This window comes from Echeneis naucrates, chromosome 5 (assembly GCF_900963305.1).
Source record: "Echeneis naucrates chromosome 5, fEcheNa1.1, whole genome shotgun sequence".
Lineage (NCBI taxonomy): Eukaryota > Metazoa > Chordata > Actinopteri > Carangiformes > Echeneidae > Echeneis > Echeneis naucrates.
This window is the reverse complement of record NC_042515.1, coordinates 18082038-18140696: the sequence shown is the minus strand read 5'-3', so window position 1 is coordinate 18140696 and position 58659 is coordinate 18082038. Positions and strand designations below refer to the sequence as shown.

At 40.3% G+C, this 58659-nt stretch overlaps 5 protein-coding genes across 34 annotated transcripts; 4 read left to right on the top strand and 1 right to left on the bottom strand.

Annotated features, from left to right (window-relative positions):
* The first annotated feature begins 5262 nt into the window (after nt 1–5262).
* Nucleotides 5263–6064, top strand: gnrh2 (gonadotropin-releasing hormone 2). The gene is made up of 3 exons (XM_029501714.1): nt 5263–5397; nt 5515–5598; nt 6026–6064. The coding sequence occupies exons 1-3, from the start codon at nt 5263–5265 to the stop codon at nt 6062–6064; spliced, it is 258 nt and encodes an 85-aa protein (XP_029357574.1).
* Nucleotides 6065–6731: 667 nt separating this feature from the next.
* On the top strand, nt 6732–15449 carry zmat1 (zinc finger matrin-type 1). The gene is made up of 7 exons (XM_029502107.1): nt 6732–6871; nt 8940–9046; nt 9152–9235; nt 9573–9708; nt 9862–10155; nt 10750–10840; nt 11686–15449. Exons 1-7 carry the CDS (start codon nt 6733–6735, stop codon nt 12680–12682), a joined length of 1848 nt encoding a protein of 615 aa, XP_029357967.1. The 5' UTR covers nt 6732; the 3' UTR covers nt 12683–15449.
* Nucleotides 15450–16217: 768 nt separating this feature from the next.
* Nucleotides 16218–21986, top strand: cd8b (cd8 beta). Of its 2 annotated transcripts, none has more exons than XM_029503091.1 (7): nt 16218–16347; nt 17428–17775; nt 18279–18386; nt 18495–18590; nt 18770–18803; nt 18912–18972; nt 21947–21986. In XM_029503091.1, exons 1-6 carry the CDS (start codon nt 16278–16280, stop codon nt 18931–18933), a joined length of 678 nt encoding a protein of 225 aa, XP_029358951.1. In that variant the 5' UTR covers nt 16218–16277; the 3' UTR covers nt 18934–18972; nt 21947–21986. The 2 variants fall into 2 exon arrangements, with proteins under 2 accessions (XP_029358951.1, XP_029358950.1); XM_029503090.1 differs by lacking the exon at nt 21947–21986 and adding an exon at nt 19319–19855.
* A 2523-nt stretch (nt 21987–24509) lies between these two features.
* Nucleotides 24510–27069, top strand: cd8a (CD8a molecule). The gene is made up of 6 exons (XM_029503092.1): nt 24510–24839; nt 24960–25280; nt 25367–25456; nt 25568–25672; nt 25831–25870; nt 26202–27069. Exons 1-6 carry the CDS (start codon nt 24791–24793, stop codon nt 26251–26253), a joined length of 657 nt encoding a protein of 218 aa, XP_029358952.1. The 5' UTR covers nt 24510–24790; the 3' UTR covers nt 26254–27069.
* Nucleotides 27070–27568: 499 nt separating this feature from the next.
* Nucleotides 27569–58352, bottom strand: cast (calpastatin). 29 transcript variants are annotated; one of them, XM_029503061.1, is made up of 34 exons: nt 58229–58352; nt 41575–41643; nt 39815–39958; nt 39374–39478; nt 38618–38749; nt 37910–38038; nt 37401–37439; nt 37225–37317; nt 37018–37098; nt 36371–36409; nt 35414–35500; nt 35010–35180; nt 34655–34783; nt 34450–34554; nt 34229–34345; nt 33958–34134; nt 33455–33541; nt 33262–33366; nt 33039–33155; nt 32828–32944; nt 32249–32362; nt 31965–32048; nt 31578–31682; nt 31355–31471; nt 31144–31260; nt 30938–31057; nt 30743–30850; nt 30561–30653; nt 30248–30292; nt 30021–30158; nt 29573–29659; nt 28981–29010; nt 28570–28676; nt 27569–28488 (listed from the first exon to the last, which is right to left on the bottom strand). In XM_029503061.1, the coding sequence occupies exons 1-33, from the start codon at nt 58283–58285 to the stop codon at nt 28578–28580; spliced, it is 3357 nt and encodes a 1118-aa protein (XP_029358921.1). In that variant the 5' UTR covers nt 58286–58352; the 3' UTR covers nt 27569–28488; nt 28570–28577. The 29 variants fall into 29 exon arrangements, with proteins under 29 accessions (XP_029358921.1, XP_029358923.1, XP_029358918.1 ...); XM_029503063.1 differs by lacking the exon at nt 58229–58352 and adding an exon at nt 57652–57804; XM_029503058.1 differs by lacking the exon at nt 58229–58352 and adding an exon at nt 53694–53848.
* Nucleotides 58353–58659: the final 307 nt, after the last annotated feature.

The window sequence follows — 58659 nt, the reverse complement described above, 5'->3', positions numbered from 1 at the left end:
GTGTGTGGTAGCAGAATCCAGGAGTCTCCACATATACAGACAAAGCCTGGATTTATTCACTCCCAGAAAGTCAGAGGCCTGCACACGTCAGAGCCATTTTCTTCAAACTGAATTGGGTACATATACCTGGCAAAAATAATTTGCTGTTTACTTGCAGGTGACAACTATTGGAGATCAGACTCTGTGCGTAGCTCAAAGTCTCAGGTTGACACATAGACATGCACACTTAATTATCAGGAGCATTTGTTGTTTTTGTGCGTCTGTATGTGTGCGCATTTGTTTGACTGGAGAATAAGCTGTCAGAGAAGAACCAGTGTTTTTAAATCACTGTCTTCTGTCTGCTGAGTGCCAAAGTCCTTCACTCATTTGGTTGCGCAGCTCTGGGTCTGAGAGATTTTACCAACTACTTTAAGGTATCCACCACAAGAAAGCAATTTTACTGTGCAATTATCAGCTACCAACACTAAAACAGGAATTTTAAAAATATAACACAATTTTTAACACCATTTTTTGCCCCATACAATAAAGAAATATAAGGGTAAGAAAATTGGTCAAGCTTTTAAATAATGTAGATTTTATCTTAAGGTCTGTAACAGTATCAGCGCAATGTTGATGATACACGAAAAGCCAAATCTCAAAACAACACAATCACATGTAACACCATTATTATTATTTTAATTTTTTTCATGTTTACAGACACACATCAGTATTTCTTGTAGACTGTTTTGATATATTTCTGTCTAGGCTTCTTTTGGCTCTGTCTGGGTTAACTGTCATTTCATATTTAGAGTGAGCCTCACATCGCGACGCTGGACTGTCACTGTTTTTAAAAGAATGATTTGCGTCTGTTTGCCATCTTGAACACTGATGCTGAAGAATGTTTTCTTTTATTCAAATGCTGTTGCTAACATATTTCCTAAGGATGGATGATTTGTTACTTTTAATAGTGGAGGTTGTGCCATGTAATGTTTGTGATCATTTCTTTTCCTTTTGCTCTTTTTATCTTTTTTTTAGACAGCTGGAGGACACTTATGCTTGAACCACAGTGCGTGTCTTTGGGGTTTGTTTGTTTTGGGGGTTGTTTTTTTGTTTTTTTTTTTTTTGGTGAGGTCAAAATTGAGGCCATGCCCTTCATGATTGTAATGACTGATGAATGATGTCAGATAAACATGGGGATTCAGGTCAGTCCTAATTTCAAATCAGTCATCCCAGGAAATGACTAGCCCCAGGATTGTTTAAATTTAGAAATTAAGCTTAAGTTTACCTCAAAATTTTAACCTGGATCAAGCAGTTTTAACTCACATCTGAGGAGTGCTTGGATATCATTGGCTCACCCACCCATTAAATGCCATAATAACAGAAATTACATTCCTTTTAGGAGTTTTAAAGTTTGAGATTCATATATATATGTTTATACACACACATACACACACTTTCTTGTGTAATGTGGCTTTACCTCTATGCTTAGTAAATTATTTGCATCACACTCAAAGCAAACAGACATAAATAGATCAACGATCTCATTTCTTTTAGTAAAGGAAGGAGCACAATCAAGTTTAATTTATTGATAATGAACAGATTTAAAAGTACACTGAATTTTTAGGAAAGGTGGTTGTGTCAATGTGGATTGTTTAAACATTCATGCATGCCCTTAAATGTAGAGAACCAAATGATAGATGAGGTGAGAGAGAAGATTTGGCCTTGGTGGAATATGGGAACTATATTTGAACTCTGGAAGCTCTTCAGTTCTCAAATTCCCTGGACAACCCCCCTCCCCCCTCTTACACTCCACAGGGTCTTTCAGTAGCAGATATAATTTCCCAGATGCTGAAATTCTTCATCATCATTTCAGGTCTTGTTTCATTCCAGAGCATCACAAGTGCCCGCGTTATTAGTTGCCATTTGTCACTTCCTGGATCTTTAACTAGTGGAAGAGGAGCTTCTGTTTTGTGTGCTGAGTTACATGGAGTTACATGGGTTTATTACGTGTGTTTGGATCACAACATCACTGTCTTGACTCAATTTGACATGAAAACATGACACTGTGCCAACCACCGAGACCTGCTATTGTCTGATTGCAATGAACTAAAAAGTGCCTGACTAATGGTTTTCAAAAGAGATTACATTTCTCAACTGTACCTACAGTATATGGTGGAGACATCAACGTCCTTAAGGCTGTGTTTTCGACTTTTCCAACTTGGATGTATTTTGCAATATTGCCCTGACCAACCTTTTATTTTGAATCAATAGGGCCAAAACCAAGACTTCCTTTCCTTCCTTTCACATTCCCTTAAGTCATATATACCTAGATAATTCAAACTGTGATTGAGGTCACTTTCTATTTATATCCTTCTTGATTTAATGGCTTAATCTCATTCCATATCAATTTAATGTGGGATCCATGACAAGTAATCAGTTGTGGATACCTAACCGTTAAGCCGAAGTTCCTAATGTTTTTTTCCCAGAAAAAGTACAAATGCGTTGTTAATGCATAATCGAGAGATGCCAGTGCTCCCTGCTTCACTTTGCTTTATTCTTGCAGCTTTGCCTCAGTGGAGCTTTTTGAATGCCCTGGAGAATCAGTGTCTTCATTTGTAGAGAGGGAGGCCAGAGGAAAATTCAACGCCAACTTCCTCCACCCTTAAATGTCCTCTATGTATTCTATCCAGCTCCACACACTGCTGTTCTTGTAATGCTTCCTTCTATGTCATGTTGTCCTTGAACCATTCTTTCCCAGTGGTCACTGCCCACTCCCTTTTGTACATAATGTAAGGTTATTTATATTTCATTCCTGTCTGCTGCCTTGCTAATTTTATTTGACCCCCCCCCCCCCCCCCCCCAAACACACACACACGCACCCCACACCCCACACCCCATCCCCTTTTTTAAGGTGTATTGAACTGTATTGGGACCATTTTAAAATATTTTGTTTTGGCCATTTTTAATTTGGTATAATTGTCTTAAACAAACCTATGTTTTATGCCCATGTTTGTTATTAGTGTTTTGTTATTCAATTTGAATATATGTATATATAATTATATATATGATAAAAAATTATATATAATTATATAAAGCCAAAAGGCCTTTCTAAGCAAGATACTGTTCAAACCTAATAAAGTGCTTGAGATTTTAATGTTTGTTTGTATTTACTGTCTTGATATAATGCAAAAGATTGAAGGGCAGCTATGGAATGGGTCACACCATACACGGTTTGTTTAAATCCACCACAACCTGATGCTCATTACAGCTCCCTCCTCAATTAGGACTAATAGTACAATGGTAATGGTGCTGCAAAGTAACTGCCAATCATCTATGTTCCTTATTGATCAGGCAGTCCTCTGGAGTGCTGCTCATGAAAGGTCTTCAGTCCTTGTGTGAACCTCCACCCCCAATCAAATAATACTGTGCTTTTTGCACCAGTCAGTTAGTGTTTGTGTTAGTGTGAGAAGACATAGAAATCTGTCTCATAATAAATTGATGCTGCCAGGAGTCCGAACTTTAAACACCCTCCCGAACCAAAATTTATGTATCCAAATAATATTTTATATATTTTGAAAGAACAGTGGGTGTCTTAAAATATAACATGACTTACACTTAACCAGAGTTTTTCATGCTGCGTTATTTTAAAAAAGTATTCAACATTTTACTGCTTTACATTGAAAATATGACTTAAACGAGGTGGTAAACTACAGTTATGAGCTCCAGCTTGTAAAACTGCATAATGAAATGTCACACATCCATAAGACGGTTATAACAAAGCACACTTACTCAGAAATATTTTAGTGAAGTAAATTATATAAATGCATCTTTCACCTCTGCCTGCTGACAGCTAAAACAGTGATGTAGCCATAATACATTTTACAAGCAAGCTAACATAGCCAATACTCACAACAAGTAAACATATTCAAGGCAGCCTAATCATTGTGTTACTACCACTTGCAGTTTAGATATTTAACTAAAATGTTTATTGTGCTTTTTTCAGCATTTCCTTTGTAAATAATTTATATATCATAATTTCATAGTCTCACACTCAAAAATAACTAAATAATAGAAATCTAGTGCACTGGCTACATAAGCTACGCAATTTAACCTGGTTTGCTGAAACAAACTGGATAGCAGTTTGCTTCGAGGAAATGGCAATTTAACCAGCTGCCTGACATTGACAGATGTAGGTGTGGGAGTATTGTGTGTCATTGGTGAGTCACCTTGCTTCAAACAATCCCAGGTCAACCTAGTCAATAGCATCCAGTCACACTGCCAGTCATTTCCTGAGTAAGAGGAAGCTCTGCATCTCTAGTTGAGAGAGTTGAGAGAGTCATCTATGCCCTGGTCGCAAATCCACAGCGTTTCTACCTCTTATCATAAGTCGTCTTTTGGGGTGTGAACTGTGTTCAAAACAGATGCAAATGAGAGGAAGTTATGTATATGTATGAGTTATGTATAACTCAATTATCGTGTGCAGAGCATCTTCCATATACATTAAACTGTTATCTAGTCAGAGCGCCAGAATTTGAAAGTAGTTTCAGATGATGCTTTAGTGCAGATGAGCATCCCAAAGGGGGTCTGGGTGCTGTTTGCAGATGGTAATTGGAATTTGCCAGTTCATCTGCACCTCTTGCCCTGAGGGATCATTCATTACACCACTGGGAAGTGAGGTGCAAAGAGGTCTCATGGAGGAGGTGCTTTTTGACCATTAGACTATTATCTAGACCGGTACATATATTGAAGAGTAGGAGGAGCGCAAAGAGAAGCTTTACAGTAACATCTCACACCTGTTAAACTGCGAGACACCTTTGGCAGCGGACCAACTGCAGGATAAGCAGAGTGAGCTTCTGGAGAGACGTTAGTGGAACGCTGTGGTAATAACATTGTGAGAGTTGACATCAAGGTAAGATCTACACGTCCCTGTAACTTTACTATATTGTTTTTGCAACAAGAACAAGAAGTCTCTCTCTGAAAGTATATAGTTGATGAAAAATGTTCGCTTTGTTTGAAAAACCATTTGAAAAGCTAACATGTTGTAATATGTTTAAACAGCATAATTTTAACTCAGCTTGTGTATCTTAATGTAACATAACAGTGCACTGTAATCCAACTGCAGTCTGATGAGTTTTTATGCAGGATACTAAGTATGTATATGCCTTTTCAACATTTTTGGGAAATTTTAAATTTGTTTCTAAACCAGATACTAAAAGATTAGAGACAATAGCTCCACACAGCTGGTCCTCTGAACGTCTGTCTTTGCTCATAGGTAGAAATATCATGTGTGTATATCGGCTGGTTTTGCTTCTGGGGCTGCTTCTATGTGTTGGGGCTCAGCTGTCCAACGCTCAGCACTGGTCCCATGGCTGGTACCCCGGAGGAAAGAGGGAGGTGGACTCTTTCAGCGCATCAGAGGTCAGGACCAGCAGTAATGTGTGTTTGTGTGTCCTTGAGCTTTCTCAAATACTAAAATCGTCTTTACCTGTTCATTCTTTTTCTAATATCCCCCTTCCCTCACTCTTTTTCACTCAGATTTCAGAGGAGATAAAGCTATGTGAGGCGGGGGAATGCAGCTATTTGAGACCGCAGAGAAGGAGCATTCTCAGAAACGTTCTTGTAAGAAAAAATTCCTAAAAACTGAGTCCAACAGCATTGTGCCTAGTGCTGTTAAAACCTTAATGTCCCACTCACATCACAAAGCCTTATAACCTGAATAAGATCACTAATTGCTCAAATGTTAACGTCTCATCCAGCAAGTAGAATTCCTTGCATCATTTCTTCTATTAGCATGACTGCTGTTAATTACAATGATAATTCTTATAACGTTCATATTGATGTATAAAGTTATAATGTGGAACTCTAAACGTCTGCTCAATATGGAGTCTCTGGTGAAAGCACTGCTCCTTTTGAGTTGTGTTTACAAGAATTAGTCTGCACTCTACACAGAAACCACCCTGATGAGACAATGCCCTCTCTACTGGTCACAACACAAAGCTGCATCTATCAATCTGTTGTTTCTTAACCCAAATGACTCTCTCCACAGCTTGATGTCTTAGCCAGAGAACTGCAGAAGAGAAAGTGACAGCGTTCCAGCGCTCACTGCATTTCTACATGTTGTGACCGTCTTCATCAGTGCCCTCATCTTTAAGCAAAGCAACTTGATGTTTATCCTCTGATCTTGCCTGTTTGTTATATTTATTAATAATTTGTTTTCCATTTTACCTCTTCCACACAAGTGCTGAAATTGTAACGCCCCATAATAAAATACCTATTTTTTACCTATTTTTTACCTCATGCTTTCTTTTTTTTTTTTTGGCGCCAAAAATTGTCAATGGCCCATGGTGTATGGGTAGAGCAAACAAACAAACAAACAAAAAAAGAACACTTTTTCACAAGATTCTAATCAAAACCAGTTAACCACATGTCTAAATGGTGCACGCAGATATTTTGTCTAATGAATTCACACATATATTTTATACTCATACATAACTGAAGCACTAATGATGACTTGTCATATCATGAGCAATTAAATAAAATTCCTTAGGCATGAATGTCATTTGTATTATTTTATCAAGTTTTCTTGATACAGAGTGGAAAGGGTGTTTTTTAATCCATACTGAAATAAAAAAAAAATGATTTGAGGCATTGTGAAAAGACGGATCCAGTCCAGAGAAGTTGGTCCAGCTGACAGGACAACGCCTTCAGCGTCCGCGGCGTCACTGCGCATGCTCCAAACAGCCAGAGAAAAAGATGGACGACATAAGTGTCTGTTCTCCGCTGCTTGCGGAGTCAGACGCCCAAAATAACATGACTAGTTCCCCTAACGCGGCTTCTCTCACAGATGCTGACAAAGTAATAAACACTAACATAGATAGTGCCCAGGGTGAAGGTGAGTTTTGACTAGAATGTGAAAATCGAGCCGTATGGCGTCCTGCCTGCCGAGCCATTGTTAGCGCTTTCGCTAGCTGGCTAGCCAGCTAAGGGTGCTAGCCGCTCGGCTAAGTACGCTAACGTGAGCTATCTAAGGTTAGCTCAGACTTTTGGGGTTGCTCATTGTGTTTGGACGGGCCCTTTGAAATCCTTAAACCAGCCTGACAATGAAACCACTCAGAGTTAGTGAGCTGTTTGCTGTCACAGATCTGTGCGTGGTTGGTCAGTAGCTAATTGTAACCAACGCAACCCACACGGCCTTTTCCGGGCCCTTTAAACGAGCCACATAGCGGAGGTGCAGGTTAGCTGGTTGGGCAGCTAGCGACTCCTGCTACCACATAACTTAAATCTTTTAATAGAGGACATCGACTTCATATTTTCTTCGGCACATGATATCTTAATCCTTAACTGAGGCAGCCAAAAGCGCTGAACAGCAAGGCAATGACGCTACTGGCAAAATAGCCTGTTTAAATGTGGGTGTGTTAATGATACTGAATTATAAAGTTGGCTGTTTTAAGGCTCTCAGTCTCCAGCAGCTGAATTACCAAACATCAAAAACGTCCATAATTACCTCACTTGCTTGTCTTGTTCAGCTTTTAAATAATAATAATAAAAAAACTCTTCCTAGATCAGGGTGTGAATGGGAGATGTTTTCTCCCATTCAGACATTGCACATATGTTATGAGATACAGTACCTCCAGGCTCTGATCTCTTGTAAACTTCTACTGTGATTATCATTTGGTAAGTATAACATTTGAAACGTATCAGCAGACAGAAATATTTTTTTTTTTATTGCTGTTTTACTTTGGCAATCCCAAGAATATTGGACCTTTGGATGTTATTTCACAGATAATCTTGTAATTTAGTTTATGCTTATTTTATTGCATTACATTGAAGAATTTAATTAACATTAAATTAAAAGTCTGAACATGCAGGTGGTCAAAAGTAGGTTTCAAGATATCTGAAAGTATGCCAATACTTTCAGATATCTTCCCTACTTCACTTTCATCATTTAATTGTATTTACTGATATATGTGACAGTTTGGTCAATTGCTTATTTAGTGATCATGCGATTAAATATATTGAATTTACATTAATAGTATGCAAAGAAGAAAAATGTAGTTAAAAACAACTAAAATAATCACAGTGATAGTATTTCTCAGTCATGTCAAATGAGTCTTGTAACACCACTACAGTTCCCCCGTGTCAAACCATGGCGTTGTGAAAATGTGTAGACGTATCGATTCTTGTCAGCAAGATTTAAAAGTTGGAACCGTAATACATCAGTTCCTGTTCATTGTTTGAAGCCCAAAGTGAAAGTCACATTTCACAGGCAGGTTCTCCACAGATGTCTTAACAGTCATAACCAAATCTTCTTTGGTTTTATTGAATTGTATTCATGCAGTTTTGTTACATTTAACTCTGAGTAACTGTATTTCAAGTAAAAATGAGTGATGTGCTTTATGCCATCAAGGCAAACCTAAAGGTTATATGAATTTAGAAGTTCAGTGAACAATGAAGGTTCATCAGGCATTTAACAAGCAGAATGACTGCAGTTGAGCATGAAACCCTGACTTTCTCACATGGTCGTTACATATCCTATAAATCTTGAGGGGGTAGGTGCTGAACAAAAGTAATTTAGGTATTAATGGCAATTTGGTGCAATTTCTGTAATTATAGACATTACATTCTAGTTTCATTATTTCAGTAAATAATGCATTTAATATCACACAATGGTTGGAGAATGTCCTGCTTTCAAGGTGTTATCAGGATGTGTGTGCACATCTTAGCTTGTAATTAAGTAAACTTTACGCCACTGCCTTTTCCGGTATACAGTAAGTTGTTAAAACATACACAAAGTTGTTTGTTTTTTCGTTTAGACTTTTTTCCCCTTAAAGACAAAAATAAGTCACATTCAAGTTAATGTGATGAAATTATTCAATAGCTCTTTATATCTTGCTGAAAGAAACTGCCACTTTGTTCACTGAAGGATAATTCTAACAGTGATTGTGTACTCTGCCACACAGGAGACAACAATGAAGCGGAGCTACTGAAGGGTCTCATCACGGACAGCTACTGCCATGTGTGTGAAGCTGTGCTCCTGTTTGAGTCTCAGAGGCTGTCCCACTACGAGGTGTGTGCAGCTTCCCAAACACACCTAACTTTGGTACAGTTTCATTATCCTTAGCACGTCTTACCTTGCAATTACAATTATCTCTTTAATATCCCCTAACTGCAGGGGAAGAAACACGCTCAGAAAGTCAAGGTGTACCTACAGTCCAGGAAAGCAGAGAAGATGAACAGAGAGTCCACAGCTCCTCAGGTTAGCACTCATTCTCAGTTTCTACTTCTATTTTATGTTGAACACCAAATAGTGAATGTAAAAGTGAACTGCACCCTATGGGTCGTAATGTTAGTGCCCTGATGATATTCTTCTTAATAGAGCATGAATTTGTAAAAGGGAAAATCACAGAATTTGAATCTAGCATCTAGCAAGAGATAGCAGATGCCAGACCAATTTCTAACCATATAAGAGCAGACATGTGTAACAGTTTTAAGTGGTAGCACTGCAGATATATTTCTGGTTTAATATGTTAATATTTTTGCATAGGATCATTTATCTTTCTCCTGACTTGCCAGTGCTGTCCTGTGTTTTGCAGCAGACCATGACCACTGATAAAGACCGGTTCTGTGACCTGTGCAATATGGTGTTTAGTTCCCACTTAGTGGCAAAATCACACTATGAAGGCAAAGTCCATGCAAAAAATCTTCGTAGACAAGCTCTTCAGCCCACAGGCAAGTGCTGGTTGTGCGATGGAGATGTGTTGCAGGAATTTCAGCATTTTCAGATTAACAGTACATTATGTCGATGGTCTACTTCAAGTATTAATTTAAGTTTTACAACAGGTCAAACAGAAATGAACTTACATCAATAATTTTTCTTTATAGACGTCAACAGGTACACAGAGGTGTGTACGCTACAGAGGCTGACTAAGGATCCTTATAGTGTAGAACCTAAATTAGTATCAGAGGGTTGTAGGGAGCATCTTTTGGACAAAGAATCCACCACAACTGCCCCAAGCACAGAGGTGGATCTGAAAGACCCCAACAAGTGCTGTGTTCTGTGTGCTGCTTCCTTCAACAATCCCCAAATGGCTTTGCAGCACTACAATGGACGCAAACACCAGAGGAATCAGGCCAGACAGGAGCTGATGAAAGAGCTAGGAGACAATGTCCCAGAAGGTAACACAGTCCTGCCCCTCAGCAAAGTTGGTAAATTCAAAGGGCACTAAACATAAGAGAGATTGCATTTGTGTTTCCCTGTAATTATCCCTGTCTTTAAAAGGCAGCATTGACATTGATCAGCACTGTAAATGTTGTCTAGCTCTGGCCTAAGGAGGCAGATGATATAAGAAGCTGGGAACAATACAACAGCATGAAACCAGCTCGTAAGATCAAACAAAATGACAGAAGGGTGAAGCAAAAAACCAAGAAGCCTTTTGTGCCAAGCTTCCTAAAATAACACTGATATTTGAAAAGACAGTTCTCTCAGCCATGAAGATTTAATTCTGTCAGAGATAGCAGGGCAACAATGGATTCATGACTTTAAAAAAAGCATTGACAAAAGAAAGTCTGTATCATTTTTTTTTTAAACATCAATTGTGTAATGAAGGGAAGAGTTTGAGACCCACAAATGCCAAAGTGATCTTAAGTGGATATAAATATGATGTGATTTGCAAAGTGAAGAAAGAAAAGGACATAGAGTCGAAGTCACTGTTTGATAATTTCTGCCTTGTTTCCCTCCTTTCCCAACTTCACACACTCTATTTCCCACAGCCAACTCCCTGATGTGTCAGATGTGCAAGGTGCAATTTAGCTCTGTGGAGATGTACCAGGCACACGTTCAGGGAAACAAGCACCAGATCAGGTAAAATCAACAGTTGTGTGTCAGGATGTTTTACTTCTACTACACTGTCCTCAAACATTGCTCTCTAGACCCCTGAAAACATTAAAGGTCCATGGAATGGCTGTTTGATAATAAGACTGAATTAGTGGGTCATTGTCTGTTAACATCTGCAGCTCCATGTAGCTTTGTGCTGCTTTTAGTTTATGCTCTGGTTTGAAGCCAGGTTTGTGGTTTTTGGGTCCCAACACTATTTTATAAACACAGCTGGGGTGAGAAGTGTGTACAACCCACTCAAGTTGGTTACATGGGCACAGCAACAGCAGCATGAGAGCAAGTTTTTCTGTTCATTGAATGTTACATGCATCCTTTTCCTGGTGAAGACCTTAAAGAAATGTATTGTTTTCACCTTCATCGTGTGCCCGTGTGTTACAAAATGTGGTCCTGCAGAAACAGACTGTAGTGGGAACCCCTACAGTGGTAGTTTAGTTAATACTGCAGGTGTTTTTTGGGTTTGGAGTTAAATTCACAATAAAGACCAAGTTGAAAAATGGAACGGCTACGCTCTGACCACTTGAGTAATAATGTTGTGACACTTTAAAGTCATTGGTCGATTAGTTAACGTATTGATATTTGCAGCTGTTGGTATGACACCATAGCAAGATGTTCTCTACTTTTTCTTCAGCATGCACATGGCAAACTACTTCTGCTTTTATCATACATATATCTTCAGTGGAGGGTCAAACTGCTCTTTGTGTGGCATGTTAACTCAACTTTAGGCTGTTCATAATCTGATCACGTCATGATCAAGTTTTTCTGCTTTTTTGTCAAAAAGACACTTAATGGTGCTCTCACATTCTCTCGCCCAGGGAGAAGAAGGTCAAGAATCTCTCTAAATCTCAACAAAAAGTCTACAGCACATTTGCAGATGAGCTGGCAGATTACATTCAGGTTCAGAAAGCTCGCGGGATTACCCCCAAAACCAGCCAAGTCCACCTTCAGGGTGACCTACAAAATGAGGAGGAGGAAGATGAAGAGGAAGAACATGAAGTATTAAACAAGGAGCATGCCATAGAGCTGAACAAACCTATGCCAATTCTTACTCCCTCCTCTGACCATCATCATCAGTTCTACCCTGGTTTTTATTACCCAGCTGAAGGATGGCGTCCTCCTTATCGAGGTCCTCCCTGGCTTCCCCATGGCTGGGACTACAACTGTCCTCCGCCGATCCTCCCAGCATCAGGCCCGCCAAGGTTTGCCGGTCTGCCCATAAAGAGAAAGAAGTGTCGAACACAGTCAAGCTCCTCCTCCTATACTACCTCATCGTCTTATTCCTCCTCATATTCCTCTTCTTATAGCAGTAGTCCGAGTGACAGTGATGACAGTAAATACAATCGAAGAGAAAGGAGTAGGATTAGAAAATCCAGGAAGGAGCGAGGCAGGAAGGCAAGAGATGAGGACTCATACAAGGAGGAGAGGCGGAGAAAACGGCAAAGGAAAGAACGAGACTTTGACTCAGAGGAGAGGAAAAGGGAAGAATTTGGAGAGTCAGAGCAAGAGAGGAGGAGTAGAAGAAAGCAAAGGAAACATGGCAAGCAGAGACACAAAGAAAAAAAATCAAGGGAAGAGGAGGAAGGAAGAGATAGGACGATGGACAATTCAAAACCAGATGAAATGCTAGACAATAGAAAATACACTGAAACTGAAGTACATATACAGGCTGAAATAAATGTTGAGCAGGAGGAGGGTGGGCAGGATGAACATGCCAAATCCAAATTCAGAAAAGACAAGAAGAAAATGAAAGAGAAAGTGGACACTAGGACAGAAGAGGAGAAGCTGTGGGATGACTCGATTCTGGGCTGTTAGGGTCAACTGGACCAGCTGAACTCTGTCCTCTGAACTGATGACTTTTAAACAAAACGTGAGGTTATCATAGCATAAATTACAGAACTGTCCAATGAAATCTCTTGAATTTTTGATAGCAGGTAACAAACAGTTTTCGCGACCTGCCCTGATGGCCCACAGTGTTCTTTCCTCATGGTGTGCTAGCTGGCTAGCCATGCTTAGTCAATTTTTGTTTGCAAGGGATGAATGTTATTCTTATTTCATCATGTTTTGAGGAGGTTCTCACTCACCCACAGTTTCATAATGGCTTTATTTTTCACTACGACGCTAAAAAAAAAAATTGAATTTATTTAGACAGCCAGTCTCGGTAATTGGCTGTCATATTTAAAGTTTCATTTTCTTGCCTATCATTTACAATCATCAAGGAGTCTTTTTGACCTCTTAGCTTAACTAACTTAAATTATATTGGCTTGTGTCAATCTGTCCGTCTGCCAACGATGTATTAGATTGTGATCTCTTCAGCAGCCTGTGGTTGGTGCTGTTGAGCTTCATTCAGTGCATCAGTAAAGAAAATAAAAGGCCACAGGTGTTGGAAGCTCAGTCATTTCATTTCCTTTGAAGCTGTTGCCTGCTTTCGCTCAGCAGTGTGCAGGCTGACAGAAGGCTGTTACAGCTGGCTCAGTGCATGTTCAAGACAACTAATTGAGTGCCCTTCATGATATCGCCTCAACGACTCAGGACAACAGAGTGTTGACATTGCCCCAGTCTCCAGTGACACACCGTCTGCGTGTGCATATGTTATAGATATGTTTGCACAGCCGAACAGCACATCGTGGAAGTGTTTCAGGTCAGACAGGTGCAAAAGTTCAAACAGGGGCACTTCATTACAAAATTATGTTCAGCTGTAGTCTCTGATGTAGAAAGGCAGTTTGCAAAATTTAAAGTGAAATGCATGAAATACATTTATTGTCTTCCAGATAAGTCACCATGAGCATGAAGCATCGGCAAACAGAAAGTGCAACACATTTCTAGCTCATTCAGCATTATGGGTTAATGTCGTTTGCCTTTGTTGTGTTTCTTTTTGCTGAGACAAGCAAACTCCAAAAAAAGATTCTAGGCCTTTTGGGAGAAGATGAGACTGAAGTGACTGTCTGATATGTACCCCTGATGCAAACAAGAGACTGAAGAGCCTTAAAGTCAAGTCTTTTTTTATTGTCATATCGGTAAAGAAGTTTTTACAGTACAGTAGAGGAGTTTGTTCGTTTCTGTAAATCAGTTTTTGAACAATGTTAGGATGGAGCAGAGTGCTATACAGTATGTCCCTGACAAGATCACCAATCTCTAAGATGGCAGTGGATTAGCAAATAAGAAATGAACACGACAATGATAGCAGGAGATGTGAAATGAAGAGTTGCTGATATAAGGAATTGACTTGAAGCCGTATTTGTTTCAGTCCCTGTTGATGAGGAGGAGACTCCCAAATATGTTACACATAAAATTACATCGATGTGAAGTGAATTTAAAACAAAAATTGGGTGACGACAGGAGAACAGACGGCAACTCAGCATGGCTTTGTTTGAATTAAAGCGTTGGAGCAGACAGACCAACAAAGGCTTTTGAGCTCGGCAGTGTGTACAGAGAAGCTCTGAAGCCCCCTGAGATCTCCTGTTTTCAAAGAATCCTGTGGTGTCGTTCCTCGTCGCGCTCGAATCCTCGACCCCCGTAGAGCTATAGTGTACCCACATCCTCTTGTTTTGAGACCCCCGCCAGACCGACTACACCCTAACCTTTCACACAGGCAAAGCGATCCACAGGCGCCACTTAGACAAGTTCAGCTGTCCTCAGTTTTATCAAGGAGATGTGACTTCTGTAGTTAGTAAGACATTTGAACAGTCAGCCTTCACTCTTTAGTGTGGCCGCCTCAAAGTGACCAGTCAATACCAATCAATGAAGCATATCACCTTCAATATGCCGTTAATAACACTTAAGATGGGCATTTTGATCAAGACATGAACTAAACTTATTTGATACTTAATGAAGGGAACCTGTGTTCTTCATGTCATGACTGCCGTTTCAGGGTTGATAAATGGAAAGAAGCAGAAACCTCTGGTCATCTGTCGATTCGAGCTTTTTCAGATTTAGAGATTTGCTGTTTCTCTCTTTTATATCATTATGTCCTTCATGACCTTGTATGTTTAACTGTCAGAATGGCGCTTGGCAAAATAACCAGCTTGAATCGGATGCAAACAGCTAGTTAAAGGAAGAAAGCTTTAACTTTATATTTATTTTTCTTTTGCATTTTAAAGACCAAGCCGTTCATTGATCAAGATTCAGCAATCAATATTGAAAATAATTGTTATTTTCAGCCACAACTGGCACATTCAAGAGTACACTACAAGCTGAATTTTCTCTGTTGTTTTTTCCATTCAACATCTGTGGTATCTGGTTTCATACTTGGATTTTCAGTTTTTTCAAAAAGCATATTCATCATTTGTGAATTTACAATGTAAATATCTTCATTTTGTTTTTGTTCTTTTTTTATGATTACTTTGGTTCCATTTAAACAGCTGATGAATTATATTCATATGACAAGAAAAAAATTGTTGAAAATATCAGAGTAATGAAGGGGGTAGTTAAATATCAATTGAAGTTTAAATTTCTTGCTCCATATTCAAACATATTGAGTTTTTGAGAAGAACTGAGAAATGCTGCATATTCAGTCTCTTGAAATGGCAGAGAATTGGCTATTTCACTGATCCAGTAGTTTTTTCTGGTTTTATTTGAAACAAAGGTACCTTGTCATGGTTGAATATATTAAAAGAAATCATTGCATCATTTGTTTTGTAAGGTTCTTACTGAACATTACATGTTTTTTTTTTTTTTTTTGGTTTTTTTTATTCCTGCTTTACTGGCATGCCCTTCCCCCAATTAAAGGAGTAAAGAGACTTTAAGTCATTGCATATGTGCACCAGAGAATATTTAACAATAATATCAGTTTTTATCCAGTTTTCTGGGTTTTATTTCCACATAACGCCTGAAGTTTAGGCTCGTACGCTGGTGTTCCTTCGTCGTGCCGTGCAGGGAGGTATGAGGCTGCGTATGTAGGACTCTGCTGAGCTCTAGGTCATGCACCTGGGGAGAGACCACAGCATTGCAAACTGCTGCTCTGGGAATATACAGCTTTTTTTTTATTGCTTGATATGTGCTATCATATCAGCTCTGATCAAACATCACCACGTTTGGGGTGGGTTTGGCATCATCCATGTGATGTGTGACACTTGGTGGTTTTTATATAGAACCTCTCAGGTAAAAACAAGGACTGATTGTGTTTTAATGTCTGCAGCCTTTTTTTTTTTTTTTTTGCTAAATGTGTAAAATGTTTCACATTCATTTTAGAGTAAGTGTGTGTTTGTGTATGTTCTGTATCTAAATCCTTGGCAGGCCCACTCAGATAGGCCCTGTGTGTGTCACTTTGGGGTGTTACCTTGACAACTCAGGCCCTTACTACCTCAGATCCTCCCATCTTCTCTGACAGATAGATACCAGGAACAGAAAGTATCAGCAACTTCCCTCAGCTACCACTCCAGACACACACGCACACTGGCGACCTGAGAAAATGATCCCACTGCCCTTGGCATGGACACTGACACAGGCACTGGCACTGACCGCATCACTGTGGACATCAGGTAAGACCATTACATACCTCTGATGGATGTTTCTAAGCCTCGGGCGTCGTCAACATCATAGATCTGTCAGCGGCCCGCAGCGCGAGACGTGGAGCTGTCTGCTCGGACTGAAACGTATCTGATGTGTAAATTTTAGTATATCTGAGACGTACCTCAAAGGTGAAATACATTTTTACTGGTTCAGAAGATCTGGCCAGTTTAAACAGTCCAGTATGGTATTACCTTCCATTCATTTGTTGAAACTCTTAATAATCAAAGTGCAGCTCAGGTTACTTAATTTTGTTCTCGTTGAATTGTACAATAATACTGCCGCTCATGACTGACAGAGTTGTATGTTGTAGTTGATTTAATCATATTAATATTATAACTCTATTATGGCATTGTACCGTAGTTAACACACCAGAATAAAACAGTATCCGTTTAGTCCAGCATTGAACGTCGCACAATTTTTGTGTGTGTTGGCAAGCAAACAATGTAATGAGCCCTAACCTTTAATCAGAAGCAGCCTTGAACTGCCGCTCACCTTCAGATATGTCATAAGACTGGAGATTGCAACAGGTACTTGACTACATATCTGACTTGGAAACACACACACTAGGCATTGAAAGTGATTCTAAGAATAGTTCAGTCAAAGACAATGTTCCTTAAATGTTGCATCAGCACTTTGTTTCCCATATAACAATTGCAAAATGTCATCTTCACAAGTTTACAAAGGTTGACTTTATTTCCGATCTTGTGATCCTGGTCATAGTTGTTGGGTTATTATTTGTTGTGTTTATGTGCTTCTGTCTCGCTCGGCCACTTGCTTTTGCATTTACTTTAAAATATGTCGTAATTTTTTGAGCTATAGCACATGCACCGCCGCTAACGGCTTTTCCTCAAACTTTACCAGACCCCAAATAATGGCCAAGTCGGCCTCAGGCAACAACACAAGACTGAGTAACCGCTTTTAGAGAACCAAGGTTTTTCCCAGTTTTTGGGGTTTGGCCTTGGCTTTATTGTAGTGTTTTAGGCCCTGAACCATTTTGGACTGTACGACTTCATGCCAGTTGAAATCTCTTTGTTTCTTTCTACCTCCAGGTTCAAGTCAGATCATCCTACAACAGCCCCTCAAAGATGTTTATCCTGCGCTCAACAGTCCGGAGTCTATTGAGTGCGACTGCAGTGGCATCTCCTGTAGTGCTGTCTTCTGGATCCGCAGCATTGTAAACCAGAGTCAGATACAGTTCATAGGATTCTGCAACAACGCTGAGCGCGTTATCCACGGAGCAGGCATAGAAAAGTCACGGTTTAGATTGAGCAAGACGGGTAACGCATTTGTGTTACGCATTGTGGCTGTGAAAATAGAGGACGCTGGGATTTATTCCTGTATCGTAAAAGAAAGTAACAAAGAGACATGGAGGTCTGGGATTCGTCTCCGGCCTGGAGGTTTGTATGTTCAACTCTCAAGTGCTTCATCTAATCTAATGAAACATCAAGTGGCTGCGCAGTTATCCAAATACTGCCAATCGATTTAAATGCAAACGTGACAAACTTGAACCTTCTTGTATTTAACTTACCTACCTGGGTGTGGCTGTCTGGTAATTTAAGAGCATTTTGGGTGACCGGTGCTGGTGCTGCTGGTCCACATGGACAAAAGAACAATCCAGAATAAAATCAAGAATAAAAAGTTTCCAGGAAAGGGGCTCAAATATAAAATTAACTAAAAATACATATATTTTTTACTATATGAAAAGGAAATGTATCAACTTCATTTATCCATACGTAAACATATTTAATTTGCATTGTGGATGAGAAAATGGTCAAAAAAGCTTTGTTTTATGTAAAGGGCCTCGATGATATTGACCAGTTGAACATTGTTGGTTCTCCATTAATTCCTCCTCAAAAAGATTCTGTGCTGTGTTTCTTGTTTTACTGTCGTTATCTGACAGAGACCCCTCCAAGGCCACCTGGTGACACAACAAAAGAAAACGACAAAAAGAAACCACCAGTCAAGTCAAACTGTCCCTGCAACAACAAGAATCTAATCAACGTAAAGGGTAAGTCACATTGAAGTAACCAAACGAGTAACGATCAAAAGTTTGAATGTGTCCAGTGTCTTCAATGCAATAAGCAATAATACATTTGCTGTATATGTTGTCTGTCAGCCGTCACTTGGTGCATCTCATGGATTCTGTGGCCGCTGGTTGGACTCGCTGCAGGCCTGGCTCTAGCTCTCTTCTGCACTCTGTACTACTTCAGCCGTGAGTCGTCACCTAGTTTAATCCACTAAATAATGAGAGGGCTGGTGGGGAAAGGTGCGCTGTTATGAAGGAAATTGTGCTCACAAAAGGTTGGTTACTTTAACAGTGCTGACCTGTATGTGCTTCAGTTAAAAACATGTAACCCTTTTTCTTTCGTTTGGATGCATTCTCTCTCACAGAGCTACCCAAAAAATGTCGCCACAAATTTCAAAAGTAAGTCGTTTTCCAGGAACACTATTTTTCCTGTGCAATAATAATATTTCCCGGGTTATATGATCTTTGATCTAATCGTACCTCTTTGTGTTATTTTCCTCCTCATAGGAAGAGGCCGTTCCCAAGATAGAGCTAAAGCACAGCGTCTACTGCTTATACATGACCTTCAGTATGTACAGCACAATCTGATATATCTAGAAATAAGACATTTACTGTGTGCAATGTTTGTTGCCATGCCAACATGTTTCTTTGGTCTATATAACCTGAAAGTTATTTGTATTTGCTATTTGTAATTAGGAACAACTTAATAAAAATTTGTAAAAACTTAGTAAAAATTGAAAAATGTAAGTAAACCCAGCCAACAGAATTCCAGGTAAACTTTAGGTTTTTATCAGGGGGATTGGTTTAGTAGATTTTTTTGAAGTTAGATCATCTCATCCCATTTTACTTTTTGCGATAAAATCACATTGATTACTGGAGATCTTTCACTGACACTTGCGTACTTGTGATTGCAGTGGCTGAAGCGCTTCACTTGAGCTGATGTCCGAACGAGCATGAATGGCATGACTGACTCCGCAAACAATATGTGTTGCGTAGTTCCAGTTAAATGTTTTCTCGGCCTGACAAAAGAAACCATGTACAAAATTGTGATATATTGATCAGTTTTCGCTCCGTCGTTTACAAAGCAGAGTTCCACCAAGCTTTAAATGTCCCCTGCGCTGTAATTTTTCAGCCGTAATATCAATATGTGGATTATTTTCATCCCGGTGTGTTTCTGTGTTTCCAATTCAGCAGGTTTCTGACCATTTTGTGATACAAATGTAATGCAGACCTTGACACAGAAACTCAGTCTGTTTTTTTTACTGACAATAACCAGGTAGACCACAAGACAACTTTTCTTTTTTTTCTTTTGTTTTTATGTTTGGTATTTATTGATGGGTTTGTTATTTCTAAATGTTAATGTTCACACCTTCACATTGGGGAGAAAAAAAAGGCACTCTCAAGTTGCTTTTTTGATGAACATTAATCTAATAAGTCAATAAAGCTGTACACTTTCAATTATCTAGAAAGTTGGATCTTATTTTTTATGGGAGAGAAAGGACAAAGTCTGATTTGTTATGCATGATGAAACCAATTTTTCGCTTTTGCAATGCTTCACTGCCACTTATCCATATAGACAAAAGCCTAAAGACAGTCAACTCCACGCAGATGAACGACATTTTAGGAAACATTTGCAGCAGCAGAAATAACCTGAAATAACTGAGCCTTGAGGCCAAATGCTGTGTCTTCCTCCTATGACATTTACGACTTAGATAACAGACTGAAAAAAGATGTCCTATGTTTCAAAGTATTCGTGGTGTTGTGTCGTACATCTGAAAGGGTTGCGTGTGTATGGAAGAGAAGAGAAAGAAAGGTCTGGAAGTGGGTGGTGTACATCCATTGTCAATATTGTGTTTGGCGGAAGTTGAGTAGGTGAGTGACAGGGTTTTGTTTCTTCCTTTACGTTTGAAGTGTAAACTTGCATCATATTCAGTTTCTGTAGAACTATCTCCAAGATGTAGCAACAGGCTGAACTCTTACAGCCTCATATTCCAATGCCATTTTATGGCGGCTCTTTCCATCTCACACATACATACACACAAGTAACCCCCGCACACACTCGTGCGATTGGCAAGTGTAAAAGAAAAGACTGAGCTTATTGTTTTGTCAGGTAGTGTGTGCGACCCTTTCCTGTGTGCTGGAGAAGCCAGAGAGAGAACTGCCTTGACTGAGATGCTATCGCTTCACTCAACTTTGAGCTCTTCATGTAGTATGTAACAAAAAGACCGCAAAAAATACCACAGACTGAACCGCAAGCACTGAGACAGAAAAAAGAGGTGTTGCAGCTCAAAGTCAAGAATACTCAAAAAAAAAAAAAAAAAAAAACTTTTATGAACACTCGAAGACAACTTGTTGCAGTTTGCTTTATTGAATGTAATGAAACATGATGCAATATTATTGGAAAATGGAGTATAAATCTTTATTAACAATGCATATTTCTTTGTATATTTGAAGCAGGAGGGCTTCATTCATTCATTAACATATTTGATATAATAGAAATAATTATAAAAACAGTCAGAACATGCTTCCTGGAAATACTCTTGCCATGCTAAAATGATAGAGCAACAGCTGTCAGCATTTCATCTCTTCTGTACCACAATCAAAGCAAAATAGACCCAGGTTACTTTCAGCTACACACAATATGTGGTCACAATCATTCAAATACCTTAATGTAACGTCAGGCTTTTGTAATGTAACAACGCCAACGCAAAAGAGATTAAAATTAAATCAGCACCTTCTAAAACAGCAAAGTTTCCAAAATGTAGAAATTGTTAAAACCTAACTTTTTTTCCGCCATAATAAATTGCTATTTACATGTTTAGTATATTACTGTGATTTATTTTTTTGAGTGGACATTTCAGGGAATAATGCGTTCACAATCATCATTTCCAGGAAATATGAATGATGGCAGTTTGTCGGCCAGAATTTATTTCAGGCAGAGGTCTTTCTATTTAAAGCAGGAAATCCTAAAAATTAAATGCACACATAGATTATCAACTACACTGAATATACTGTGTAGCCCATTTGTGTGCACTGCTTTTTGGTAATTACACACAACAAACTGCTGTGTGCGATTTGTATTTACACTATATCTTCAATAGAAGTAGTCCTATTATACAAATGTTAAAGCTTCAGATGGTAGTGTCGAAAAATGTAATCAAAATCAAATTTTTAGAATTTAACTTTAACTTCCATTTCAATTTCAACTGAAAGAGTCAAACTGAGTGTGCTGACATTAACCTGAAGCTGTAACCACAAAGAAACCACTTGTTTGTCGAGGCACTGGCCTTCACATTAATATTTTTTTACAGCACCAAATGGTCTTTAGAGTGACTAAAACACATTAAAGACAGAATGTGCCAAATGTAGCTGATGGCTGATGCAGTGTTAGTTCACATGTAAAGCCATTTTGTTAAAATATGCATCAAGAAAACACACCACCTTAATATCAAGACAGTCATCAAGTGTGCAAATGCAAAGTGCTGAGAAACAAACACAATGCGGAAAACATAATGTGTAACATGTCGACTCTCGCTTTACAGAATCAAACATCTGGATTCAACATTCACTTCTGAACATTTCTTCTGGTTCAGCCGTCACAGACCAAACAAAGAGCTGAAGTAGCTAATGCATCGACTGAGCTGGTGTGAATGTAGTCGCTTTGTCTCCTTTCCCTCTCACATCTTTGAATGTTATATAAAAATAATATTACATTAATATTACGTTCATATTATAATATTAATATAAATATAAATTTACAATTTGATTGAAATCATTTCTACTTTCTTAGCGTAGCGTGCAAACATAAGAATCTATAAACACATAATCTACATGCTGACAGCTCTTTCTATTTCTGCTTACTTCTTTTGTCGGTGTTGGTTTCATTTTCATAGCATCACACCTGCAACGCCTGAAATGTCCAGTAAAAGACCAGAGCCGTGACAAGTGACAGGAGAAGAAGCAGTGCTGCTCACCTGGGACTGAAGGTAAGAGCCAACACATCTTTGCTGCTGTTCGGGGTAATTCTCTCACTGGTCGCCCACTACTTGCACACACACACACACACATTGAAGTTTCAGGTTGGATACCCCCTGTGTGACTAAGACAGGGAAGCCCATGCAGGTGCATATGTGAGTGACTAACCCTGAAACAGAAGAATGGAAGGATGAAGTGGGCTCACTGAGAACATTTTGACTGGGTCTCCCCTCGATAACATCGACAAGCATCAACAGAGTCCCCTGCTTACTGAAAATGACACACAACTTGAAAGCAACCTGGTTTCCACCAAGGTTTCGTTTGTCATAAATGTCAAAGTAATTCATGCAAAAACAAAAATCAAGGTGGAGTTAATGTTAAGAGTCTTTATTTTGAGGAAAGGATGCGACAAAATCGTCCTCATGTCAGGGTTATTGAGATGCAATATTGTGTTGCTCCTCTTCGTCTATCTCCACCCACCAGTGGAACAAAGAAGTCGCCCACAAGAAAGACAAATGTCAGCATTTTTTGCCCATTACATATTTGGGGCATTTACTTTCCACCTCTGAATCGGAACTAGGACCTTGAATTGCTCCATAGCTGCTGTCAGTCTCCTCAGCTGATGTGAAAGAAGTTTTACTTGACAGATGGATCTCACATCAAGTCACATGTGACATTATGTTTAGTTGTTGCCATGACCTTGAAGTTATGCCGCTTTGTTGTTGATGGAAAATGCTCTTTTCTGTCATGTTACATGTATCGGTTTCGTTTGCATTCTTACTTAAGAACTCGACGCAGCTCTACAAAGGCATCAAAACGCTCTGCAGAGCTTCAAGTCGTCATTCACAAAGTCCAAGCCAAAATGATTTCACTTCAAAATGAGCCTGAGGACATTTGAGGGCCATTTTTACAGCATGACCGCTCTGATCGTGAGCAACAGAGCGCTGAGCGTTGCTCTTTGTGAGACCAGAGGATCAAACATTCAGCTTTTCTCACCACACCCCGCGCCTCGATGTCACAGCAGGTGTTTTCCATTTTCTCTGTTCTTCTCTTTAGTTCTCAAAGGTAAGACACCTGCTGTGTGGATGATGGCCAGAATTAAAACACACGTTTCAGCCTTGGCTGAGTGGCAGTGGTTTTATGACTTCTGAGTCGCTGGTCTACAGCCTTCACACTGAAGAGCTGTAAATTCTGTTTTTGCTGCCATCCGATGGCTCAAACAGCCTGCTGCTGCAGTGATGTAATGCCTACATTAACACGCTGTTGGTTTGCATCTGTGGCTGTGAGGCGCAGAGGTTACTGTACGTCTTAAACTTACCTAGTGACTGCCAAACTTTAAACCATCTGAGGTGGTGCTACCTCTTCAACAGATTTATTTATCCAGACTTGTTTAAAGGGATCTAATTACTGTGACATTAACAGTGATGCAATATTAAAATACTCAAAAGGCCAAAACTTTTTGTTCTTTTTCTGACCCTAACACGTGTATAAAATGGAAAAAAATTACATGAATTATAAACTTGCATTAAAATAGCATACGATAAATAGTCTAAAATTTGTATTTTTTGTGTGTGTGTGAGTATTTCACTGGGACAGATCAATATTCATCATCACTCATCTTTTACGGCTTTTCCGTTTCCGGATCGTGGGGGGTGCAGGAGCCAGTCTCAGCTCACACTGCACAGGTCAGCAGTCCATCACAGGGCCAACACACAGAGACAGACAGAGACCAACAACCACTCACACTCACACTCACACTCACACTCAGAGCTACAGACAGTTTACAGTCACCAGTTAACCCAAACATGATGTCTTCGGGAGGAAACCCACACAGGCGCGGGGAGGACATGCAAACTGGCCGAACCGGTGATCCACAGAATAAATATTTTTCGTTACAAAGTCTACGGCATCATGTCACAAATATGGAGAGAGATCAAAGGTCATGTTGAACCACAAACCAGGTTCTTGCACGAGGCCAGTTCATCAGGGTACATTTTGCATTTAAAGACGCCTGGTTGGAAAATTGTAATTCTTTAAATGCATCGTTTGCTCTTCATGTGAAATGTGCTGTTGCACGCTGCTTTTGTATGCTTCCATTCCTCTTCCTCTTTTTTCGGCCTACATACGGCATGGTGCTGCCTTTATATGTCAGTACACTGAGGATGAATGCTGTTCAATGTGTCAAACCTGAGGCAGAGAGGTGTATACGCAGATCACTTCAAACAGCTTGCCGACCACGGTGGTGCTGCAGGAGGTCTCTGCAATGCTCCACTGCAATGATCCCATTCGACACACACAGAAGAAGGTTGCAGGTGGGGCGTGGTTAAATATCTCATCGAATTATCTCTTGACAGACTCCAACAAGCGCCTCAAAGATCTGTTCTGTAGCTTTCGCCTTCTGCAAGATAAAAATGGACCAAAAGTGGATTCGAATTCTGACGATTCTGGTGTTTTATCAACGTAAGTTGAACATTAATTTCACTGCGTAATCTATCCATCACCATGTGGCAGCTTTGAAGTGTTCTCAGGTTGTATTTTTGTTTGGACCTGTTCGTACACCCATTTTATTATATCTTTCAGAAATGGCTCCAGGAGTTGGTAACATACAGCTAAGAGAAGAAGAGCGTTATGAAATCAAATGTGATCCCGGTGAAATGTACTCAACTGTAATGTGGTTTCGAGTTCTGGATAAATCTGGCTTTGAGTTTATTGCATCTTTTGACGCAAAGTGGTCTATAAAAAGCAGAAATGAACTCCCTAAATACTTCTATACCGCAAAAGAGATTAAAAATACACTCACAATTACTTCTTTCCGAAAAGTTCGTGACAGCGGCCTTTACAGCTGCGCCTTTATAAAAAACAACATACTGGTTTTTGGCCCAGCAACTCGACTGAGAGGAGGTGAGTTATGTTTCATAAATCTGGATAACTTTGACATGATGATGTTTTCACCAACACTTTCCATCTTTCCTCTTCCTAAAAAAAAGTTGAAGTCCCAACAAAAGCTCCGGCAGTCATCACTACCCGTCCAACTCCACCCAAGACCACCACCCCCTGTGTTTGTAAAATCAATCTTGGTAATTTTAAGACTCCATTAATACATGAACACGTCACCTCTTACTGTGTAGTAGTCCATATTACAGTCTATTATATAAACAGCCACGTGTTTCTGTGTTTCTGTTTTGTAGGAAAAAAACATTTCCCTCTTTGCGCGCCAATCATTCTGGCCCCACTGGCAGGTGGCTGCGGCCTTCTTCTCCTGCTTCTCATCATCGCAGTCCTTTACTGCAACCGTAAGTCCAGCTCATGTCTTAACCCGAAGACAGCATGTGTCTCATGTGCAGTCAGCTGCTTGTTGCTTTTCAGAAAGCTGCACTGCATTTTAGATTTCCGTGACGTTGCTGTGATGTACTTTCAGCAGCTTTTAAATAAAACTTTTGCTTTGCTGTAGATGTCAGGACACGGAGATGTCCACACCATTACAAAAGAAAGTAAGCATATTTTTTTTCCCTTTCTCTTTCTCTTTTTATTCTATTCACTTGGTTAAAGTCCTCCGATTTCACCCTGAACATCAAAATATAGTATCAGCATTTTATTGATATAGTTTTGCATATTTGCTTTTTGAGATATGCTGAATTATTTATAAGTATTAAATAAGAAGGGCAGTTTTTTTCCCCCATAAATGACTTAATGCTGGTTGAAAGTTTGAAGTTGAAAGTTTTTTACGATAGAACATACTTCTTTGTTGTTATTCTTGTAATTCCACTGTGAAATAATCTACTCACTGTTATTATTTCTAAATGCTTTGTTTATCTCATATAGACCACGGACAGTGCCGCCTGAAAATCTAATGATGGCCAAAAGATATGTTTAAACAAACTGGCTTCACATTTTCACTCCTGCCTTTGAAGCTGCAGCCATTTTACAGTGTGAATATTGCAGGTTGACTTCTTTATTTTATTTACAGTTTCACAACTATATGGTGAATAATTGGAAATATAATTAAATGTTCTCGCTGAGCATGATAGAATATATAAGAAATGTTGAAAGTGGATCACATACAGTTCTCAGTGCATCATAGCGTTTCACCGGCAACATTAACTGAATTGTGGTTTGATGGCCAGCAATGTTGTCCTACTGTACCACACTTGGTGCAAACTCTATTGTGATGAGAAACACGTTTCATAGTCAATAGTTAAAAAAAAATATAGAATATAAGCATTCATTGTTCTGATTAGTTTGGTTCTTCCTAAAATGTCTGGGGAAGAATGTATATAGCTGAATTAATTTTGCTTTTGTACAAATTTCCTTTATAGTTACATTTCTAATTGCTCCTTAACAGCCAATGTTCTTCCCTTTTTATATAGTGTTTCTACATAGATTTTTTACTCTTGATTTATTTTTTAACCAACTTTTCTGTCATTTCACTTCTGCCCTCTCAAAAGCTTCATATTCTTTTGATGGATTTTGAAAATAGTTTCTTCAAGGTTTGATTTCTCTCAATTCACTTTTTTTTTCTGGTTTCAAAGTAATTAGAAATATTCAAGAATATCTATGTTTTAATAATGGATGTACAGCACAATGTCTTAATGTTTTGTAAGTAGACATTTTATAAAAGTAAAATAAAAAAAAAAAGAAAGAAAATAAAAAGAAAATGTAATACCACTCTGACAAACATTCTCTCGTGAAAGGTTGTATTTGTATTTGTCTTTATTTATGTTTTTTTTTTTTTTTTTGGCACAAAAATATAAAGTTTAAGCGAAAGATGTTTGTTTAGCCATGAGCGCCCCCACCCCCACCCCCCAAAGTCAAAAGGAAGTGGGCTGACACAACTGTAATCAGAATGAAGAAAACCACTTCGTTGGAAGCAGAGAAAAATACTTTCAGAGGAGATTCTGTTCCGGTTCAGTTCAATACATATTTCCCTTGCACCCGTAAGAGAACTGTGTTCTTTGTGTTATTTATATTGCAATTATTGTATTCCTGCTATGTTTGGATATAATTTTTGATGTTAAGGTATTTAACCTTTTTAAGGTAAATCTGACTGTCATATAACAACTGCACAATTCCAATTGTATATTTCTTTTATTTGTTTATTTTACATACCCTAAAATACCTCTCATATCGTTCACCCACACAAAACCTTTGACATGATGAAAATATAACCTTTGGGAAACATATAGTGACTCTACATCTGAAAGCTCTTTGTAAATTATACAGTGTTGTCTTATATCAAGCAAAAAACTTTCTTTTTTTTTTTTTCTTTTTTTTTTACAGTATACAAAATGGTAGTTAACAAAGTTTGTCACCACCTTAGCTCACTAAGTGCACTTCTGGATGGCAATAATCTTTTTTTTCTACAAGGCCAAATACATAAAAAAAAAAGACTCTTCTGTCGGCAGATAATTCTCCACAAAAAGTAAAAAGACATTCGCAAGTAGCTTTCAGATATGAAATTAAGCAGAACGCCTCGAGAAAATCCTCCACAAATTTAATTATGTAAACTATATGCTGTCCAAAATATAAGCAAACTAAGCTTTACACTAGTGTCTTTATCGCATCTGACATCAAGATTGCACAAACATCCCAATACTATACACCCACTCCGTGCTGCTCCCACGCCAGCTGACAGTCACCGCCACGACACATCACAGGTGTGCTGCGATGTTAGTGCTTCATTTGAAGAATACAAAATGACAGCTGAGATGCGCATGCATGACTCTGATGAGAAACGCCTTCCTTTCTTCAGCATGCTCAGCACAAAAGCCTACTTATCAACTTTTTTTCTTTTTAAACTCCTCTCTTTCTCCACAGTGTCCCTCCTGTCTTTATCTGTTCATGGTTTAATTTGTAAATACCTCCTGCTTTAAAAAGTCTTTTTTTCATTTTCTCCACAGATAGAAGCCTCAAAAAGTGCCTCATTCTTGCTTATTTCATGAAACGGAACAAGAAGAGTGCTGCACTCAGTTGTGTATTTGTGTTGTGTGTCTAAGTTTGTCATTCATTCACTATACTTTCTTAAAAATCAAGAAAAACAGAGTAATTGTCTGGAGAGCAGCTCCCTCACTGATGCATCCCTGTGGTCTTGAGGACAAATTGCACCAGCAACCTGCAAAGACATGTGACACACGTGGCCGTCATTAACCTCGCTGTGACATGTTTTAGCTGTGTAAAACAGAGTAAGCCTCACCAGCAGGTCTAGCTCTTGCCCCCCTTCTTTTTGGATGTTTGTACAACGTCTGAGCTTAGTTGAGCTGATAGCTGGTCAGCAGCAGACGGATCATCTGCATGGTGTTTCTGAAAGAACAAGTTTAAGGTGATAGAAACATACATGATGGAAACAAAGAAACGGCGGTTTTGCTTGAAATAATTATTGATTTCATGTTTTATCAAAGTATTCGATGATTTTGAGATGAGGCGAAGCATAGAGAGCAGAATGCATCACATGCAGCTGTGTGCAGGCAGCAGGAGCAGATAGGCTCCACCCATCAATTTTTTTTTTTTTTTTTTGTGGCCTTTGGCGCAATTTACAAGCGCACAGATTCAGTTTGGTGCATATCCAGCTTCATTTAAGCTGTCATGCAAATGATAAGTATCTTACTTTTGACTTTGACTTTGACTTGCTCTTGCCCTGAAAGAAAGTTGACATTTGGGTTAGACTTAAGGGCCCCACGTTGCCCTGTGAGGGAGTGACCACTGATCCAGTAGATACAAGAAAACTGCCTGTAGAGGGCGCCATTCAGCAATTATGACTAAAAGTGTGCATTATCATTAATGTTAGCAACCAACTGCCATTTGCCAATAGCAGTTTTCTGGTAGAAAATATCGGGCTCTAAAAATATTTTGATTTTGGCCTGTATTATCACACTGCTTAAGTCAAACTTTAGATTTCCATCACTCTTGCTCCACCTCTTAAACTCAGGAAAAAATTATTTACTTCTTCTTACACCTTTTAAAAACCCAAATATTTATCACAGCTCACAGATGAGTTAACACAGTAGATCCACAATGACTGCAGCTAAGAAACAAAGCTGACTGGAAACCATCTGAGAGAAATTTTACTGACATATTTAATAAAACATCATCAACCAGGCCTTTTCTTCTTGTTTTATTTTTATCAGATAAAAGTGAAGTTGCAATAAATAGTTTGAACTGATGACGAAATCTTGATCTCATACAAATGTTCTTTTTACCTTAGATTTTTCTGTTTTGGGTATGAACTCTGGGGCATCTGGCAGCAGGTTGCTGGACAGGGTGTCCAGAACAGGACCAGCCATTGGCTAGGAAACAAAAAAAAGTCATAAACAACCCCATCAGATGTGAAATGCTCATAACCAGTCAGGGTACTGAGCCGGTGCCATAGATCAGAGTAGTTTATTTTCCAATAGGTGTCCAACTTGCAAAATTCATTTTGTAATAAGCTCTTCTGAAACAGCTCTGTGTTCAGGGTGGTATATAAACACTAAAGGCACCACATACAGTTCCATCTTTGTCATGGCTGACGTGTTGCACACCTTTAAGTGTCCCAGTAAGCCGTTCCAGTCAACCAGCGTGCACAGTAACATCCCCCTGGAGCTGCCTCACATAGATTGAAGGCCGCCATACAGAAATATAACACATAGCTTTGCAGTTTAGTGCTACCTTCAGGGGCTCTGAGTCCAACAAGGGAGGTTCCAGCTTTGTTGTGGCTGCAGATGATGCGACTGGTGGAGCGGGCTTGGGGGCATCAGAGAAATCACTAGATAGCAGATCTAAGGCTGTTTTATCATCCATTTTCTTCTATGAGGCAAAGGTAGAGAGGAAATTAAACTCTATCTTCACTTTCTATCTTTTTATCATGTCATTATTATACTCTCTAACAGACTCACCTCCTTGGGTGCTGCAGCAGCTTTTGCTTTTGCTTCTGCCATTTTCTTTAAAATGAAATTAATATACATTAGATATAAAGTAAAGCAACCGTGAAGGCTATAACATGACTTAATAAGCATTTAACTGTCACCATAAAACATCACTTTGTTATTTTTTGGACGCATACAACAGGAAAACACAATCAATAAAGTTTTGGAAAGTATTAGAGGTTTGATCAGAACTAAATAAATACGCATCATATAAGGTAAGTTATCTGTCCCATATTGTAAAAATAAAGCACACAGATTATCCCCATTGTCGATGTCAGTTTACCTTCCTATCTTCCTCGGTGGGCTGGTACTCTGGCGGCAGCGTGTCATCTCGCTCTCCCATCTTAATCAGCCTCTCCTCAACAACCTTTTTCTCCTATGGCAAACAAACAAACAAATCAGGCCGGCTGACATGACAGCATGACTCGACTTTCTGAAGAGAAAATACCCTCCGATGTTGGCTACCTTGACAATATCTTTGGCAGGAATAACTGGGACAGGCTGAGGAGTGGGCGCAATATCCTTCAAGGTGTCTGACAGAGCATCCAGCGCGTTGTCTGCTCCGGCTGCCAGCTGGGTGCACAAAAAACCAAAGCATAAAAATCACGATGAAGCTGGATTTTAGAGAGTCTAATTCGTCGGAAAAGGCTGGAGCTGGATCTGTGAGTCTACCTGTGGTTGTATTTCTGTGGGAACACAAGCAGCAGACTTCACTGTCGGGGCAGCACTGGAGGCAACAAAGTCTCCTGCCAAGGCATCCAGAGCAAAGTCTGCAGAGGACTGAGGGGGCCACAAAATGAAATGTATAAAATCTGCGTTGGTGAAGATTATTATATCAATTATGCCTCCACAGATTCACAGTGTACCTGCACAGGAGCAGCAGGACACACAGCCACAACAGGAGCCTGGACTGCAGGAGCTGCTGAGGAGGTCAGGAAGTCCCCAGACAAAATGTCCAGAGCCTCACCGGTGCCCATGGTGGGCTGCAGGAGAGAGAGGAAGCATTCATTTAGTGGTTATTTCACATTTGAACATTTAATGTCAGACTTCAACAGCAATAAATTCTCCCAGTCTCACCTCAGGTTTAGGAGCTGGAAGCTTTTCTAGCTCCTCCTTGTTAAACCTGTACTCTGGAGGAAGTGTGTCCTCCCTCTCTCCTACAAGCACACCCTTTTCTTTCTTGAATTTGCCCTCCTATGAAGAAATAAAAGCGGAGGAAAATCGTCCGGTGAGAAAGTGTTGACACTGATACACAAACAGCAGGAGGCTTTCTGTGACAGTGAGTGTTTGTGTCTCCTACCGACACAATGTCCTCAGGTCTGAGTTTGGGGGATTCAGGTTTTGGGACATCTGCTGGCAACAAGTCACCAAGAGCACTGAGAGCATCCCCAGATATAGACGGACCCTGAGGAGAAAACAGGAGATTGTGCTTTAGCTCTGCTACATCTCAAGCAAGAGCCCTCGATGTGTCACATGCACAGAGTAAAACATTAAGGAAAGGGATGCTCAGTTGTTAAAAGAGAATATCAAAGGGATAACATATAAATGATTGCATTGAAATAAATAAATAATATTACAAAGCCACAACAATGATAAGTGAAAAAAAGGCATTTGACACAAGAAGCTATAAAACAAGACATGATTGTATGAAAACAAAAGTGATATAAATATAGTGCCTCACTGTTACCTTCTCCATCTTGGGTTTTCCAGGTTGTGTTCCTGCAGGGATGACATCTATTGTGCTGGGTTTCTCCAGAGGACAAACTGTTTTCTGCAGAGACACAGAGACAAACAGTAGGACATGCAGACTAAGAAAGACATAAGATGCTGAGCAAAGCAGGGATGGAGACACACAAAACAGGTAAGAAATAACATGCGCTCAAATTTGTCTCTTCACTAGGTCAGGAGATATATCCTATTGAAGGACAATGCCGTTCACTGATAAACAGTTGCAAGTATCGACAGCGTTACCTCTGGGGCCTTCTTGGTAGGAGGGGGGATGGGTGCCTGAACTCCAGAAGCTTTAGTTGGAGCAACAAAGTCGCCAGCCAGTAAGTCCAGAGCTGATAAATCCTCTACTTTACTCTGGAAAAGTGAAACAACTGCTTTGAGTTGTAGCACAGGACTCACCAGTTAAAAAAAAAAGTCTTTCAATTTGAAATTGTTGGAAATAAATATTTGTTTTCCATCAGAGATTTGATGATGGGATTGACACCACTCTCTCGCTAAACATGACAACTAGCATATTTTAGCACAAAGACTGGAAACAGTAGGAAATAGCTAGCTTGGATTTCTTTCTTCTTTTTTTATCTTCTGAAAAATGTGCATTTATTGAACAACAGATCCTGCCATATACAGTGAGCCTTTAAAATTAGATAATCTGTTGGGGTTATCTATTTTTTGACCACCTTGCTTTGGCTGCAGATCAATACTGTACCTGTGCAGGGTGGGCTGAGGGGGCGACAACAGGGGGCCACAAAATGAAATGTATAAAATCTGCATTGGTGAAGATTATTATATCAATTATGCCTCCACAGATTCACAGTGTACCTGCACAGGAGCAGCAGGACACACAGCCACAACAGGAGCCTGGACTGCAGGAGCTGTTGAGGAGGTCAGGAAGTCCCCAGACAAAATGTCCAGAGCCTCACCGGTTCCCATGGTGGGCTGCAGGAGAGAGAGGAAGCATTCATTTAGTGGTTATTTCACATTTGAACATTTAATGTCAGACTTCAACAGCAATAAATTCTCCCAGTCTCACCTCAGGTTTAGGAGCTGGAAGCTTTTCTAGCTCCTCCTTGTTAAACCTGTACTCTGGAGGAAGTGTGTCCTCCCTCTCTCCTACAAGCACACCCTTTTCTTTCTTGAATTTGCCCTCCTATGAAGAAATAAAAGCGGAGGAAAATCATCTGGTGAGAAAGTGTTGACACTGATACACAAACAGCAGGAGGCTTTCTGTGACAGTGAGTGTTTGTGTCTCCTACCGACACAATGTCCTCAGGTCTGAGTTTGGGGGATTCAGGTTTTGGGACATTTGCTGGCAACAAGTCACCAAGAGCACTGAGAGCATCCCCAGATATAGATGGACCCTGAGGAGGGAGTAGCAGATGCTTTACTGATTTGCCATACATTGATAGTTTAACTATGTGAATACAAACAGGAGGGGGGAAAAATAACCTGATCGGTCTTGAGTTTAGCATCAGTGGTGATCTTTCCAGCAGTGGCTTTCTTATCAGCAGGGGGAACTGCAGAGGATTCAACTTTCTACACCACATAAGATAACAGATGATATTAAAATTCAAAGTGATAACCTAATTGACTAAAGAGTTGCATGTGAGTGTTATTTCTCTTTAAGACAGCCCCTGATTCCATCTCCTCTGTTTCCTGAGACCAATTTCTTTACATTTTGCCATTTCTGACCTGGCAGAAACCCTTTCCCATTAAATTATCAAATTGTGCACACGGTCACCTGATACTGAGGAAAGGTTCTGACTGATGGTTTTAACAGGAAAGATTGGACATTTCTGCCCATTCATCTTTGATAAATATTACAGATCATTGGACTGTAAAGAGTATTTCACTGAGTTGATCAGTGTATTAATGATTTGTTTGATTTGTTTTGACACATGAGTTCTTCTAACGTAGGACAAAAGCACAAGAAAGAGCTTGCTGCACTGTACTGTGGCAGTGGAAGCTGAAAGTCCAGCCTCCAGGGAGAAATCATCCTTCTTGGCCTTCTTATCAGCAGGAGCAGCAGGACACACAGCTACAACAGGAGCCTGGACTGCAGGAGCTGCTGAGGAGGTCAGGAAGTCCCCAGACAAAATGTCCAGAGCCTCACCGGTGCCCATGGTGGGCTGCAGGAGAGAGAGGAAGCATTCATTTAGTGGTTATTTCACATTTGAACATTTAATGTCAGACTTCAACAGCAATAAATTCTCCCAGTCTCACCTCAGGTTTAGGAGCTGGAAGCTTTTCTAGCTCCTCCTTGTTAAACCTGTACTCTGGAGGAAGTGTGTCCTCCCTCTCTCCTACAAGCACACCCTTTTCTTTCTTGAATTTGCCCTCCTATGAAGAAATAAAAGCGGAGGAAAATCGTCCGGTGAGAGTGTTGACACTGATACACAAACAGCAGGAGGCTTTCTGTGACAGTGAGTGTTTGTGTCTCCTACCGACACAATGTCCTCAGGTCTGAGTTTGGGGGATTCAGGTTTTGGGACATCTGCTGGCAACAAGTCACCAAGAGCACTGAGAGCATCCCCAGATATAGATGGACCCTGAAAAAGAGGACAGGAGGAAAAATTATAAATGAAGATTAATTATCCCAAGAATAAGTGGAAGGTTCCAGAATGAAAGTTCATGTCCCGTAAATCTTACCACATTAGTCTGGGGCTTGGTGTCTGCCCTGGTGTCCAGTCCAGCCTTCAGAGAGAAATCAGCTTTCTCCACCTTGGCTTTTTTACCAACAGGAGGAGCAGGACACACAGCAACTGTTGGAGCAGCTTTCTACAACAGCAAACAGACACACCTATGATTGTTTTTACATTGTGGATCTATGCATCATAATCAAATAAATGGTAGAATGGAGTAAAGCTCATTTTAAATGATATCACTGTTGTCATAGTGGTAGTTTAGAGGAATGATATCATCATGTGATAATAATTTAGCATGTTGAAGGTTCCACAAGTTTAACAATGTTTCTGTATATTTCAAGACTGTCCCATGAAAGTACCTGAGCAGGAGCAACGGGAAGTCCAGCCTCCAAAGAGAAATCATCTGAGACTTTCTCCATCTTGGCTTTCTTATCAGCAGGAGGAGCAGAACTCACAGTTTTTCCAGGGGGTGGGGCGAAGTTAGCAGAGCCAGCAGATGAGGCGCTGACACAAGCTTCATGGTCTTTCTTCTGTGTATTTCATGTAGAAAAAAAAGGTGATTAGCCTTTTAAATCGACAAAATCACAAGCCTTTTATCTAAAAACTTAACGGCACATTAAGAGTGATCTCCATCAACGGCAATGTTGAAATGGGTAAACAGACTTTTGTCATGAGGACATGACAAAGGCATGTATGTAAAGGCAGAGTTAGGACAAACAACTGAGTGCTACATGCTATACATTTTTGTCTGGAGGACTCTGACCTCTTGCTTCGTGGGTGCAGCTGGAGCAGTGGAAGACATGAATCCAGCTGAAAGAGAATCCAGAGCCTCGTCTGTACTCAGTGGTTTCTGAGAGGGAAAAGAGAAAACACCAGAGAGCGATTCAAAGCCGATTCTGGAAAATTGCTGACTGACCTTATGAGGAGTGACTCAACATTATGCACCATATCAGACACTAGATCCTCCACTAGAGGGCATGTGCAACCAAGGGAAAAGCCAAACAAAGGCCCAAAATAATGCAAACCAGGCTGTGTGTAACAAAGTGAAGGAAAAGCACAGACACACCCTTAACATTCCATAGAGACAGAAAACACAAATTAACTCCCTAAAAAGGCAATTTTGGCACACACACACACACACACACACAAAAACTGAGATAGAACAGCAATGTAACAAACACCAAACTCACACTGGAGCAAAGTATCAGAGTGGAAACAGATCATGAGACACAGAACCGAAGAGCACTCTTGCTGGCTGACAAAGTGGGCGATGATGTAAAAAGTGGGTGTGTTATGTGTGATGGTGAGTTAATACTACACATGGGTGGATATTTTAGCATGTAACAGGTCTTTCAGCATGTTTGTGTGTGTGTGTGTGTGTGTGTGTGTGTGTGAGTGATCGTGTGAATGTGCACACATATTCACTTCAGTGTCTGGGTTTGGTCAGACAAGAGCCAACGAGTTTGAGCGGAGGAGGTGGGTCTTGTACTCCGTTTGCATCAGTGTAATACAACGTTCCCCACTCTAGAGGAACCAGCAGATCACAGGGTGGAAAACAGAGCTTTCTGTTTTTGTGTGCGCGTGTGTCTGCCTATGGTCATTTCCTGTTAATGTTGGAAAACATTTAGGAAGAGTGAATCTAAACTTCATCTGCTGCAAAATGAGCTGAAGGCAGGAGGCTTTGACATGACTAAGTGCGAATTGTGAAAGTTTCACTCACGGGAACATCTTTGGGTTTGGCATCTGCCGGAACAGGAGCCTAGAAAACACAGCAAAGTTCATTTTAGGCTCAAAGAAAAAATTCAAATGCAAGTATCCATTTAGAAAACAAAAACAAGCCCTAAGGCTCAGTTTTTCTTCTGCTGTTATGTGGTTATGCACATATCTTTGGTTTTGTGTGACCAGATCTTGAGACCTCCGGGGCTGAGTATCATTCAAAATGTCCCTTTATAACTTTTTATATGATACTTGAGTGTTTTAAGATGACTCCTAAATTTCAGGATAGCCATTATCTTAATAACACAAGAGAAGTTTAATTCAAATCAGCTACTTCTCGAAGCAGAGGAGGAATCGGGCCAAATCCGGGATGTAGTATCTGACCATTTATAATTGTCAGTGATGCAAACACATTTCCATTGACCCCCCCCAAAGAAACCCACACAGATTTGACACTCAGCCTTATTCACCTCCGTCTCAACACAGTGGAGTGACCTTTTTTTTTTTGCAGTGCAGCACCAAGTTTTTTTTGTTTTGTTTTTTTTTTTACCTGCCCATTGCTTTGTGCAAGCCACAGAACTCAAATGCTCATGATAACCAACTGACAGTGAGGTGTGGAGACAATAGGGGAGCACACTGGGGAGAACTGACCATGTCTGCAAATCTGTAGCCTGGTGGCAGCGTGTCATCTCTTTCTCCACACTTCTGAGCCCTCTCAGAAGTGATGCCATGCTGTGACACACGCAAGGCACACAGTTACTCACATCAGAGCCATGCTTCTACACAGAGCATTGCCATGCCCGCACAGATTATACATGGGGACACACAGACACATGCATCACTGTAGCTATGCTGTACCTCTGTGACAACTGGCCCAGTGAATACAGGCTGTTGGGGGGGGGGAGGATCAGCTGATGGTAGTATGCTGGCAAGGGCATCGAATGGATCCACCTGTGCATGCAGTACAAGTCATCACGCTGGAGCAAGCAACATGCTTTTCGAAGCAAACCCAAACTGCTCTACTAAGTCTTTACCTTTTTGGCTCCTTTAGCTGCTGGAACCTCCACCTGCACCTGGAAAACAAACCCACATTCAGCTCACATTAAACAAACAACAGAACAAACCCGATTGCATAGAGGGATTAATATGTGACTTAAAAGCCCTGAGTAAAATGAGACACGATGAAATTCGTGCAATTCAACTATAGAAAAATAGTTGGATGTATTCCAGCCAAATGCTAATGATTATTACAATAATCTGAAATAGTATGATGATTATTTCAATTATTATCATTATATTCTCACCCCAGGAAAAAATATAACATAGATGATTTTTTGATTTTTTTATTTTTCAATCAAAGACATTTTCCCCTACAGACCCTGAAGGCATCTCTTAAGCACACAAATGGTCTATTCATACCAGTGGAGAAAGAGAGAGCCAGCACCATGAGAATGCTCCATCATAGCTGTTAATATTTAACAGAAAATAAAGAATGTAAAAGCATCGGAGAACCTCCACCCTGGCTGGTCTCAGGTTTGTCTACCTTTGTTTGTGCCGGTTTAGCTTCTTCTTTTTTGCCTTGCACAGACACATTTCCAGCTGCAGTCGTTGATGTTTTAGCTGGATCATCTTTAGACACTTCAGCTTTGACTGTTGTGATGGCGCTGGCACTCTAAAATACAATGGCCAAGGACAAATGAAGTAATATTACTGGTCCACTGTACCCGAGCAAAGATAAGATCAGAAGATCATAAGATAAGAGTAAGATCACCGAGTGAATAAAGAGAACACAAGGAGGTGAAGTACCCATTTCAACAGAAGAAAGCCTCCACCATCTTGATTAACAATGAGTCATTAGTTCAAAAGTTTAAGAGCCAGCCTCCCCTCCTCATTTGCTCCCTCGGGCTGACTCAGATTTCTGATGCTTGTGCTGTGTTGAAAGTGTGCAATGAGCAAATACAATGACAAGCACAGGCATGCTGAGCAAAGAGCTGCAGGGAAAAAGTCCTTTATATTTTCCAACTCGTCATCTCCAAATAAGAAGGAAGGGAAGGCCAAAGCAGGACTTGTAGAATCTTCCAAAGCAGAAGAAGTCCAAAGTGTTGCTAGAAGACAAGACTCTGCGGTGTTGCAGAAAAAAAAGAAGAAGAAATAACGTGGTGACCAAAGCAGGCCTCAAAACAAAGGCTACACCTCAAGAGAGTCATGGAGGCATTTAAGGGCCTGAGGAGAACTCAGCGGTCAGCTCTACCTTAGCCATGTCTTTGGGTGACTCTTTAGGTTTGGTCACAGCAGTGCTCACTGCCATGCCAGCCGCTGCAGCTGCTCCAGCAGCAGAAGAAGGAACTGTGGCAGTGGCTTTGACTTGAGAGACAGGTGCTGTCTACAAACATGACGCTGAATAATTACTCACAAACAACAGCATGACAAACACACTACACTGCTAAAACAGTAGACATCCTCAAAAGATATCTGTGAAGCACTTTAGTGTTAGTAAAAACTGAGCAGCAGAATATATATACTGATCACTGGTCATATCTGTCATTGTGTTCCAAAGCAAAACACAATAATAAGTTTTCCAATCAGGACTGAGACAAATCTGACCACTGATCAGTTTAGGTTGAAAGGCTGGTGCTTTCTCATGCTTTTGGTTATTTAAAGCAAACTTAATACAGAACATGATTAGGCGGAACTTTCTCTTTTTCTTGCCACCTTTACATTCAGAGACAAAAGATGAATAATGTGACCAAACCTGAGTGCAGATAATGTAAATTGGTAGTCTGATTTGGAAAGGGCTGCTGAGAAGCTGACAAAAAGATCATGTATGTTCAAAACTACAACTAATAACTTTCAGTATGAAGGATTAAATATTAATAGACATTTTCGAGTGTCTGCAAATTGCCCAGCTGGTATGAAATCAATCCAAATACTGAAAAGTAAAATGATCAAAGTTAAAACAAAGCAAGAAAAAGCACTCGCCAGCACTTTGCAATGATGACATCATTACCTTTGGCATCTCTTTAGGACCACCCCTCGCACCTGCTGATGTCATATCAATAACAGTAGCCCCAGCAGACGACATGCCAATAACAGTAGCCGGTGTAGTGTTAGTCTATGAACCAAGGAATAAGTGTTTAGAGAAAAGCCATGTGAACGTTACTGATGAAGTCATGTGAAGAACAACCGTCCCAAGTGTGACAACATTAATGTGAAGTGTTCAGATCCAGAGGATGCGGAAGAGAGACAACGTATATAATCCGAAAAAATGGAGGCAGAGATGTTAAAAATATATTTTTCAAGATGAAAGTACGGTTAAGACAGCAAAGAGGAAATGTGAGCTGCCTCACGTTGAGCACACATTCAGAGTGGAAACGCAGTGATTCATCTCATATTATTCCACAGCCAAAAGCCCCCTCCACTTCTATTCAGGCATCCAGAGTCTATCTACCTCTGGTCTGGTTTTAGGTCCCGCTTTTCCTGCTGTCCCAACTGAAGCACTTCCTCCAGCTGTGAAGCCACTTCCTGTGGCTCCGCCTGTTGCTGTGGTAACCACCCCAGGCTTTGAAGCCATGGCAGATCCTGATGCTGCCTTCTGCAACGCAGTTTACCCATCATTAGTGCTGCTAAGCCCAGGTAAACAATTCATTGACATTTTCTGTGGCTTTGGACCGTGACAGTATGCAGGTGACATCATTGCAGCTAAATTGGGGTTTTCTTGATTTAGGCTTATACTATAAATTTAGAGGAGCTTATGTTACAGTGTGTGGAGGTGTTTGAAATAAGATGGAAATGCAATAGACAATTTATTATTATTATTATTATTTATTTATTTTTATTTATTTTTTGTTTGGGCAATGCCAATTCTTTTGCTTTAACCTTAATCTTTCTTTTTATTATTAATCTTTCTCTTGTAGGACCAGCAGACCAGACCTTAGTTAAAATGCAATTGCGCTCTCTGTTGTCTGTCTGTAAAGAAAAAGTAAAAAATATATAGTACAGACAACTTTTATTGTTTTGTATATATAAAAAACACATTATAAAAACAGAAGTAAAGCTACTGATGGCACATTAGTATCTATGGTACTATGTGTCCAGTTCAATGTGTTTGCATCTCCTGCTGGTTGCACAGTTCTTATATTCCTGAGTAGCTGTAGCTGAAACCTGAGTAGCTGTACCCAACAAGAGCTAGAAGGGGACCCAGAGGTCAGTGGCTAACAAGAGTCACTTATAGCGGAAGGTTAATGGCTGAGTAACAAGCTCTATAAATAACTTGTGGGGCCATCATCTGTATATTTAAAACCTGTATTTCTTTTACACTATGCTTAATGCTTAATGCTTATTTTGCATAAACTTCTCTGGCTTTGATAGGCTTTCGAAGTGGCTGTGTGTCTCTTTGAAAATCCTATCAAAGTCTTTCTCTACCGGGCAGACACCAAAATAGACAGTGTCTAAGCACCAGTGTTGAAGGCCAAGTGAAAACGTTTCAGACAGGTACAGTTGGTTTGTTCTTACAAAAGGAAAAAGAGAGACAACTGAGAAACAACTGGGCCGTTAGACTTCCAGTACTTTCAATAATAAGGGACAAGAGAGTAGAGAGAAGTTGATTTTTAATTTAGGCCAAGAAGAAGAGTTTCTGTCATATCAATAAAGTAATGAAACAGTGTATACCAAACAATTAAAAAAATCTGCCATCAACCTGGCACATTGAACAAGAACCAAGATCCTTGAAATCAACCTCACAGACAGTTTAACCCCTGAGTTCCTGAAGAACGGAGTGCTGAACAACTTTTGAACATCCACTTACTGGAATTCATTTATCATTTGGAAAATAGAGGAACCAGCAAAAGATCACACTGAACAATAACTTTGATCCATTGTTTGATGGCAGCACCGTGGGGACTAAAATTCTTCCCACTTACTAAGTAACTGGGTGTTACCTCCTTGTGTTTGAATGGAAGGAAGAGAGAAGTTTTCTTTTGCTACAACTCAGAGGCTGAAGCTGCAACTATTCTCTCTGTTCTGCTCTACCTGTTATAGCTATCAAACACAAAGAACATCTGTCCTGGGGCAGGATAGGAAGTAACAACAGATTCTAGATAATGTGCGGGTGCAGCAGATCTTCCACACACCGGAAGTTAACTAATGTTTCTTTCTTTAGTGAGAGAGAGCAGGACAGAAGAGGTTAAATGGCAGAGGAATGTTTAATACCTCAAACTCTGCAGGCTTCGTGGTGGAGACCTGGCCTGCCGGTTTGGGTGTGGCCTGGCTGGGCTGCGACTGCAGAGAGACAGACAGAAAGAGAGAAATGTTTCACATATGCAGCAAAATATCTCACAAATATACCCTGAAAATCATTTCAAAACTGACACCATCTTGGCATTGGCAACAGCTTGTTTTGACATTTCTCTACGCATGGATGTATGGCACTACAGCTTCAAACAAGAACAGGGAGAAAGAGAGACAGGAAAGACATAAACTTCACAAACACATTACTACAGTGTGGAAAGGCACTGCTGAAAAACAGTCAAAATCACAGCCATCTTCTATCCCCCATTGATCCAACACTCTGCAGGCAGAGGTGTTGCATTTAAGTATGACATTCCACACTGGAGGGTGTGACTGCAGGTTGTCGGAGAGCAAAGGGCAAGGAGACCAACCATTGTTGTTTATGGTTGCCACAGCGACAATGATGACGAACATACGATGCATAAGTTACTCTGCAACTGAGATCACAGATGAAGTAAGCCAGAGCTCATTCACCTTTGACGTCAGTGAATTTGGCGTTTGGTGCAGCCGGCTTTCACGCTGACACACTCTGCACTTCCTCACACGTAAACTAGCAAACCCACAATCTCATTGGTGCAGAGACCATCCATTTCCTCCTGATATAATTGGAGTTGCTGTTCTTGATTCCCGTTTGTGTTAAACATGCAGTTTGCCCTCTGGTCATTCATACTACTGTTCCTGCTGACCTCAGACCTCAACACATAACCATAATCCTGGAAGTGAACACAAGAAACTCATTTGGGCTATAATTAGGATTTCGTGATTCACATGATTCAAAATTCCACTTAACAAACTTAAATGACTGTAAAGTAAGTGAAAGGACAGCATCTTATCCCAGAGTCCATCAATGAATTGTTTTGACGAAGCTGGTCTCCCACATTCAGTCCTCAACTGCAAGGACATCTCTAGGATGTAGTGAGGTGTGAGGTGCAGTAAGTCACCATAGCGTCCTGCAACTAGCACCATGATTTGAGAGGATAACCTGCAAAATATGTAACTATTCAGCATTTTCCCATCACTCTCCAAGCCAGTGTGTTTGTATAGAAAGATAAAGAGCTACATGTTTTTTAACAGATGATACTACCAGTCTAATAAAGGTCTTTGTGTAGCAGTATCCAGGTGGAGACCTGCGTGCTGCAGAGCCCAGCCCTGTCCTTTCAGGTGCTGTGAATAAAGAGCACAGAGCCTCCACCCCACTGACACCAGGAGGATCAGAAGTATTGGCCTGTTGTCACTGTACAGCCAGATCTGAGCCAGCCAGTTTGTGAACATCCCTGTTTCACTATTTGCTCATAATTATCACCCAAGTTGGTGAGATCTTTTTTATTTGACCACAATGGCTCTCAATCAAAATATTGTCTTGTCACAAAGCATGTCTTGTCACTGATTCCTGTTATATACCATGTTATTGGTCATTGATGTGTTTTAACAGATTGTCACCATAACAGAGTTGTGGGTGCAAAACACCCATGATCCCCTGAGTGTATTTAACTGTCAGCTGTGCATCACATTTTACTCATGCTGAATGGGCAGGATGGACGTAAAGACAGCCTGCATGTCTGTGAAGGACCGGAGTGAGCGAGGGAAAGCAGAGAGATGAACAACCAGAATTAAGCACATAATGAAATGCTCCCCTCTGAACTGCAATCGGGGACCTCTGACCTTACGTCTTCAACATCTGGGGCTCAAGTTATTCTCAAACCGTCAATTTATGTTCCACAAACAGATAAAAATATATGCTTTTTTTATGTCTTTATACTTCTCTTTATACAACTGATTCATTAAGCGAGAAAATTTAAATTCAGAAAATGCTAAACATATTCAATTGAATACACTTTAAATTTTGATTTTCTGATTAAACATAATTGTATTATGGAGAGACATTAGGAGAGTCAACCTAACTGTTCAGATAATAAGGAAGAAATTGCACAGAGGAGGAAGTAAGGTCACAAGCAGCCAGGGCACCCCCCTCTTTGCCACAGGGGAAGTCATGTTGCTCCTGTTACTGCAATAAATAGTGACTTTTGCTAGTAACCACAAAAAAATTAAACAAAGGAAGCAACAAGGCAATACAGTGTGTGTAACTCATGATATGCCAGTTTTCTTGTGCACATGCAAGCATGAAATATAACTGATTGTTACTTAAGTTAAAAGGCCCAGCGTGGAAAAGCGTTTAATCAAACTGGACGTAACTCAAATTTTCAGTACACTAATAAACAAAAACACGTCAGAATAAGCCTTTGTTTTCATTTAAAGGAGAGATTTGATGTTTTCGGAAGCATGCTGACTTGCTTCCTTGCTGAGCTATTCTGTTCATGTGTTTCTGAAGCTACATTCAGCATGCACTTGGTGTGTAATAAACAAATCCAGGCGTATTCTTTGACCCTTCATTCATTCTTGGTGCTAAGATGAACTTTTGGCCATAGCTTCATGTTTCCAGAGAAACTCTCAGGAGGAAAAAAAAGTGAGCACACATATTTAACATTTTGAAGTACTACTTAAACAACATAAGCAAAACTTCAAGCATTTGTGTTGTTTTAGTAAAAACACTGAACAGCTACTCTTACACAATGCCTAAGACATTATACAGGCAAAGTGGTGAGATAACCAGCACTGGTTTCAGCGTTGACAGCATTAAAGGAAAAAGCTGTTTGAATTGCATTTAATGTTTTGGCATATTGTGTTGACTGTGGTGTTTGCATCCCAATCCTGTCTAAAACATGATTTCTGACATCATGTTGGATATTAACAAATCACTGACCTTTAAAGGAAAAAAATCAATTTCCATTAGAGAAACACAAATCACAACAAACGCAAAACTCTCCATGAACCTAAGCTGGCCATGAGGACGTGGGGACTCTTAGCCTTTCATTTACACGAAAAGAGTCCCCAAACAGCTGGTCCACAGCCCTGGAAGTATGAGAACTAGGGGAACATGCTCCCCTCTACTGTCAACATATTAGTCAATATTCTATATTCAGTAAGTTAGACTCTCCTACGTGGAGTCAGGACAAGTACGAAAGCACGTGTTACCGTGTAAGTTGGTATCCGCATGCATTCACAGTGCAAATCTATGAAAGAACCTATGTTGAAATAGTGTGTCACAACAATAGACAAACAAAGTTCTCTCTCCACAAGGATCCAAGTGTGATCAAAACCACGGCACAAAGGCATCCCCCGCCCTGCCTTCAGTGTGTGACAGATGCCACTTAACAACGACAGGTTAGGCAGTACCTTCAGAGAACCACCCAGGTGTTTTTCCTACAGGCAAACAAACAGACTGCTTACAGTATTCCACTGAGGCAAACAGTGCACTTTATGAGAGACACGAAGGAGACTCCATCAGTGTGTTTACAGGATGACTAATGCAGTCATGCAAGTGATTATAACAATCGTCAATAATACAAGAGTGAAGCAAAATGGTCTCTTCCCTGGATTGTATTCTAAAATGAACGGAGACGTCATCTTAATGGCAATTTTAAACTTGGAGAAAAGTTTAGTACTCCTCACCTTGTTCTTGAGTTTCTGATGAACAGCTGGGGCTGAAGCAGAGGCTTGGGAGATTATGTCTCCAGAGTAAACACTAAGCTCACCTGAGACCCACCCAAATGCTTTGAGTTTAATGTCTGCTGTGACTCCAGAGTGCTACATTCCAGCATTCTTCATACCACCGGTGCAGCCAGTTACACAAGAGGGTCTGTTTTTGGGTTACACACTGGACATCCATATAGCTACACTCCATAGCTACAAAAAAAAAAAAAAAAACCACATGCTTCGCTTACTGATTTCATCAAAGGCAGCTAGAAGTGTAATGTGCCTGGAGCAGGTGTCTGCAGAAAGCGTTTAAAAGTGAATGGGTATGTCTGGCTCCTGCTCCAGCTTAACCTCTGATCATATTTTGCAGAGTTAGATTTTTCCAAAAAAGCTGAAACGTGACCCTCAGCATCCTTCCCATATTCCCATAAGGTCAAATACCTGCACAGCAACAATAAAAATATGGATTTCACTGTTCATCAAATACAAAGAAAACACACAGTATCATTTCCAGCTCCTCCATATGAAAACACTAGTTGTTGTTGTTTTATTTTTCATCTTGGCATTATATGTTCTTAACCATTAAGCTCCCATAATACTACATATAAGATCACCTGTACTGCACATTGTATCGCATGACAGATCAACAGTTTGACTGATTGAAGGAAATTTGATGTCAAGGTAAAGATTTCTGATGTTTCTGCCGTCCCTGTCCACAGCTGGGCGTCGCTCAGCTTCTGTCCCGATAGTGCTGACATGTCTTCCAAACTACACATACTGCAGATAACAAACTAGCAATGGAAAAAATATCTTTTTTAAAATTGGAGACCCATGCTTTCAAATACAAATACACACCAAAAGTGCAAACTCTGATTATTTGAACCTACTTGTACCTTGACAGTTTGCTCAAATGCCTTAACCATGACACTTAGCATCGCAGCAAAGTGGGTTCACTAGAAAATGTCATTTCAACTGTAGCATTAAAAAAAGGTCATGTTTTTGTTAAAAAATGAGGCAAGTACATAGCAACTACATTGGCTGACTGACCTGAATTTGGACAGAGAATCGCTACATCATGCAAGCTTCTATCAGAAATAAAGAAAAGGTTTGGAGAATTCATGCTAGCCTTTGACTTTGGCCCACTCTAGACAGGTTAGACAAAGTAACAGGAACACCTTATGTATTGTATATGCAAACACTACCTTTAAGGGGTCATTACATTGAGATATTGAGATTAACAGTGCAGTCATTTTTGTGGCTTGTGTTCATGTTATTCTGTCCAGCCCTGTAGGCAACACAGACAAAACCAGGATGCAGACGATAGAATTTCATATGGCTGTACCTGATTCAGATTTTTCGGTGGCAAGGGAAGAGGCCGATAGTTGCCATGTATCTGTGTCACGAAGAAAATATTGAGCTCATTAAACATTAATAGAGAGACAGGAAATTGGCGCAGTTGTTGTATAGACACAACAGTGCATAAACCCATATTTACATCTACACACATGCCCAACGTATGATCTCAACACCATTACACGTTTTAAGTCTACACAGAGGGTTAGTTTGTGTCATCAATTGTCTCTTTAAATCAGTGGCCTCATGTGGCCAAACTGCTTTTCCTCAAAAGCAGCTACGAAGATGTCAAATCTGTGCAAGAGCATGAAAAGAAAGAAAAGATATGCCTATTGATGCAAGACCACTGCTCGTGCAATAAGACACAATGATGTGCACACATAGACATAGACTGTACATGCACATTTTGAACCAACCAACTGTAGCGCAAGGACAACACTGACCGATCTAAATGGTGGCAGGACATCATCCTTGTCGTTTTCGGAGAGCTGGGCATACTGCCGGCTGAAGCCCAAGTGAGGCCAGGATTAGACACAGGATTTCAGAGCTCTAATGACTCTGTCATATGACTCAAAACAGCACTGACAGTGCAATAACATCAAAATGGCAGAATGATGCCATCTGAAACCATTTGAAATGTTGATGTGCTTGTAGTTTATGAGTTGTTGTTTTGGCCTTACATGGAATTGATGTCTACCAAAGAATCTGATCTGATCCAGTATAGTATCAAAATACAAAAAGAAGCATGATGCACACAACTCCCAAAGTATTTAACTCTCAAAAGAGACTAAACAATACAGTATATCTAGACCTCACCAAACGAGAGTGACAACAGCAGTAGCTCAGCCCTGCTATGAAAACTGATGACTAATACTGGCCCCACCCAACAAACCGCAAACACGCACATGTGAATATGGCTGAAAACAGCTCCTTAACCAGTTGCTTTAAAATAGCACTGGCAACTTGTAGAAATGACCAGTGGGAATCATGTGGACCTGCTGGGCTCAGTGTGGAAAGCTGCTGTCAGTGCCACAGCCCAGGAATATGGAGCATAGGTGTAAAAGCAGCAACGGAGCTGTGTGAAAGATTTTGCAAGTACAGACAGTTGGATACACAGTCCCCAAATTTTAGATGCTATCACTGCTGATATTGTGCACTTTACACACTATATTAACATTGCAGTCAGCTTGAAGACCACTGCAGTGCTACGATAGACCCTTTCTGGTTTGTTAGTTTATCACACTGCACTTTTCCTCATTGTGCACAAGGTTAATGTGTGTGTCACTGTTGTAATATGCACTATACCTGGTTGAAGAAGCCAAAGATCCAGAGCAATATAACTTTAGTTATCAGACAACAAGCAGAAGTACTGGTCTTCAGTTTGCTGAATTTACCAAAATCTATTGGTTACATTAGGTGAATCTTGACACATTTCTATCCTTGATATGATTTAAGGAGTTCTGAATCATTGGGGAGTACCTAGATTGTGTTTGATATGTTTAAATATTAGTTAAGGTAAAGTACCACTTAGTCTTATTGCATCGTCATCATTTATAGTTTACTCAATGCCTTTGGTTGTTACCTTCTTAAGATCAGCTCTCAGGGTCCATGAAACTAACTAATGACATTAACACAGTGATCTTTAGTTGTTTGCAAACTTTCCTTGACTTAACACACAATCACAAGCTGCTGGTCACGCAACGCACATTATCCAGCTGTCAAATGCTAGTACATGAACGATGAGCCTCCAACTGCGTACCCATAGCCACTGCTCTGCCATACAACAGTTGTCAATTTGGCAGCCACCAAGTATCAAACAGGAAGCCCTTCCACACACTGGCGTTTGCAAAAGAGCGAACACATTGGCGAGATACATACCATAGGTTTGACTGTGAGTGTGTATCCTCTATATTTTGCTGTGTATACTAACAAGATGGTCTCTTGAGGCTGGTTCACCTTAGATCCCCGGTGCGGAAATACTTAAGTCCCCTCTGTATCTCAAGCACACACATGCGCGCGTATACACACACACACACACACACACACACACACACACACACACACACTTGTAAGAATATGTACAGACACATACACAGAAACACACCCAGCAGTGAAAAACTTGCTGCTCCGCCTACTTGGAAGGACAACAAGCCTGTGCTGCTCAGGCCCTGTCACCACGCCCAGAAGGCAACAGAGCAGGCTCAGGGAGATTGGGCAGTCACATTCAAAGACCCGCCCACTGCTTCACTCCTTGCCAGCTAAAACGAAGCAGCCATCATATAAGAAACTTTGGGCTGGATCAGATTGGGTTTAGTGAGTAGGAATGTTGCTGTTTGATAACAGACATGACGACCCACAGCAAAATGTCTGTAGGAAGGGGAAAAAATGAGGCAGAAGTGAAGAAAGAAGCAGTGATGAGGCAGGCTTAGATTTGCTGTAGCGGTCTGGGTGTGTCTGACAGGCTCACTGCTTAGGAATCTAGAGCCACTCAGACAAGAGAGACAGAGTGTGTGTGCGCATGTGATTGGAAAGAAAAAAGAGAGGGAGGGGAATCAAACCGTGCACAGGCCACACCACAGCCCAAGACAGCCAAGAAATACCATAAATTAAAGAAAGACGAAGATGGAAGGAAGAAAACAAATGGGTTTTAAACTTCTGTAAACTTCTGACATGTTCACTCTTGGAGGTCTTCAGGGTCACCCCCAGACATAACACCAGACAGGAAACTCAGCTCTTGACTTCAGCGGGGGTTACGTAAGAATTTCAGAAAAACATAGCTGTGTAACCTCTCCCTTCTCTGCACACACACTGTCCACTGTAGTGACTGGCTGACAGGTCCTGATACAGATAGTCTGCAGACTGTTGACTAATGCACTTCCACTTATTTTCAACATCTAAAATATTTTGACAGGGGAGGGCTTTGAAAAAACGGTGCCCCCTTGCGTCTAAAAATATTCATAGCACTTAGGTGAAAATGAATGGAGCATTATGTGTCATCTCTAATTGCTGTGTAGCCCCAGTGCAGTACAAGTCAGTTGTTTTATGATGCATGAAATATTTTTGTTTAAGATAAAGAAAAAAAAATCTTAAACATTAAAACATCAGCCAAAGTATTGCATTCATTGCAACACAGATTTCATGTCATCATATCACCCAGTCAGCTCACCATAAAAGCAATTTCACTGAGGTCAACAGTCTGCACATAGTAATAAAGCAGCCTTTATTTTTGTAAAAATATATAGACAAATAAAAAAAAAGATAATCAGACAGCTCTAGAGATCGAAACTATTTGTTGTACAATCCCTACCCTAGCATTGCTCTGGCAAAAACATACTCTTCTTTCAGGGCCTTTGCAATGAATAGACTTTAACAACCTTCCTCAGACGGACAAAACACAACTGAGCCAGAAAATGTCTGTGTGTGTTTGTGACAGAGTGAAAGAGCGAGAGAGGCAGCGCTGGCATATTTCTCTACAAAAACACGCCTGCTTACAAAGGAGCTAAATGCCTTACTTGGTAACTCTTAGTTACTAACACTTATCGTTGCTGACAAATAATGGGTGGAAGCAGGCCTACCCATCCAGAGGGATCGGCACTCGAGAGGGGGGGGTTTCCATAAAACTTTGATGCTGTCAGACCAACTTTAAATTGGAGTCCTTATCTCATCATGTTTCTTAAAGTAATACTGTGGGAAAACTCAGGCCTGGTGTTGTATACTTTTCCCGTCAAGTGATAGCATTGTCCAAGATCTCTCTAAAATAAACATGAACATATCATATCATCTGAGGGATGAGCTTGTAACAACAAATTACACGGACAAACCCTTGGGGAGTTCACACACTTTTTCAAAATGAAGACTCTGAAAAATGCCTTAAATCCTGGCTGGCAATGTGACAAAAATGACAACCAGAGAATTAATGCAGACAAAACATCTGGTGAGCTAAAAATATTTCTTTCGCATGTTAGTGAACACTGATCACACTGCAGATAAAAAAAGTCCACAAAGTCCATCAAATGACGACACCAACCTTTGTTTGGGTAGTATATTTTTACCCCCAAAATTGTCACTACCCACTGTACACTACCTGCTTCACGCCAAACATGGAAGTATAAAATAAAAAATACAATCTAGGAAGAACCTTGAATCATTTCTTTAGTGGTTGGAGGTGAAAGGACTTTGATTCATCAGGCGTGCGTTTGCTGAAAGGCTAAAGAAAGATAAGAGCTTCCTGCCAATGGACTAAATCCAAGGTAATAATCACTGATATTATTTAATGGATGGATAAATTCCCTAAATTATGTTCAGTGGTGTGCATCCTGAAAGAACTAGAGCAATATCCGTGCTTTTAAGCCTCTAAATGATACTGTTGACTGGTTAAACTGGGGAAGGTTCAGTTCTGCAGTGTTTTCAACAGCGCTTCAGCTCACGGCATTCTCACATAAATTTAAACAGGTAAATGTCCGCTGTTCTATAGAGTCCCTGAGCTCTTGGGTTATACAGGCATAGTTTGCTTGATATATATTTGATCCCTCTTATATTTACTGGGAGATACAGTATATGTCTTTGCAAATGTAAATTTAACTTTCTCCCACATCTTCATCTTTTACTGCTTTATTTCCCTACTCTCATATGGTTGTGTACCTTCTGTCCTCCAAATCTAAATTCAAAGATATTACTGACTGTGATTTTTTGTTGTGTATTAAAGAACAGAATCAAATCATTTCACTAAGACTTGAAACTTTATATACATTCACTGTGTTCAAACATGACCCCCACACTTACAGTAAACTGGAAATGTCCTTTGTTCTGCTGCTTTGATATCCACACACTTTCTCTGAAGCCACACTTCATCCAATGCTAACAACATGCACAAAGGTTTAGTAATTTGTCTGCTTACTTACTGTGTTGACGAAAAATATATATTTGCTGAAACTCGCTTCTTTAAATATAGGATATATTAGAATAATATATATTGGAATAATTTATAGCATTAGTACATAATAATCACAAGCAGATCACGTCATCACCAACTTTATCTTTCCAGCATCATATCAAGCTATATCAGGTTGCAACTTCCAGTGAATTCCATAACTCATCCACACCAACATCATGTGGCATCAAGCATCACGTTTTCTTGAAGCAAGCCAGCTGTAAACAGACGGCAGAATGAAATCATTGGAGTGTGGTGCTATATAACAGGTATGTTTTCAGGTGAGCTCGGGGGCATGGGCGCTCTCCAGCAGTTAGTTTTACATAACTCACATGACAAAAGGCGGAGAGTAATGGTTGGTTCAGCAGCTGAGCTGAAGCCAAACTGACAGTAAGGTGAGACATCTGACAGCACAAGTGTCAATGTGTGTTGGGAAATCACAGCCTGGTAATGGAGTAAACAGCAACATTTAAAAACACATTTGATGAGGATAATATTTAGCTCTAACGTATGTGTAAACAAAATCATCTGATGTTAAGGTCACAAAAACACACAAACACACACACATGGCCCGAGGGTTTATAGATGTTCTTTTACGTAATGAAGTACCTCATCAATACAGTTGATTACATTATGCTTTTGGGCTTTTTGAAATATGTTCCACATCATTAAAAGCACTGTTTTTGGTTTCTGCCAGGCTCTGATGCCAAATGCATCACTCTGTTCCCAACTAGTTTACAGTGTGTCTGCATGTGTTTGCTGTTTGGCACTGTGAAGAAAGAGTATGGCTTTATAAAGCTTCTTCTTCATAGTACAACATTAATAATAAGGGTTCACATGTTCATCACAGGGCAATGCATTTAACATTGTCACTTGTTGTTTTTCAATGTTGTAATTCCATTGGTTGTTATAAATATAAATAAATATTGCAATAAAATATTGCAGCTACTTTGCACAAACTTCACCTGTTACAGTGTAATTTAACACTTTCTATTTTTACTTTCATGTCCTTAAAAGTTTTGAAAGTTTTGAAAAAACCCTGAATAATCACATCAATTATTAAAGCATGAAAACACAAAACTGATGTGTAGTCAGTCTGTTATGGATATAAGTGTTTGACAGTGAGGTGTACTGACTGATGTGTGTAGTTGTTCACACACTGGCTCTGCTCTGATGGATATATGTGAGCGGTCAAGAAGTGTTTCCCAAGTAGCCATTTCCTGTCATTCTAATGGTTGTGGTACCAGATGAGTGTAAGTCGGGCCAAAGCTTTGACCCAAAAAAACAAAACAAATCAGAGCTCCCACCAAAAATCCAAAGGCCTGGCTGTTCACACGCCTTCTCTGTGGACACATTTCTGATGAACCTTTCACACACAACCTGACTCAGACCAAACTCACACAGCTCTGATAACATAGTGGTTTCATCAGGACAGCCATTGCAGGCCTGTCACATATCAACACACAGTCGCCCCCTCTCTAGCAGACATGTAACTAACAATACTGCCGATGATACCACAGGATATGACGAGCCGGACATGCAATTTCAAGTTGTACACTTGGCTAGTCCAACTACACACCCTCTATGGTTGCTCCATCTGCCACTGCAGATTATCACAGGAGAATGCTATTTGGGCGAGACCCTCTCCTGTGAGGGTTCCCAAGCAAGCATTAATGTTCTTTTTAATGAAAACTGTCAGCACACATGAGCTGACAACACCTATAACCTTCAAGACAACTTCACAAACAGGGATCTGTGGGAGTTTTCCTTGTGGTCTGGCACTTGTAGCAACTGGTAACACTGCAGGCATTGCCCCAGACTTGATTTAATATTTCACCACTACAAAACAGAGTAACCTTGTAGAGGCTAACCAGAGAGGCTTTCACATTCCAGCAGAGAGATAGAGAAAGACAGAGGGAGGGGGAGAGAGGTCGAGGGACAGAGACAGAAAGGGAAGAGAGGGAGGTCTAACTTGGATATAGGCCAAGAGAGTTTTCCTCCGTGTGCCTTTCCTCTACAAGTCCTTCATTGTACACACAGTACAAGCCAGGCTAACAGAAGTCACAACAAACACAACAACTACAAAAGTACTGCTGTATTCCAAGGCTGGCTCATAATGATGAAACAAAACACTGATAATATATAATAATTAAATTTAGATTAGTTGTTCAAAACATAGCCCAAGCACACATGCACACACAGACTGGCACAGATTGACACACACCTGCTCCTCCACAGCCACATCCTGCAGAGCCGGGTTGTCCTGTGGGCCTCGGAACCAACTCAGTATCTGGCCCATGATGGCTGAAAGTGCCTCCGAGTGTGTGTGTATGTGTGTGTCTGTCAGCTTCTCCCTTGACTGTCGGCTTTCAGCATGTTTCCAACGGGCAGGGAAGGGAAGAGAGAGAGCGAGATGGGGGAGGGCACAGAGAATGAGGAGGGGGTGTGGCCAGGAGCAGAGGGGGCAAAGGGAGGGTTCAGAGACATGGAAGTCACAAGAGGCCGAGCTATAACTCTGGGCTATAAAGGGAAGTGAGCTGACTGTGAACTTACACCCACCTGATGAGGGGCCATATCGGTGCTGCTTCTCAGGTGAACAGACACCACTTTTACACACACACACACACACACACACACACACAGACCAACATACACTAGGGCAAGAAAGCATTAAAATGGAAGGGCACATATATGTAAAACAGCATTCCTAAGATAGCTTCAGGTTTATCTGAGACCCTATCTGAGCAACTTATCAGCAGACACACACCCAGATTGGTAATGCTGAACAGGACTTGAGCACGCACACAGGCATGGAGGGATACATAGAAATGTACACACCCCTCATTTTCACTCAGTAAGTACAGCTTGTGCAACTATCCTGCCTGACTAACTACCTATGAGAATAAAGGGTGGGGCCATAGTTTAGTTTTATATAACATCTGCATCAAATGGCTGCAAAGGGAGATCCGGCTGAAAACCTAGAATACACCTTTTCAAAACAATAGCAGGGAGTGGAATAAATTAGTCCTGATCATTTGTACATATACTTACTCAATCAATAGCCACTCACTGAGCCAAAGAACAAGTGTGTGCTGGAAAGGGATTGGATAAGGTTATGATATTGTGAATAAAAACAGACTGACTACGGCAAAAAGTTCCTTTCAGAACCAGGAATGTAGGGAGTGTTTCAACAGAACACATGACAAATAGATTTGCTGAAGCTTAAATGATCGGTGTTGGCTCTCTGAGCTTTTACACAAAACACCTTTTTTCAAAACAGACGTTTTATTTCCAATCAAATCAAATCAAATTAATTTGTATGGTGCCAAATTACAATGGGGTTACATCAAGGTGCTTTACATATCGAACAGGTAAAGGCCAAACTATAACATTTTAATCTTTATTTGAACAACATAGTCTGTCTAATGAAAAGTGGGAAGGCTCCATTAGATTACATGTACTGCTTCTGATGAAAAAATGCACACAGTGACAGTGAGGCAGCAAGTAAAAAAGTGCAAAAATGACATTGTGCAAAGTACAAAGTACAAAGTGCAAAGTACAATTCCAGTCATATCACTGCAGCTTTCTATTACCTATTCCTTGGGTGTATTGTGGGTCCCCTTGGGCAGTTTTTGGGTGGAGTGAGCAGGCAATGCTGCCTTCAAAAATTATTTTTCAGGTTCTTCTGAGGTGTGCTTGGCTGTCTTGCCATGCCAAATATAATTTGCTGGCGTTGTACCCTGTCACTACACTGTATGTGTAATATAATACAGAATTTGAGAGAGAGTAAAGTAAATAATATTTTACTTCAACACATAAATTAATACAAGTGTACATGGATAATTAAAGACTAACACATTAAAAAGCCTATTCTACATGATATGAAAATCTGCTGTCTTTTATCTTCATAAAAAAAAAAAAGCTGTTGGTGCGATAGGATAGACTTCATTAAAAATTTACATGTGTATTCCAGAGGTTCTCAAAATTTGAAGGGTCTTCTTTAGAGTCAATGCCATCCAGTGACAGCATGACAAACCTATACTTCCTATTGTCCACCACAGAAAGCAAATTATGTTTCCAACACCCTGGAGTAGGATTAGCCCACAAATAAACCTAACACAAAGGAGAATAATCTTGCATTGCTGCAGGTTACATGCATTTATGTAAATGGCCTTGCTTGCACATGTGCATGTGGGAGGTTCTCACACATCCTGCTTCATGGTGCAGTCTCTCTCAGCCAGACACACCTTTGGCAAAGTGAGATGTCACTGACCGAGCCTGTAAAACCAGCTGTTGCACCATTAAGCTGTGTCTTTTCTGAAAAGTACGGCATGGAGGGGTGATAACTTTTTTTTTACTTCTAACTTAACTTTTGCACAAGAAGGTGATATTGATGAGCTCAGTATAACTAATATTAGTGGTGTCATGAAAACAAATAAGGAAATTCTAGATGCTATCATTAACATGTGTGTGTAACTGTATAAGAACATGAGTGTATATAAATATATAGGTAACTGGAACCCTCTGCTAAACCGGTGCTAATCTTTATATTTAGACTCATGTCATACTGCAGTCACTGTTCTCTCACACCACAACTAAACTCTCACCACCTCGTGGACTGTGGACATGATAATAATAATAAAAACATATCAGAAAACAAACATAACAAAATGGTTAGAGCTTGTTCGAGATATGAAATCCTGAAAATAATATTAGGAATGTGGCAGCATTTTCTAAAAAGATGCAAATGAATTCCTGGTAATGATGAATGTGTTTCCAAATAAGAATAAAAGGTTTACGAAAAAACATAGAAGTAACTCAAGAATTTCTGAAAGAACACAAATTCAAGTCAACACGGGTACACATAGTAGTGAAAACCATACCAAATGTGCTCTATGTGCACATATAGTAGGTAAATATGAGAGCCTCATATAGGTTGGACATGGTCATCAGTAACTCAAGCGTTTGTGTCCCCTCCTCCTCATACACAGAGGGAACAAATATGGGTGCACTCAGCAGAGGGAGACAAATACAAACTATCATTTTGCTCCCCATCTATAGGCTACTGTAATCCCAGCACGTGTTAAACTTCACAGCAACACACTCCCAACAGTTCCAGTGGAAGAAAGTTATCAGCTCACAAACTGGGACCATCTGATTTCCCAAGTAAGTTTACCATACAATACAGTCAGTTAGAAATGTATCAATGGCATGAAAATTGTGAAAAAGTGTCAAATTAGTTCTTATTAAAACTACATAAAACCACATGTGGATTGCATATTATCTCTTTGACTTATAAAATATGGTGAAAAACAGGTAGAGCAGTTGTTTTCGCTTCCAGCACTTCCAGATTCATCTGTTCAATGCAAAAATCTAAAATGCAACTCACTGAACAAATTGAAACCAAGATAAACCTTTCATAATCAGTACTACACAAACTCTTCTTGTGTGCAGAAAGGAGGTGAAGGCTGCACCTTGTCTCAACAGGATCCTGCTGTGGGACATGACACTGAAGACTTGCTACTGTGTGGGACACTGAGTCCAATGCAGCTGGGAAGCAGCTGCTCTATTTTAGTGTGTACACACACACACACACATAAGAGCTTGTTATTATAAGTGCAGAGGCTTTAAAGGCTGAACGCGTTTTTGGCTATAAATTCAATGGGATGTCAGTACAGGATGCAGTGTTTGAACCTATTGTGTAGAAGAAATGTTAATTTGGCTGAAAACAGGACGTGTTTGCAAAAGTCTAATATCATATCAATTCTATCACATTTCTAGAAGAGGCAATCACTAATAGCCAGTACAGGAAAATGTTTAGCATCAATTAGCGAAAATGACACTGTAACAATATACTACTGTGTACTTCATGCATATTACGACCACCTTGAGAAATAGCTTCAGAGCTGTGTGTGCTCAAGTTTATCTCTGTTTGAACGGTAACACGCCCACACACACATCAACACTATACAGTATGTCCAAAGTCTTTTTTTTTTTTTGTTTGTTTGTTTTAATTCAGAGGTCCGGTTTTCTTCGGCTGATGCCAAGTTTTTCAGAACATAAAATTTAGGACTAGTTGTGCTGGTTTCCAGCGTCTCTCCGCCTGCCATGACACAGAGTATCCCGCCGGAGGGTCAAAAACGGGAGGTGGGAGGCGAGAAGCAGCAAAACGAGGTACTCACAAGACTCATCCAGTAGGCAGCGTACGCCATGGTGGGACCAGGAGCGGAGAGCAGCCTTCCTCTGTCACAGCAGGATCCTCACTGCCAGGCCCTATCTACACCGATGTGCCACTCCCCTAACACTTCACCGATCATTAGCCTGAGGTGTCCCTGCTCAATTTAAAACAGCAGGAAATCATCACACACACACACAAGCTGCCCACCGGAATCACAGGCTCTTCCGCATATTCACACACTGACCTGTAAAGTGCTGTAGTATACCACCCCTCACTCCCACGACAGCCCCCACACACAAGGAGGGAGATTTCCAGTGAAGGAAACTACTGGAATAGTGTGGTTTCACTGCCGCTCCGACTTTTGGTGGATCGGTGATCATTTATTGATTGTGCAAAGATGCTGAATCACAGATCGCGGCTGATCGATGCCGGTCTGGGCCATATCTGTATTTACTGCCTTAAAGCAGACCCATGCCAGCAGAAAGCTCTTCTAACTGGTTGTTTTTGGGCCTCACTGTACCTTTCTACTCTGACCCATTTTCTCCGTATGTTTGCGATGCAGTAAGGAAAAGAAAACTTACCTCCTTCGTCTCTTTTAGGTTTTTGTGATGCCCATGGCCTCTTTTCTTGTGTGGCATGTTCAAACTCGGATGGTTAGACTTTTGCAGTCGACTGTGCGTCCTCAGTGCTCAGAACCAGAACCAGGCTCTGCCTCTTAGAGTAAAAGCTGCTGCCCCTCCCGCAGACAAAACGTTCAACTCTGATTGATGATGGACGTAGTTGGAAAAGGAAAAGCTTTAGTGTGTGTGTGTGTGTGTGTGTGTGTGTCTTTAGGATAGAGTTCCACCAAGACTCCACCAAGACACTCATACATTGTGATGTTAATGACAGACACTGGAAGTTAGACAAACACATGTGACACAGCTTTCATCACATTAAACTGGGAAGGGAAACAACTGGTGTGACAAAGTTATATAGAAATTACGTTGACTGTGTGATTCAGTGCAGATTT

Excerpts from the sequence above, each read along its gene's own strand:
- zmat1 (XM_029502107.1), top strand. The coding sequence starts at position 6,733 with ATGGACGACATAAGTGTCTGTTCTCCGCTGCTTGCGGAGTCAGACGCC. Across the intron at positions 9,709-9,861 it reads ACAAGCTCTTCAGCCCACAG|ACGTCAACAGGTACACAGAG; the intron begins GCAAGTGCTGGT and ends TTTTCTTTATAG. Across the intron at positions 10,841-11,685 it reads GGAAACAAGCACCAGATCAG|GGAGAAGAAGGTCAAGAATC; the intron begins GTAAAATCAACA and ends TCTCTCGCCCAG.
- cd8a (XM_029503092.1), top strand. The coding sequence starts at position 24,791 with ATGGACCAAAAGTGGATTCGAATTCTGACGATTCTGGTGTTTTATCAA. Across the intron at positions 24,840-24,959 it reads GATTCTGGTGTTTTATCAAC|AAATGGCTCCAGGAGTTGGT; the intron begins GTAAGTTGAACA and ends TATATCTTTCAG. Across the intron at positions 25,673-25,830 it reads CGCAGTCCTTTACTGCAACC|ATGTCAGGACACGGAGATGT; the intron begins GTAAGTCCAGCT and ends GCTTTGCTGTAG.
- cd8b (XM_029503091.1), top strand. The coding sequence starts at position 16,278 with ATGATCCCACTGCCCTTGGCATGGACACTGACACAGGCACTGGCACTG. Across the intron at positions 18,387-18,494 it reads GAATCTAATCAACGTAAAGG|CCGTCACTTGGTGCATCTCA; the intron begins GTAAGTCACATT and ends GTTGTCTGTCAG. Across the intron at positions 18,591-18,769 it reads CACTCTGTACTACTTCAGCC|AGCTACCCAAAAAATGTCGC; the intron begins GTGAGTCGTCAC and ends TCTCTCTCACAG.
- cast (XM_029503058.1), bottom strand. The coding sequence starts at position 53,768 with ATGGGCCAGATACTGAGTTGGTTCCGAGGCCCACAGGACAACCCGGCT. Across the intron at positions 35,501-36,370 it reads CCAAACCCAAAGATGTTCCC|AAACCACTGAGTACAGACGA; the intron begins GTGAGTGAAACT and ends TTTCCCTCTCAG. Across the intron at positions 32,363-32,827 it reads GTCCTGCTGCTCCTGTGCAG|AGTAAAGTAGAGGATTTATC; the intron begins GTACACTGTGAA and ends TCACTTTTCCAG.
- gnrh2 (XM_029501714.1), top strand. The coding sequence starts at position 5,263 with ATGTGTGTATATCGGCTGGTTTTGCTTCTGGGGCTGCTTCTATGTGTT. Across the intron at positions 5,398-5,514 it reads ACTCTTTCAGCGCATCAGAG|ATTTCAGAGGAGATAAAGCT; the intron begins GTCAGGACCAGC and ends TTTTTCACTCAG. Across the intron at positions 5,599-6,025 it reads GCATTCTCAGAAACGTTCTT|CTTGATGTCTTAGCCAGAGA; the intron begins GTAAGAAAAAAT and ends CTCTCTCCACAG.